Source organism: Rhinolophus hipposideros (genome assembly GCF_964194185.1).
Source record: "Rhinolophus hipposideros genome assembly, chromosome: 15".
Lineage (NCBI taxonomy): Eukaryota > Metazoa > Chordata > Mammalia > Chiroptera > Rhinolophidae > Rhinolophus > Rhinolophus hipposideros.
The window spans coordinates 30,783,667-30,844,614 of record NC_138061.1 but is presented as its reverse complement, the minus strand read 5'-3'; the positions used below and the strand labels follow the sequence as shown (position 1 = coordinate 30,844,614).

Genomic DNA, 60,948 nt, shown 5'->3' with positions numbered 1-60,948 from the left:
GGGACCAGAGTGGACACTTTCTCTGTATAAATAGGTCTCCCCTTTGTCTCTGGGGATCCTACTTTCTATTTCCTCCAGAGGCTGTGCTGTGTTTCCCAAGTGCAAACCTGAATAAAGTTTTTCCTTTATTCAGGAAGTCTGTTGGCATTGGATTAGTGGCAGTGAACTTTGGTTGACACCACAGTCTACATTTCTCAGCTGGAAAATTGTAAAACATTTCCGTTTTGCAACTCCCTTATCCAATCTATCTCTGGCTAAACCAGTGTTGGAGCTAACTGCTCATCCTAGGAAGAGCCCTGACATTTTGTGGTTGAAGATGTTGTTAAGTGTGATAGAGAGCAGCATGCTGCGTCACCACCAGTTCTGATTGGGCAAGAACACGCTTTCCTTTTCTTGGGGAGTCCTCCTTCCTCCTTTGAGATCTTCAGGTCAGATTCCCCCTCTTTCCAATAAGCCCATTTTAAACAACGGAATGAAGTTCAGGGGAAGGAAAGAAGAATGAGTTCTTTATGAGTTTTTGAAAAGCATTTCCAGACCTTAGCAAAAGTGTCTGATTCGTGATAGGCACTCAATGAATGCCGTATACATGCATTTTGAAATCACTTTCTACACTATTTTATAGGGGGAATGGTGGAAGATTTGAATCCCGGTGTGAGAAACAGAACGTTCTCATTCAAAAGAAGACAACAAAGGATTGAAGTGAAGCTGTTGGTTTCAATACACTAATATTTGCTGGTACTTGAAAGTGAGGCTAGTGCCTGCGAACCTTAACTAGTCAACTAAAGGGAGGGACCTATCGTTCAGGTAAACTACAATTCCCAGCATGCCTCAAGGCAGGCCCAGCCCCGGCGCAAACGGACGTGCGAGCGGTCATGTGACTGAAGCATGGCGGTATTTGTAGATTTAGACCTGAGAGCGGGTTCGGACTTGAAGGCGCTGCGTGGGCTCGTGGAGAACGCCGCTCACCGTGAGTTGCCCCGGTTTCGCGGGTCGTGGTGCCTGCCCAGCTTTGTTGCCCTCCAGACCGTCGGGCTACGTTCGGGAGGCCAGGCCGGTCCTCGTTCGTGTCTCTGGGACGTCCCTGGAAACGGATGCCCACCGCGTTGTGGCTCGGATACCGAGCGCTGGAAACTCAAAGGCACTGGAGAGCTGTTGCCGAATCTAGCTCCTTCTTTCCTGCAAATTGAGGAAATTGGAGCCCTCCCTGAGAAGGTGGGGGGATTTGCAAAAGTCCCCTCCGCTGATGGATGGCAGAAGCCAGGGCTTCCAAGTGCCGTCTCTCACCCAGTGCTTTTAATGTCACCCTTCTCTGCCTCTCACGACAGTGTCGGAGCAAATGCGGGAAGCTGATGCAGGCTGGGAGTACTGTGTGGGCTTAGAGAAGGGGGAGGGACGTGGGAGTGCGAGTGCTGGAATAATATTTAGAGGGAGGGTAGGTAGGGGAGACCGTGCTGGGATGGGGCGAAGGCAGCGGCATGGCCGAAGTGCTAGAATGGTCCTCACACTTGCATCCAATGTAAGTGGATCCTTGAGAGAGAAGAGCCTGTTGTAATTACGGGAATTAATTGTGACTGTTGTTTCCTTCGATTTGGAGATAGAAAAGTTTAAACATAAAGAAGCTTTTGCAGTAAGATCCATTCCTCAGTTCTCAGCTCTGTGAGAGCTGGTAATGATACGCTTCATAGATGGTGCGAGGTAAAGCCACTCCTTGGCAAAGTGGATTACGCCATTTCTTCTTGTCCCCTTTGTTAAGTGTTCCGAGGGAATTGACCGGCTCTTTCCATTGCAGCCACGAATTAGCATTGTCTCTCTAAGTAGAAGACAATAGAAAGGAGGAGGGTAGACAGGATGATCTGGGTAGTTTAGCCCTACTACTCTTTGATGGTTCCTTTAAAAAACAATTTTGTAATTTAATTTCTCTTGTATTACTTCCTCAATGAAGCTTTTCCCGATGCCATCCCCTTGCTGCCTGCATCATGATTTTCTTTAGAGAGGGGCCATGTCTTTCCATTTATTCTTTTATTTATTTCCTGTGCTCAGCAGTCACTCAGCAACCCTGTCGCATGGTAGTTATTCGGTTAATGCTTATGGAATAAATTAATAAACTGAATACCTTTTACAGAATACACAAAAGTTATAATATTTTGTTTAGAAAATTGCCCCGATGTAAAATGTGGTGGAAGAAGATACATTAAGGTGTATATACGTTGTTACCTAGTCTGTTTCTTTAAAAATTAAATGAAAGTCATGACATGACAGAAAGTCACTCCAACTTATAAGTCAAAGGTAAAGGACTGCTGTTTGGTGAGTGGAAATTTTCAAAGAATAATGAAGACAGAGCCCTGGTTCTTGGTTTATGATATGATATAAGAAACCAATGATAAGCTTTAGAAATATGCTATATAAATAAAAAATTCACCAGAGGTTGATTGGGGAAGTACTCTTAAGATGCCAGATGAGTAGTCTAGGAAAAGTTGGTGGAGAAATTGAATCTAGTTGATATTTCTGAAGGACAGTAGAGACATCGTTTAGTGGCCAGAAGGGGGAGTTATATGTAAGTTATATACAAGTGTGTTATATACAAGTGTGTATAACAAAAAAGCTTAGAGAAGACTTGGGAGTATGGTAAAGAAGAATGGTGGTGGCGGGGGGTCAGGTGTGGGTTGGTTGATTTGACTGAGTGAGTGAAAGATGAAGCCCAAAGTACTGTACAGGCAAATTTATCTTCTGGTTTTTCTGTATGCTCAACATGTAGCACAGGGCCTGATAAGTAATGAATACTCAATAAATATTTGAGTGAGGAAGAAAAGAAGGAAGTTGGACAAACTGATGAGAGGGAGAACCACTGTTTTGGCATTAATATACATTATGTTTTAGTATCCTGTCACCCCCATTGTTTAAATAACTTAAAGATCGGAGTCATGATTTTGACATTTTTGGTAGTCAAGGTGTACAAAACGGTGATCTGTGTTGAGGCTAATAAAGCAAGACCTTGGCCTCAAAGAGTTCCCAATCTTGATGGTGAGTAGCTCCAAAAGGGAAGTGGACAGTGCTGTCAGGGAGTCATTACTCCATTTCTCCTTAGGAGAAGGGCCTCTGAAGAAAGTCGGGAGGGTAAAAAGCAAAAGAAATAAGTGAGAATAAAGGTGACAGTGAAAAGGTATAAAGTTGATGGGACGAAAATGAAAAAAGGAACTTGAAAGAGAATGGTGGTTGGGAAGGAGACACAAGTGAAGGATGTTTAGTATCATGCTAATACTACGTCACAGAAGTCAAACAAAGCCTTAAAACTTTGTGCCAGGCACTGTTCTAAAACACCCAAGTGTATTATCTCATTTAATTCTCATAACAGGCATCTGATAAGTTCTGTTATTATCACCATTTTGACACATGAAGAACCTGAAACTTCTAAGTGGTAATGCTTAGACTTGAAAGCAGGCAGTCTGACAACAGAGTCCATACCCATGTCACTCTGCAAACTTCCTCCTAGTCTTGACATCCAGAATTGGGATGGGCCTATGTGTATAGGAAAGAGAGGTTGTCGTATTTAACAAGAATGTTCAATTTTTCTTTTCAGTTGGTTATTCAGTTGTTGCCGTCAATCACATTGTTGAATTTAAGGAAAAGAAACAGGTAAAGTACAATTTCTGAAATTAGTAACTAGTTTTTATAATTATTTATGTTTATATTGGTAATATGGAAACTACAGATGAGCATATTTCTTTGCATTTCTTTTTAAGTGCACTTTCTGTGCACTGTTCTTATTTTACATAATGTCGAGCTGGTGCATATTTGTACAAATGTTAGTTTTTTGTGAAATACTGTATAAATGACAGTTTTTTTGTGCATGATGTGAGGATTCTTAAAGTTATTTAATGTTAATTAAGTCACTTTCAGTAAGTTAAAAAGTGCATTGTTATTGACTGAATTGTAATTACAATAATATTTAATCCCTTTTTTAAACTGTCTTGAACTCCTTAACTAATTGATTTTCCTCATAAACATACTAATAAATATGTATATATCTCTTTAGGCCACCAGCTGTACCTGACAGATTATCTCAGTCTAAAAATTATTTTTCATCCCTCCTATTTTTTGGTACTTACAGCTGCTTCCCTGCTCTTCAACTTTCTTAAAAAAAAAAAAAAAAAAAAAAACTAATTTAGTGCCTCTGAATACCAGAAATTGGCTTTTTTTCTTTTTCTTTTTTTTTAATTATCTTTTCTGCAAACCCCTTATAAGTTTTCCGTTATGCTTTATCCCATTAACGTGTGCAATCTAGAGTGACTGTTTATTGTTTGTTGTAGGAAATTGAAAAACCAGTAGCTGTTTCTGAACTCTTTAAAACTTTGCCCATTGTACAGGTAGGTGTTTTATTGTTTAAGAAGCCTACTACTTATTCATTGGATGCAAACAAGCCCAGTTACATGTGTGATTCTCTGATCTGCACGCCCCTACCCCCGTCTACCAGTCTTACCTTTCCATCAAGACTCAGCTCTTCCATGAAACATCCTCTTACTATCGATTCTGTACTTCTTTGGTGATCTTTACTGAAGTCCTGCAACCTTCAGATTACCTCGTTGTTATATACTTTCATATGCATACATGTTTTTTTCTCTACCTGTATTACAGATTCCCTGAGAATAAAGACTAGGTTGTACTGATATTTACTATCCCTTGTTGCATACTTTTAAGTGAACACTTCCACTGATAAAGAAGAAAATCAATTGTTTGTATTTTGTGGTTTTTTTGATTACATGTTTTGATTATAGGGGAAATCAAGACCAATAAAAATTTTAACTAGACTGACAATTATTGTTTCTGATCCATCTCACTGCAATGTTTTGGTAAGTTTATTATCTTCTCTCTTTTGGGCCTTTATTTAGTTATATTGGTTAACGTTGAACAGTATCATTTTCAGCTCACCTTGCTCTTACATCCCTATCCCTCAGTGAGTGACACCTGCCTGCTCTCCCTGTCCTCAGAATTCACATAGTATAACAGAGAGTCTCTTCTACTCATGACACACGTATAGGGATACCACAATTAAAGAATCCTTTGGCAACTATTATTCATTGAACTCACATGAAGCAGACGTAAGGTGGGTGCTGGGAATATTGCCGTGAATAATACAGACAGTTCTTTTAAAAAATGAGGAATGTTTTAAAAAGGTGGAGGTAGTTAATAAAGGATGCTCTGGGAATGTGTAAGGGGGGCCAGTAAGTGTTATATAGGTGCTGAGTGGGGGAAACTGTTCCCTCAGACAGGATGGACTAGACAGAGGTCCAGAAGCCGAGGAAAACGTAGTGTGTTCTGGGAAATGAAATCCCACCAATAAGGCTGAGCCTAGTGGCTAACCTGGGATAAGGTTAGGGAAGTTGGTCTGAGCAAGCAGTTGAAAACCCTTGAAGATCTTAACTAAGGATAGTTTGCATTGTGGAAACTGGATCAGAGGGGATTAAGGAGGGGATCTGAGAGGCAACCAGGTGGGAGAATTGACAGGATTTGATGGCTGATTGGATATGGGACCATGACTCCCCAGCATGGCCCGAGTGGCCAGGTAGGTAGATCATGGTACCATTTCCTGAGATGGGACATACAAAGAGAAGCAGATTTGAGGGTATTGTGTTTGGGACGTGATGGGTTATTATGAAATTCCAATGGAGCCTATCAAATGGCAGTTGGAAAGAAAGGTGTGGCCCTCAGAAGAGTGATCCCAGTTAAAGATACTGACTAGGAAGCAGTTGCTCTATAGAGAGTAATTGAAATCTAGGGAATAATGAGACTCCCTGGTCCAAGAGTGATGTGGGAAGAGGTCTAGGACAGTGTCCTGAGAAACTGCAGCACTTAATGGTAGAGTCGATGAGAATGAGTTAGGATTGAGGCTGAGGGGGGATTGTCTTAGAAGTAGGAGGAAAATGAGCAAAGTGAGAAGGGAAAAGTGAGGAAGGGTCAACAGCATCAGTGTGCCTATATAAGTAGTAAAGCGGGAGCAAGCTAAAAAACTTCTGTTGGATCTATTGACAGGGAAGCCACTGGTTACCATAGCGAAAACCATTTTTATGGAAATGATAGGGATGTGAGAAAATGCAGACAGTGTGTGTGCTGCTGACTTTGCTTGAGAAAGTTGACTACAGGGGAACAGAAGCCATAAGGAGGTTGGTGGATGAGAACCTGCTGTAAAGATTTTGTTAGACAGGAGAGACTTAACTAGGCCTGCCAATGATAAGAAGGATCTGGAAGGGGAGAGAGAAGGTGAAATACCTGAGAAAGTGAGTTATTTGATCTTTAGCTAGAATGGACTGCTCTATCAGAGAACAGGAGTTATTAAGGAAAAGCTAGCCTCCTTTGTAATAATTAGCATTGCTCAAGAAATTGTGGAAAGCCAATTTTGGTATTTTACACTGCTGCTAAGACAGCATTCTGGTTCTCTAGGCCCAGGTAGACATAAATGAAACTGACTTTTGGTAGGTTGCAGATTTCTATTTACTCTAGTTATGAACATCCCGGTGGCCCCTTTTGCTCCCCTTCCCAAGTAGGAGTGGACAGGCAGAGGGCAGAGAATCCTGGAGCCTGCCCTGTCTCAGCACAGGTCTGCCCAGCAAGTCCTCTTACCTGCTTAAGCGCAGCGCCTGCTGCCTCTCTTAAACCCTACTCTTTGCTTCTCTAAGTTTTATTGTGCCTTTTCTTTTTACAAAATAAGAGGTTGTAAAAATTTAGAAGGTGCCAACAAGCAAAGAAGAAATACCACATATCCCATCATTCAGAGATTGTACATTTGAATATTTTTTTTTCCTGTCTTTTCACATATATAACACATACAATATACATTTGAAATTATCTTTTTTAAACAGTAACTCTTTATCTTTAACCGATATGTTTCTTTCTTTCTGTCCTTGGACTCTCAGATGTTTACCTGCACATCTAGCAGTTTAATTTGTATTTAAAAGTATTGTCATTGTGAAACCAGTTGCGTCACACAATTAGCCATGTGTATTTGTTGTTTTACAACAAAGTGGTGAATTCCATGAAGGGCAGACATATATGCCTTAAATGATTTTGTACCCCCAGTGTCTTGCACACAGCAGGTACTCAGTAAATGTCTGGCAGGCTCCTCCACCAGCTTGTAAAAGCAAGGGCTATCGAATTTGATTTTTGTATCTCAAATGCAGTGTTTGGTATACAGTTAAAGTGTAACAACGTGGGAAGGAAGGAAGATTTGATGGGATGGATGCTGGCATCTAAATTCTCAGGTGCTTAGAAGGTCTTTTCTGCCAACATACAAAGCAAAGCAAAAATGGCGTATTAGAAATGCAGCCACACCAGGAGACAGAATCCCAGGTGTATTGTTTTTATTACTATGTGATAACATTTTTTTTTCATATTACTAGAGAGCAACTTCTTCGAGGGTCCGGCTGTATGATATTGTTGCTGTTTTTCCGAAGACAGAAAAACTTTTTCATGTAAGTAAAATAATAAGAAAAAGAAAATAGTGTCTATTATTTTTTATAAAGGAAATCTGATTATTATGCCTCTGTTTTGCCCTATTTTGAAACATTTAGAATTTTTCTGGGATTTCACAGGGGTGGCATGTGTTGTTTTCTTTTTTTGATTTATTCATTATGCTAAACATTTTATGGGCTCAGATTGGAAAAGCCCATCAAGTTTTCTTCTGTTTCTTTATCTCTACTTCACTCATCCATTCATTGGAGACTTCTGTTAGTAAATATTGGTCCATCTCTTTCTGGTCCTAAAATCATTTCTGTATCTGCCTTTCTTACTATTTGCTGCTGCCTGGTAGGGAAGAAAGATACAAGGTTCTGTGGTGGCATAAAATCTTCGACCTCTGTTTCATCTTTCTCCTCTGCATGCTCTGAGGTGCGGCCCATGTGCCAGCATGATCATGTCCCCTGTCCGTCTTCTAGAAATTCTCCACAGTCAACCGTCTGCTGATACTATACCCCTTCCTGATCTTAGAGCCTTTATAAATTTAATTCTTTCTGTATGTTTAAAATTGCCATTTCTGTGATTTTTCAAGAGGGAGGTTATTTAACAGGGGTGTGCTTATTTTTGTCAACTTGAGACAGAACACACTGGGCATCTTAAATGATTACAGAAAAGGAAAAACAACTGTAATACAGTTTTCAGGAGTATGTTTTACGTTGTAAAATAAGGTATAGGTACTTTTAGAAAGTTCTGAATGTTGTCTTTACCTAGGTTCAAAAAAGTATTCATCTGCATAAAGTACATCCACTAAACGGATATTTTAGGTGAAAAAAAAAGTACTGATCTTTGATGTTTCCGTTTTACAGCGTAGTTCATTTTTAAGCAGTCTATTCGAAAATTATAGGAAGGTTTTGCCTAAGTTTGTCCAGCAGATGGAGCTGTTGACTAAGGAAGCTGATCTGTGGTAAATTAGTTTTCAAGACACACTATCAATTCTTAATTGTTTATATTATTGCAGGGAAACAGCACAACCTATCTATGAGTAACCCTTCTCATAAAATGTTCAATTATAGTAATTTTCACTTTCGTTTCAGAAAAAGGGGTGAATCGAAGCGAGTGGTTCTTGGTCATGAGAGACCCCTGTGAACTTTTTAAAATCGGGGTGTTCAACCCTCACCACTGGAAATTCTGATCCAGTAGGTTTGTGATTGAGTCTGTTTGTTTCAAGTTCCACAGGAGATTTCTGATTCAGTAATGGAACCATGGTATACAGTGTAAGGAAGACCTTGGGCATTTCCACATTTGTTAAGCAGTAACAGTTTTGTTATTGAATAACAATTCAGCTATGTTGTACACTAAATGTTTGTAACATACTCATTTTTTGTTGTACTGCATTTTTCCAAAATTGATTTAGAAGAGCTTACAACTTATTTCCATAGCCATTTCCTGGTGATCAGAGAAACAAACAGAACCCTTAAAAAGTAACATGGCTGGAAGACATACATTCATATAACCTTCCAAAGACTTCTACGTATCTTTTATCTTTAATACAATCCTGAGGGACAATCGGGACATATATTTGTTGCTATCCCATTTTGTAGAAGAGAAAACTGAGACTCAGGCTATGTGATTTGCTCTAAATCTCAGGTAGTGTGTAGTAGGTTTTAGAATACATTATAATTTCAGACAGTAGTTTCATCCTTGTTGTTTATCTTATTACTTGTTTTTCTCAGACTGTTCAAAAAAAATGAATGTAAAAGCATGAGCACATGCTTGATGATGGTGAGTGGAACAGTCAAGTATTCTGGGAGATAGGAGGAAGCTATAAATAATGTATGAAGTATTTGTTTAGAATTGGTTATACAGATATACTCAAAAAGTTACATGAAAACAGTTTTTAAAATTGGAACAACTTGTCTCATCTGTCCAAATCTTACCAATTCTTTAAGACTCAGTTAAAGTTAGTGCTCTTCTATTTTTATAGAAAATCAATTTAAATAAAGCTTTTTGTTAAGTGTATCATGACCTGGAATCAAGTCAAATGCAAGTAGTTTCTTGTTCAAGAAGTTGCATTCTGTGATTGGTTTTGTTTGGCCTGAAAGTTGATTATTTTAACAGGTATCCCTGTAGATATGATGTTCTAAAACTAAGGCCTCTAAGATGAGTCATAAAAAGCATACACATGCACATATGTTAATAATTAGTAATATAAAATCTAACCACCTTAAATAGCGTTTCCATGGAAAATAACACTGTTTTCCACTAGGAGTATCTGGAAGATGTCTCGTAGATAAACCCTTCCTCTGCAGAGCTACCTCAGGGAATAAGGCAAAGATGAAAGATTGTGAGGGGAGTCCATTGGGCAGGGCTTCTTGGGATGGTGGTGGGATATGCAGAAAGAGAGTTACATGGAAGCTTTAGGAGCTTCTGAATTAGTTATTCCTACTAAAGATTTAAAGCAACTGGGTGGGGTAATTGAGGTTATTTAGCTCAGTTACCTCCAAACCACTTTGTACACCCTGTCTATTCAAAAATATATTGAGCCTGCATCCCTAGTATATATGTATGTTTATTTGCTTATAAATTATTTGTATGTTTCATTATGCCAGTGCTTTACAAAATAATACACACCAAAAAAAAATACAAATTTTAAGAATTAAAAAAATAAATGGAAATAGAAGTTTTGTTTTCTTCCCACTTCCAAAATCCATGCCTACTACCTTGTAAGAGTACTACTGTAGAGTATGTTCCCAACACCTTGAGAAAACAGGGTATCATTCAAGGCAGTGCTTCTGGCCCTCCAGCTTCAGAATTCCTGGGGATATTTGTTAAAGTGCAGATGATTAGGCCCTGCTTCTGAATTTATCACTGCGAGTAGGGCCTGGTAGTCTCCATTTTTAATAGATTCTTCGGGGGAACTTTTTTTACACACTTTAGGTTGAAAGGCACTGTTTATGGGCATCTCTCTTTTCCCAGGGTGAGTCTGACTCTCCCTTGTATAATATTTATCATGAAATACCAAGATGTATTAGCTTGACATCCATGAAGTGGATTTGGGGAGTATGAACTCCTACCCTCTGGTTCCCCTTGTTTTGTAAAATCGAAAATAAATGCATATGTGTGCATTTCTGAGAATACATTTTCCTTAACTCCCCATAGGGGACCTTGGCCAAAAAATGAAAAAGGTTAAGAACAAGTGATATGAATTTATATACAGCCTGCCAAAACCACTAAAATAAGATACTTAACCATAAATATTATTTGAACATAATTTAATCTTTTAAAATGCTTTAGAAGGTGTTTCATTATAATGTGAACATTAGCTCTTATTTTATAGTTATCTAAATGTATCAATTGAATATTTGAATTAATAGGAAACTAAATAACAAAGAATTCAGTGTGAGACATTTTAAGTTTGAGGTGTCAGAGGGAGCGAAGCAGTTGTCCTTTGTTACTGAAAGTTTATTCTAAAGTATGTCCTTAAACCAACACAAGGGATATTTTTTAATTAGCTACTGTTATATACGAGAGGGAAAAAGGGATCAGTGCATAAGTAAAAAGGGACCTGATTTACCTTTAGTCTGGGGAAGAATGCTTAGCAGGCTTCTAAAAAAATGAATCAGGTTTTTTTTAATGAAAAATCATTTATGTTCATGATAATCACCGCAGACAGTACAAATGAGTATGCACTGAAAAGTACACGTTCCTCCCACCTTTCTCTTGAGGCAACCACTGCTAACAGTTCTTATGTGTCTTTTCAGAAATATTATTTACCTAGTCCTTCCTTCCTTCATTCCCCTCTCCCTCCCTGCCTCCTTCCTTATTATGTACCACCATGCTTTTTCACCTAGCAGTATATCTTGGAGATGGTTCCATAATGTTAGAGACGTACCTCATTCCCTTTTAGGAGTCAGCGTATTATATAGTATAAAGGGACCTTTACTTAATTAAAATTGACAGATGTTTAATTGCATCTAGTCTTCTGTGATCGGTGTTGTAGTGACTATCGTACTAATATCCTTGAGCATTTCTACAGTGCATACCTATACAATATGTTTCTAGAGTCTATAGGATACCTTCCTACAGGTGAAGTGGCAGGTGTGTGCATTTAAAATTTTGATACCTGTCGCTAAAGTACTTTTTAAGACTACTGATTTAAAGACCCTGTGAGTACCTGTTTATTCATTCTTGTGTCAGCAGTATATTCCTGAACTTCTTGATCTTTGCCATTCTGATAGTTAAAAGATGGTGAACAGAAGCTGAACTTGCATTACCTACTATTCAGAGCTTTTCTTCATCCATTCTTATCAAATTTTCAAGGAAGCTTTTATGAGTTGGACAGCTGCAGCAGTTGGGATGGGGCAGATTCTTGATGAGCCAAGTGTTTTTGCCAAAACAGCATTACTTCCCAGGCTTACTAAGTTACTAAGACTGTCTTAGAGCCAGGCCGACCCAACCGTGATCACTGCTTGCTTCCTAAAGCTCTGGGGTTTGGGTGGGAGTGACCCCCTCTTTGACCCCTTTTCCTTACTCCATCCTTTTCTTTGGTCTGTGCCACTGATGTTGCTTTGTCAGCATAGCCAGCCACCTGGCAGTTTGAATTTGTTCATCAATTCTGTATATATCATCATCGTCAGTATGTCTTATTTTTAATCTAGTCTAAAGCAGTACAAAATGTTTTTTTATCACAGAATGGCAAAAATCAGAGCCAGCGATGCATCTTCTAACAGTGTCTTTTGGCCTGTACTCTCATGCTAGTAACCTTTCCCCAAATTTATTTTCCTTCCCTGGTTTTCCTTTTAGCCTGATTTCTTTATCTGTTTGTTTTATCTTGTATGCGTTTTTTGTAAGCAGTTTCAAATCTCTTTGGGAAGTAAATGCAGGGTATTGATCAACAAGTGATAGCAAAAATTAGAACAAAGGAAAGGGAAATTAAAAGATGAAAGATTCACTCAGTATCATTTGATTTGCAACAGCTCTGCTTTGACCATTTATATAAACTGTTTCTATTAGCATTTGAACAAAATGCCATGGGTATTGTCGTGTTAATGTTTCCTCAGCCACTCAATAGACTGATCGGAGCCACAGGCCTGGGACAACTCCTAGCACAAAAATTAATTGTGGGAAAAAGTGGAACATGCATACATGCTTTTTGGCTTATTTTTTTTCCTTGAATTTCAAGAAATTGACAGTCTGTTTCCCCTTTGTAGGATAGTCTAAACTGTCACAAACTGAGTCTGTCTTAGCAACCCATTCTTACATAGCAGACCCTGTCCTCTGAGAGGGTCTATGTACATATCACTCTGCTTCATGTAGTTTTTAACCATTCAAAACAAATGTGAAGAAATGGCTAACTACTGACTTTGTAAAGGGTCAGATGTATTTCAACACAGAACCATCATAACACCTTTGGAATGAACAATATCTATTTATATTTCTCTGTATTGGGTTTGACTTGATTCCCATTCTTAACTTGTGCCAATTTTTTTCCTTTTGGCTTTACCTGTTGTTGTTTTTTCTTGACAGGTTGCTTGTACACATTTAGATGTGGATTTAGTCTGCATAACTGTAACGGAGAAACTACCATTTTACTTCAAAAGACCCCCTATTAATGTGGTAAGTGTTACACTTTCCATTCTATACTTGAATCTGTAGAGACTTAGATTATCAAGTTGGACAAGTGGCAGAAGAAAACCAGTGTTCTTAGAGGGAAAAAAAAAAGGCTAGGTAATAAAATAGAAAGCAATTTAAAAAAGATTTTATTTTTTGTAAGCTAACCAAAGGGGGAAAGAAAGCTTAAAATACTAAATACTCAGTAAATTATGAGGATGTCTTTGAAAGGCCTTAGAAACCAAAATTTATGTAGGGTATTTCTTGAAAGTGTAGATAACAATGGTGGACACTTACAGCCCAAACATTGGACATTAAGAGGACAGAGCAGTCAAGAAAGAAGGGGAAGTGAAAAAAATGGGGGTTCTGAGGCACCAGTGAGCTTGGTGGGGGAGGGTACAGGAAGAAGCAGGACAGGGAAAGCATAATAGGCATGGTCCATGCAAAATTAAAATCTGCATTGAAACATGCTGGTTCACACAAAAGCCCAGGTAAACTTTTATCATAACCTAAGAGAGTGTTCATGCATTCAGGGAATTTTTTTGTTTCTCCCTCTGCTATAGTTTTTCTCGCGTTTCTACAGTGTCTCTTGTTTCTCCTACCCTTCAACCTCCATCTGTCACACCTTCTTGTAAGTCTTATTCCATCATAAAGGAGGTATTATTTCACATCAGTAGCGATAAGGTCAGCCCAGCTGTCAACTATATTCATTCGCAGCCAGATCCTAGGAAGGTCTAGGGTGCTGTTTTCGAAGAGTGGCGTCCAAAGCTCAGGCTCCCATCCTCAGAAGCTACTATGCAAAGAGGAAAAGAGCTTAATAAACAGTCCAGATTAGGTACCCCATCCTTTCAGAATTGGGAAATTAAAAATGTATATATTTTTTTCAAGGTAGATAACTCCCATGTTCTTTTGTCTTTGTGGAATCACAACCTCCTCAATTTCTGTTTTCCTGTCTCTGCTCCTAAGGAATTGGCTTGATGCCAACAATAGGGGGAGACAATGAGGAGAAAATTGATCTATATGGTGTGGAAAAATTGAATCCAGTTTGGAAAAATTTTAGTTGGCTTATGTTCTACTCCTAAAAATATGCTGCTAAAATGGTACTTGAAAAGTCTCCAAAATTCTAAAGTTACATTTTTAAAGGGAAAACTATAAAACAGCTCTTTTCTGATAAATATTGAGAGCACTACTGAACATGTAACAGTATTGCTTAAGCTCAAATCATTTCCCCACCTTCTTGCCAGTATTTATAAATAAATAAGTAAACACCAAAAAAAACCAAAACCCCAAATCATCACATTTTAGAGTTGGAGATTTATGTTGTTTAACAGCTCACTTATCAAATGTGGTACAATGAAGATGAGTAAGGATAAGCAACTGAGCTGTGTGGTGGATTGCCAGTGACCTGAGCTCTCCAGTGTGCCCCAGCTACCTGTGATAAAAGGCACAAACTAATACAGTCCCCAAGGCTATGACACGCTTGTTGGCTTCATATACTGTTCCTCTCCAGAGGTAGCAGTGACTAACTAGAAGTTTGCCAAGGCTTTTGGCCAACCTCATACTGTCAATCCAGTTTCTGTGTAAATGGCACCCTCTGGAGATAAGCAGTGCAACGACTCTGAATTGCTATTAAACTTACAACTTTTTTACCTTTCTCTTCACCGTAATGGTCCAGGAAGGCTATTTTCTAGAGATTTGCGTGCGTAAGCCCACATACGATATTGTGCCCTTGGCTGGGAGGAGACAGTAGCATGTGGTGCTGTCCATGGAAGGGATGGCAGTGCAAGTAAGTCCTCACGTCCCAAGGCACTGGTGAGCTTCCCAGGAGCTGTTCTGGTGAGGGCTTTCATGGTTTCTCTTGAATGTGCCCTACTGTTCAACCCAGACTGTGAACTTCTAGAGAGCACCAACTGTGTCATGGTCCTTTTTTAATTAGCTCAATATCTTGCCTATAATGGATCCTCCCTGAAATGTCTCAGTCGAATGAGTGTAGGTCTAACTTAGCATATCAAAGTGCAGCTTGGGGAACCTGGCCAAATCCTGCTTGTTGTTATTAGCTGGTTGTCATTAGCTGGTTGTTAGCATTAGCAGGAAATATACACACTGAGGGGAGTAGGGCATTGGGGTGGCATGAGGAGGAAGATGGCACTGGAGACAGCAGCACTAGGACCTCCCCACTCCCCGAGTTCCCCCCCAATTCCATCTATTAAGTTCAGGAAAGCTGCTGCTGTTTGATGGATATTTTTGGCTTAATTCCCACATTTTTCAATTTAAGAATTCTGAAAAGTAACAATTTGACAAGTGAGAGGGATATGCAATATTTAACACTGTCTGCTTTTTAAAAAATCTGGTGCGAACATTTTACATATGTTATTTAATAAAAACTAGATGGTGGAGTGAAGGGAAAAGCTGTACAGGATTATTTTTAGTCTTCATCTAATGTAGAAGTAAGTCTGCAGTATGAATTGGTCAGGAAGCAGAAGCATCCAATTTATTCACCTAGTTCTCATTTAAGCTCTGAATCTGGAAACATATAATAAAAGGTATCCAGCTGCTTGTTCAGGGTAAATAATAGTTGTATGGGTACATATGTATTGTTTCTGATAATATCTAATCTGGATATGGAGCTGTATGTTTTCATTAATGTATGGAAGTATATTCACTGTGAGAGCACAGAACATAGAGTGAATGTGGTTTACAGTTCATTCTTAAGTCTTGGTCCTTGCCTGTTCCTTTGCCCTGAAGGATAAACTTGTCTTTGGCCATGAAAAGTTGGTAAATTGGCTTTATAAGGATCACTTCATTGGGCACATGAAGAAACAATCTTTACTTTCCCTTTGGTTTCCCTTAACGTTTGTACTCCTTTGTTGTGGTAAGAAGCAGTAGCATTAGAATAGGGGATTCATTAGTCGTTTACCTAGAAGCTAGAAGCCATGTGAGAATTATCAGTCTAGATGGTTGGGATTATGAAGGAGCACCCAGGAGCTAATCATAGGAAAGCACTCCGTTTGTATAAGTTGCAACTCTTATCCCTTTTGTTATTTCCATATAATTGGGGCACCATAATTTCAATTATGTAATTCCTTTCTAGAGTCTCCTACAAACCTCTTCTGGAGTCTAAGTGACTTATATGGGACTCACAACTTAATCATGTGTTAGCTGAGTTTCTGAAAAATTGAATTTAACTCCTTTTCTTAAATAATCAAATGACTTCTAGTTATTTATCATTTGTAATTTAGCACATTCACACCTGCTTCAGCCCAGAAGCTTTAGGGTGAGTTCTCCCCAGTATGCAGGTAATGGAATTGAGACTCAGGTAGTTTGTGAATCCCACGGATACATTTCTCTTTCAGAGGGTTGACTTGGGATTTGTACTCAAGCTTTGATACTAATCTGCTGTCATCTCCCACTGGGAAATGCTATTTAAAATTACTTTACAGAAGAGCTCTTCATTAAGCACAGAATAATTTGATATTTTAAAATGTAATCTTTATAAATTCAGATTTTGAAAATAATATTTTTTAAGCAGCACATATTTTACTTTCCCTTTGGTTTTTTTCAATGCTATCGCCATTCAGCAATGGCTTCAACTTTGTTGAGTTATTTTCAGTGATGGTATGTTTTTCACTCTCTGATGTTTTCCCCTCAGCACTTCCTTTAATCCTAATCCATTTCTATCTTCATGGTCCACTTAGTCCCCACTGATAGATAGCCACTAAGTAGTGTCTGAAGCAGTGCGATTGTTCCAGGAATCATGCCACGTATACTTGATTAGATACGAATGCTCTACAAGCTTTATTTTTATTTTTCATCACACATACGTATTGGGAACTTAAATGTGTTAAGTACTTTATTGAACCAGTGCCAGCAAACTTGCCAACATCAAAAATTTCTGTGTGGTTAAAAAACAAAACAAAACAAAAAACCCCACCAGAAACAAAGTTAATAGACTAATGACAGACTGGTGGAAATATTTTCGCTCATATCATAGACAAAAAGCTAATCTCCTTAATAGATAAAGACCGCCTAGAGATTGACAAATTAAAAAAAAAAAAAGATGAACAATCCAAAAAAGTGGATTAAGAATATGAAAAAGATATTTCACAGGAAAGGAAATGCAAATGACCCTTAAGCATATGAAAAGATGCTTAAATTCTTTGGAAGATAAATTCACATTAAAAGCACCTATCTGATTGGCACAAACCCAGACATTTGATGATGCACTGCTGTAATGCTGTGGGAAAGCAGGCATTCTCATATACTGATTGGAACAGTGTAAATTGGAACATCTCTGGGGGAATGGTAATTGGGCAACAACTATGAAAGTTACAAATGCTTTACCCTCTGACTCAGTGCATGCGTTTCCTGAGGCTGCCATAATGCAGTACCATAAACTGGGTGGCTTACTTAAACATACATTTATTGTCTGAGAGTTCTGGAGGCTAGAAGTCTGAAATCAAGAGGTTAGCAGGGTCCTGGGCCCTCTGAAACCTGTAGGGGAATCCGCCTCTTTCTCGCCTTTGGTGGTTTGCTGGCAGTTGTTCGTGGTCACTGGCTTGCAGCTGTATCACTCCAGTCTCTGCTTTTATCTTCACAGTGTGTTACCACTGTCTTCGTGTCTTCATGTGGCTGTTATTTTATGAGGGCACCAGTCATATCGGATTAAGGGCCCACCCTATTCCAGTATGACATCATCTTAACTCATCTATAAAGACTCTATTGTCAAATGTCACATTCTGAGGTACTGAGGGTTAGGACTTCAACATACCTTTTATGCAGAGACAATTCAACCCACAATACTTAGCAGTCCCACTTTAGTGTTTATTCTACAGGTATATTGAAACAATCCAAAGTCTGTCAGTAGAGGCTTGGTTAAATACATGCCATACCTCTGCAGTGGAATAGAGTGCAGGAATAAAACAACGCAGAAGTTATGAGTTGATATGGAAAACCCTTCAAGTCCGTCAAGAAATGTAGCAGACTACCTTTTGGGTGAAAAAGAGAAAAAGTAATATGATGTATATATTCATATCTGCTTATATTTGTATGAAGAAACTCTGGAAGAAGACACAAGATACTAATAAAAGTAATTATGGGAGATGGGGATGTGGCAGGTGCGAGTAGAGATACAAGTGAGACTTTTTATTGCTTTCTTCTGTTACTTGATTTGTGACTCATGGGACAAATTACCTATCTTAAATAATGATACACCAAGAGTGTCATCCTTTGAATTCAGTAAAGAGCTAATTTTTTATGAAATTAACAGGGAATTTGTATATTGTCCCAGTAATCAACTCCCTATTTTCTTTCTCTCAAGCTTTCCTTAGTTCTTGGAATTTACTACCAATATCTTTTGATTCAAGTATCACATACCTGCCCTTAGTTTGTGCATTGGTATGACTGTTACTTCTCATTAGTAAAGAAATCATCTGCCTATTCCAGAACCTTGGGTCAGAAAAGAGAATAAAAGCCAATCAGGCAGGCACTGTCATTCTTTATGAAAAGGCTGTTAAGAACAATCATTTGATTAGCTTAAAGTAATTTACATTAAAATGGTCTTAGAAGCAGGAGTCCAGGTAATGAGTCTGTATTTTATCTATCTAAAAATTTTAAATAAGATGTTATGAAAGAAATGTTCACAACCTTCAGTAGCATATTTTTAATTTCTTTAATTTTTCTGCCTCAGAGGTTTTTTTAAAGCAGTTTTAAAGAGGACTTGATTAATGTACTAAGATCAAAATTACTTTTTTTAAAAAAAATAAGCTGATAATGTCCCTTTTTTTTCTCCCTGTTTCGCCCCAAAAAAGGGAGTTTATTTTGATCTGTTCCCCATTTGAAGAGGGCTAAAATTTTAGATTCAATTAAGAATACTTTGGGACTTAGTTACCTAGTTTTGTGTGTCATTCACATCTTTTATTTCCCCTCTTCTCCATCCTACAGTCTTGTAGTTTAGCAACTAAAAGTATGAGAAAAAGAAGTATGTCAGCCTCTTTGGCTAATTAGTAGTTTGGGTAAGAGAAGTAGCTAAGGGGATAGTTGCAGATAGAGCTAAAGGAGATGTTTCAGTTTGTCTATGAATTTTAGTTTGCCCAGTTCATCCTGGTTTCTTACATGATGGATAATCCATAGTGAACAGTATTATCATATGACCTTTTTTCCCTAAGGTACTGTTTATTCACTCAGGATATAAACACTTTTGTATAAAAGGCAGTTGTGTGTTATAAAAAAGTATGATGATACCAACTCTCAAGAAGTGTGTGAGCTAGGCAGGGAGAATGAGGTGTGTACATTTAACTATGGCACAAAAAATGTAATACACATCATCATCAGAAAAGGGCAGAGGGGAAGGTTATAGTGTGGAGAATAGCATGTAAATTCTAACTAAACTAATACCAGATATGTAGGGAAATCCAAAACGAAATCTGGAAACCTCAAGATAGTAAAGCAAGGGAAGATTGGGGGATAGAAGAAAGGAAATCTGTGTTTACAAAGGGAAAGTAGAAGGAATTAAATCAAGTTGGGCTGCCAGTTCTGGAAGAAGACTGGTTTTTCCATTCCCTGTACACTACACACTCAGGAGTAGACCTCCAGCCGTCACAGCTGGACCTGTCCCAACTCGTCCCCTGGGTAATAGAAACTCATTTGTCAGTCAGAGGCTTGGATCATACCACCTGGTCTGTGCATGTATATCTTCCTTTGTTCATTCAAAAGACCACTGTAACCACGAGACTGCCATTGTGAGTCTGCTTATCACCTTCATGCTGAAATCCTTAGGTGCGTCTCATTGCTGTTGGAAGGGTAATCCTGTCAACAGTTCTGAAGGCCTGCACAGTTGCCTTTCCCATCTCTATAGCCTCCACTCTCTCCACAGGGCTCCCCCTCATTCTCTCTTCCCCAGCCTATGACTACCTCTGTGTGCTGCCGTGCTCCCTCTAACCCTGAGCCTTTCCACATACTCCCCCGTCCCTCTGCGAATGCTCCTCCCTCTACTATTCAGCTACTTAATTGTTTCCTCACCCACTCCCAAACTTCTTTTTGACAGCACTTATCACAGTTAAAGTTTTGTAATTTTGTGTGATTGTTTGATGGTCTCCCCCTCTAAATTATAAGCTCTTAGAAGAGAGGAACCCTGTCAGCTTTTGTTCACCATTCCCATGCAGAGTTAGCTTAGAGCATATCTGTTTTGAATGGAGGAAGATACTGAGTCACTCATCAGGAAAGCTGAATAGTATAGTGGTGTATTTGAACCCCATTTCCACCCCTTTCAGGCCGTTTTCTTACCTATGGCTGCTTATTAAGAATGCTTTAAATAAGAAAGAAGTTTCTTTTTTCTCATGTAAAAGGCCAACTTTGTACAGTGAGCTGGGCAAAATCCTCAAGACCCTAGTCTTCTTCCATCTTTTTTTCTGGGAATCCAGCTTAGAATCAGGGCTCTATTAGTGAAAAAAAAGAGGAGAACAGATATCAGGGACAATTAGCAATCTCTGCCATAATGCCTTATGAATGTTTTGTAGGGTTACATACATCCATAAGACTCTTAGCACAGTACCTGGCATAGCACTCAGCCATGGCTGTATGCCTTCATTCACGCAATAAACAACTTACTGGAGAGGCCTTTCCACCCCCATTCTTTAAACATTTTTCAGCTCTTCATTTCTTTGTTTCTTCATTTTTGGGTCAGATTACTTGGTTTACTATTTTGCAGACAGTTGACCCTAAGCATGGGAAGCACATCCCTGTTTTCCTTTTGAGAGTTCATAGAATAACAGCCCTTCTGCCACCCCACTAGGACTTTGCTCTCTGTAGCCTCTTCATGATTCCTATTTATATAAAATCAGCTTCCCCACAGCTAAGATAAACTCTCTTGATCAAATAGAGCCACAGATCGGTTTTCTTCTCCTGTGGATGGTGCCATTGGGGCGTAAATCCACCTTAGTTTAAGGCTGTTCTTTGACATGCAGGAGGCGGGCAATGGGGGTGAGACGGAACTTCAGTGAAAATAGAGTAGGACAGTGTGTGTTTATCGTTGACAGTTTGTTTTCTTTATCTCCTGTGAAGGCAATTGAACGAGGAGTGGGCTTTGAACTTGTCTACAGCCCTGCTATCAAAGACTCCACAATGAGAAGGTACACAATTTCCAATGCTCTCAATTTGATGCAGGTCTGCAAAGGAAAGGTATGAATCCATAATTTTAGGATGTTTTTTAAATCTTGCAGTTTATTATTATTATTAATACACTGGATTATCAAACTGAATCGTTTTCCTTAAAGCAAAAAGTTCTCAAGGTATAGGAATAAATTTCCCCATTTCAGTGAGCTCTGCAAGTTTTAAGGTGAAGACATATGTTGCGGGAAGAATTATGTGAGGGGTGAAAAGATGTGTTGAAAGTCTTTATCTTTCAATAAGGAATTTGCCCTTCACTCACTGTGAAAAGAATAGTCTAGATAGTAATTATCATCAGTGAGATCAATTACGGTTATATGACCATTTCAACTAGTTTTAAAAACTAATTCATCTTTTCTGTTGGAAAGGCCTATTCAGCTGTCTTTAGTTTGACGTGAAGTCTTGCATTCTTTCACTTTAATTATTTACTTTATCTTTAAAAGAAGTTGGTATTTATAATGTCTTAAATGTAAAAATGTGATTACTGGTTATTTATCAGACTTTAGTTTTTTTTATATTTATCTAAAAATTGATCACTTTCTATTTTGTAGAATGTAATTCTATCTAGTGCTGCAGAAAGGGTAAGTCTGGTACTAAGTACTTTGCTTTCACTTTTCAAGTTATAAAACCTTGGAAAGTTTCTAGGGGAGAAATGAAAATAGTATTATAATGAACTTTTTTGCATGTTTCATTTATACCTATATTTGCTCAGTGTAATTGCTGAAGAGTAAAATTTATTACGATTCCTTTTGGGCTTCAAGTTATGCTCATATAAATAGTTTCTTATTTATACTGTTACAGAATGCTTTTTAAGGTTCTTTTATATTTTCAAAAACTTAAAAGAAAGGACTCAAATTTATAAGAACGTCCTTATTTTTGGATCCATAAACGTTCTATTAACTTACAACAACAGAAGTAGTTGAAATGTTATGAATAACTTATCTCATGTCTATCTTTTGTTCATTTTATTTTAGCCTTTAGAAATAAGAGGCCCATATGACGTGGCAAACTTGTATCCTTTTCTGAGTAAAAAGTTACTGAAATTTTCTTTTAGGAAATTTGTAATTTGGTAAGATAATATACTTTAACAAGATATTTTTCCTAACCTTGTACTATAAGCTTACCAATTAATCAAAAACAAATTACATTAGGTTATAGAGAGCTTCATCTTTTCTCAGCCTTTTCTAAATTAAGGCTGAGATAGAAAAAGGAGAATAAGCACGAGGGGCTCTGTATTATAAAAGCTTACAGTAAACAAACCTCTTCTCAGATGCATGTTTCTTTGGGGCCAAGAACTGCTATGGCGTTAAAGTATCTCTCACTATACGACCAGGTGAAGTGGCATTGTCATTATGTCTGTGTTAGTCTCCTGTCCTTGGCTGACTCTGGGTTGAAATCCTTAGTGATCCCCCAGGGGCTTGCTGTTTGGGCTGTCTGAAAGTGATGCCAAAGCTGCGGTGTCCACCCACTGCCGAGCAGTGCTGCTCCACGGAGGTGAGCACGTTCTCCCAGGAAACACACTAAGTGGTCATGGGAGGAGCCAGTCATTTTCATCAGACAGTTGAGCCGTATCTACTTTTATTATCCTGCCACACAGAGTTCCGTTAGGGTCATCTTTCCTCGACCTGTTTTGACCATCAGTGCTTTCTTACCCTTCACTTCAGGCTTTACTTTCTGTAGTTTGTGGAATGAATATAGTTTGTATTACAGAAATGAGTGCTGAATGTGTTCTTTCAAGCTCTACGTGTGTGTCCCTGCCTACATTTTGGTAGGCTTCTACTTCCCTTCTCCTCCCTCCTCTTCATGGGGGCATTATTAAGAACACAAAAACAGCAAACACATGTGAAAAACCTAACTAACAAACTCAGATTGTAACTTTTTCACATTTATTACAGCTTGTGATTCTTTTCTCATTTTTTGTTTACATGTTCCAGTAGTGCAGACTATACATTTTTTTTACTCACATTTCATTTATGTCTATCTGCTTCACATTAATTCCATTACTAGAAGCCATTGAATTTCTTATTCATCAGATGATAAAAATTGAATTAGAAGTATTTGATATGCCTGGACTTAGAGAGTGAAAATGAGGTTTTATTTTTTTTAAATTTACACTCTTGAACTGCTGTTTTAGCTTCATTCTCTTTGGATTTTTTAGCACTTGTTGTAGTGGTCAAGAAGTAATTTACTTGGTATCACCTAGAGGAATTTTACACATCAGAATAGGTTGATACATATAGACAATGCTATTTTGTGTACAAATGCAAGTTAAGTTATTGATGTCTTGTGCTGTTGTGTGTGGATTTTAAAGATCTGATTTCTACTTGAGCAAATTGGTTACTATAGTCACTTACCACGAATTAAATGATTTTGCTTTTGGTTTCAAAACATTTAGTTCGAAATTTTTGTATTATATAGCTTTAAGCTCTGGGAATGACCAAATTAATCAGGATTTTATGAAAACTGAGGAACACTTGATTCATATTTTGGTAGTTTTGCCATGATTTTTGTCTATTTTAAATGAGTATAAGGAATCATCAAGATTTTGGATAACAGTTTGTGTTCCAAAGACTAAAAGAAGAAAGGGAAACTTAAAAAAAATGTAAGAGGGAAAAATATGAAGTTCTTCATTTGACTTCAAAAAACTCAACTATTCAACATAGGATATAGAGAAAGCTAGGCTTTTATGGAAGCTAAACTCCAAGACTTGTGGACTTTAGGTAACATTACAGCTCACCCTAGTGTGCCCAGGACAGCCCTCGTTTATGCCTGCTGTCCCTGCAGACACCCACACGTCTAGAGGATAAATGATAGTTACCCTGGTTTTAGTTGACACTGGGATCAGTATGAGACAGTTGTGTGGTACATTCCTAAGATTGCTAATTCAGCCCTAGGTTACATTAGGAGAAAGAAAGGATTCTGCGGCAAGGGGAATCAGAGTCTCATTATTGCCCTCTGTGCCGATGAAGCCCCCACTGGCACTTGTGTCATCCTTAGTGCCACATTTAAGAAGGACAGCCATGCACTGGAGCACTACCAGAAGACAGTTAATAGGTTCTTAGAGGGTCTGGAAACCTCATGAGAGGAATTGTTGAAAGCAATGCGAGAATAGATACCTGGCACACAGAAGACTTGGGACACTAGTACCTGGCTTTCAACGTTGGTAGACTTGCCACAGGAAATCAGCCTTCAATGGGTCTTGTGGAGTTCCAGAAACTAGTGAACAGCAGGTCCAAGGATGTGGTGGAGAAGGGACAGAAGAAAGTGATTGAAGGCCAGAGGCTTCGGCCTGTGATGGACGGGGTTGATGTCCTCAGTCAGCCCTTGAAGCAAGATTGGGGACACCTGCCTTTGTTCATCATGAGCAAAAAAAATAGTCCACTCATCAATAAGTCTTTTACAGTTAGTTGTAGATTTTCCTAGGCAGAATGAGTGAAGAATATATGTGGAAATACTTTGTCAATTAAAGCCCTACACAAATGTAACTTCTTGCTAGTACGAAAAGTAAATTTATTTATGAAAGACTTACACTAAAAGAGTTCCTTTATCTAATAACTATAAAAGTCTTGTTTATAATTGTCAGCTTTGCTTAAGAAGTAAATGTTCATACAATAAAATATGGAACATTTCTGAGGTGGAACTAAAAGAAGTTTGAAACTAATGCCTTTTGTTTTATTACATAGTGTGGGTTGTCACAATTTAATTTTTATATTTTTTATTTATTCAACTGATTTTTAGACTTTTACTCAGAACCATAGTGATACAAATAAGCATCTCTAAATGCAACATTTTCCATGTGGTGAACTGGCAATTGCCACTTATTTTGAGGCTCTCTGATTATGTTGGCATTTTAATGACCTTGAGAGCAGTTTTGTTCCTTTTATAAATGAAAAAGCTTTTCAATACCTGGCAAAGATACAGTAGACTTGTTAAGTTAATCCTGACAAATGAAAGGGTAATGCTTAACTCTTTAAAATTGACTTTACTTTCATTACTTGAAATAAGAAATTATTCTTTGAACTTATGTTCATTGAGTTCTTTTGACTCTACCCCCTTCATACCTAATGGATCTCTCCCCTTCTCCCTAGTTCCTCTCATTTTCTAAGGACAAAGTTTGAATCTCTTGGTGGCCCTTCACAAGCTACCCTTCCAACTTTGTTTCCCCCTAATTTTTTCACATTCCTCCTTCACACCAGCCATATTGTTCCCTAACCGTACTAGGTTCTTCTTACCCCTTTCTCCATGCCTTTGCTAAGGAATACTTCTCCGTACTCTTTTTTTCTTCCCTATTTCTAGTGTCACCTCTTTTATGATACCTCCCTTGATTCACCCAGGCAGAGTTAATTCTTGTGGGTACCTCCATTCCTATTATTTCTGCCCCAATACACTTATCTCAGTGTGCTGTAGGAAGAAGCACTGTGTTAGGCATATCTGTACCCTCTATAGATAACACAGTGCCTGCCTTGTTAGACATTTTAGCAGAAGTTGGCCAAATTTAAGTTGAACTCTGCTGCCAATTTGACCTAAACATCTAATAATCCTATTCTTCTTTTTCCATCATCACCAATATATGAGATCAATAAACGTGAGTTTGCTTTTCTTCATTCACTCAACAAGTATTTATTAAACACCTGTTACATAACCAGGCATTTCTGGATGTTGGCAGTACAATATGACTGATTCTTCAGAGGAACATTGAACAGATAGGAAGTGAGCACACACACCACCGTAGGAGCAATACCATTGACTGTTGTGCTTCCTGCTGGGATTCATCCATCTTTCTCCCATACGTAAAGCACCTGCTGTACCAAGGTCTAGGACTTAGGTTCTGGCTGCGTAAGATACCATGGGCAAGCCATTAGATATCACCTGTCCTGCATTTTTACCTTTGAGGTAATCCTTAGGAATGAATTAGATGTTAATAATATATTGATACTTGTATATGTTGGGGAGAGGGGAGAGGTAATAATAGTAAATGTTGTCAGCACTCAGCAGTTCATTATGGTTTTATCATTCACTAGTGCTGTAAAACAAAGCAACATGGTGACACTTGTTAAACGATCTTTTTAAATCATGTGTTAACTTCAAGCATTGTGGTTGCCTTGTTTGTTTTATAGAAACTAGGAAAACTGCTTTTGGGATTATTTCTACAGTGAAGAAACCTCGGCCATCAGAAGGAGATGACGATTCTCTTCCAGCCTGCAAAAAAGCCAAGTGTGAAGACTGAAAAGAATCTCCCAGTCTCTGTCAACACTTTTGTAGTCCATCAGCCACAACAGAAATAAAACCTTTGTGTGATACACTGTTTTCTCATGGCGCTAGAAATCAATAGTCTATCAAAACTATTTTTAGTCAAGCCATTAAAATAGCAAACAAAACCTGATGAAGCCTTTTTTAAAAAGACTCAGCTTAATGAATTTATATATATTTTAAGAGAAAAAGTCTAGTTTATATTCTTTGGGTAAGTGATAAAATGGCAGGTATAATTAAGTTAGAAGATGTTTTAATATCTCAAGAGCCTCTTTAAAAATATTCCTTGTTCATTTAAAAACATACTTTTTTTAACATTACTACTCAAGTGGTTATTTTGTGGACTGTTAAAACTTATATTCAGAGGTTGGCTTTTAGTTTATTTGTACTTGTTTTAAGCCTATCATTCATCAAGTTGAAGTTCTTTCTAAAAGGACTTGCTATAAAATTTCTGGGAGGAGAGGGAACGTGTGCATAAAATCACACCTGACTTCTTCCTTTGCTGCTTCTTACCTCCATGATGTCCTTGAAATAGGATTCCCTCCTTTGAGTTGTGAGCCCGTGAAAACTTAATGTTGATTTTTCCTAATAGTTGTATTAAGAAAACCAAAGCCTTAGGCTTAACCAACTTTGGAAATAATTTTTTTAAGAGCAGGATCTTTATATTAAATAGAAGTAGCCTTTTTTTTGCAATATCTTCATTTTTGCTATGCTGATGTAAAGAATTCTTTAAATAAGAAAAAGAACACTGAGTCAGAGAAAAGATAATTTTAAAAAGAAAGTTTCGTATGAACCTTGTGGATATATATAGATACTTAAATAAAATATTGGTAAAGAGAAACCATTAAAACAGTATACCATGACTAGGTGAGATTTATTCTAAGAATATAAGAATATTTCAGTTCTTTTTAATGTACTAGATCATATCAGTAGGTCAAATGAGAAAAATCAGAATCATCTTAATAGATACTAACAAGACATTTGACAAAATTTAAAATCCACTCCTAATTTAAAAATTAAGCAAAAGTAGTAATCTGTTTCATATACATACATATATATGTTCATATATGTATATTTATATGTTGTATATATTAACCATGGTGGTTCTAAAAATAAAGCATTTTTGACTGACTTGCACTTGAGCAATTTGGTGAATTAGCCTACTCCATTTCCTCTGTAAAGCTGACGGCCACTGGCCCACACCAGGAATCTGCCACTTAAGGAAGGCTTGCTTCTACGTCTGCCCCAGGTAGATTGACCAAAAGTTAGCTGTGTGTTTACACACAAGTCTGTCTATGTCGTATTTAGCATTGTAAAATTATATAAGTTGATTAAAAATTATGAAAACTGATGCACTGTGAGGGACAAAAAGAAAAATTCCCAGTAAAACTAAAATTGATGCTTTTGAAAGGTTTGAAAAAGATGAGTCATTAGAAAGAACTGTCAAAAAAAGGTGTGAGCAGCAGTATAACTAAGTTTTGGGAGAGATCCAGTAAAAATCTGCGCTTGGATTGCTTCACTAGAGTCTTAAGTTCTCTTTCTTCTTTAAAGAAACTGGAACTCAAGAAAGATCCCTGGATTTCCCATCATTGCATCAATGCTCACGAGAACAGGCTTTGACCTTTCTTTAAAAGAATGGCACATGAGTGTACATTTATGTATTTTAAGCTCAAATGTTGAAAGGGGTGTATGTTCGATTCTTTTGAAGCTCCACCTTAATCTACTTTTTCAGCCAACTGACTATATGTATATTAGCCCCAGTTGCACCAGATATAATATTGAGGACTTTCATCTTATATTGAAAGGAGGTAAAGTTATTGCAGATGTGACTGTCTTCTTGAAAAACGAGAAGCAACTGGGAGAAGATCAGAAATACAGATGCTTCTTAGTTTACGCACATTTGTTATGTATTTGCAGCTGTGCCTGCTTCCTATTTATGAATACGTGCTTATCCCATTGTTCAAAATAGGAGGGCGTGATGGCTGGTCACCAGTGAATGGCAGCCAGCGGGTTTCCTTTTAATGTGTACTTTTGTTAGAACATGAATCACTGCTGACTCAGTTGCAACAAGATGACCATCCCTTGAATAAAAGTTCAGCAAGGTAGTCAGTTGTAAAATAAATACACAAAAACCATAATTTTAATTAACAAAATATTTGTAAAATATTACCCTATTCACAGAGTCATAAATTACCAACAAATATGTAGGAAAGAATGAAGAAAACTCAAATGAAAATAATAAGGGAAATTAATGAAGACTGGAATACAGGGAAGGAGACATTATACATCAAACTATGATTTTACAAAACAAGGTGTATGTTTTTGTTTTCTTGTGTCTATGCTTGGGACTTAGGCTTGGTATTTCGAAAGACTAAATATGAGAATAGCTAGGAAATTTTGTAGAAAAACAATGGGAGGGACTTGTACTGCTCAATATTAAAGAGTACAACAGAAGTCTAGTAGTTATTAATAAAACTATAATTGGTGCAGAAATTCTTAAAGATAAATGAAAGAGTTGAAAGTCCAGAGCCACTCCACTTACAAGAAGAAATGATGGATTGTTCAGTATGTGATACTGAAACAACTGGTCACTTATGTGGGAGAGGCAATAACAGCATACCAGTTAAGTGCAAAGACTGAAGACACACTACTTGTGTTAAAATCCCAACTTGGTAGTACTTAACCCCCGTGATCTTGGTCAGATTACGTAACCACTCTGTGCCTCACTTTCTTCATCTATTCTCTCTACCTGTGGTTTTATTGCTAGAGTTAAGTAGATTAATATTTGTAGAAAGCTCAGAGCAGGACCTGTCAGAGAATGTACCTACTAAGTATCAGCTATCATTCTATCATTTAGGAAAAAACAAAGTCTAATTCCTGTCTCATACTCAGTACACACAGTAAATTCAGGTGAATTAAAGAAACACTTTCCCCCCCTTCTGCCTCCCCCTGTCCCCACTCCGTTCTGCTCCCCCAGGCAGGCAGAGGTAGTCGGTAATAGTCACAGCAGCCCATGGCAGCTCAAGCCAACCGCCAACCTCCAGCTGGTCACAGCAGCTCAGCTCCCGGGAGAGCTGTTGTTCACAGTCTTAGCTGTAGAGGGCGCAGCTCACTGGCCCATGTGGGAATCGAACTGGCAACCTCAGCGATAGGAGCACTGCGCTCCAACCACCTGAGCCACCGGGCCAGACTAAAACATTTTTTTTTTAAATGCACTTTTTTTTAGTAAGCTTGGATTAGAAAAGATCTAAATGTCATCCAAGCCAGAAAACAAAAAAAACTTAATTCCTTTGTCTCTATAAAAGTATTCTGTTAGAAAAGTACAACTAGGAAAGTACATTTACAATGTGTATTCCAGAGAGGGTTAGCATCCTGAAGCTTTTAAGAAATTATTTTTAAAAAACATACCCACCATGACAAAGGCCATTAGTGTTCACCTAGAACCCTTTTACCAGACTGATGGACCCATCCCTCAGCTGCTTCAGATGTTGGGAACTAATGGTTTCTCTTCATCCTTCAGAGGATTGTCCTGGCCTGTTGAAGTCAACTGCTGGAAGCCAAAGATGCCTGGGACGTTTTACTCCTACCCTTTGAGGTCGGCCCACAGCCAGTGCCTGATGCCAGGCATTTGAGCCCAGCCTTCTGGCCCAGGTGGTGCAATTTATGCTCCAAGCTTCCCTGCGACTAGGCTGAGAAGAGACTTCTCTCGAAACCACACCTTCACTTCTTTTCTTCTCCTGCCCTGTCCTGTTTCTCTCATTTGTTCTCAACAAGTACAAGAATCCTCATTTCAAGTGCTGCTTCCAAGGAACATGACTTAATAGAAAATGGGGCAAAGAAGGTTGACCCAGAAAAGCTCAGTAAACGTGAAGATACTGAACTTTTTAGTAATTGGGGGGAAGTTACAAAAATATATCTATCTTTTGCTGATCAGGTTGAAAAGATAAAAGATTTATAAAATGAGTATTGTGGGGAAAGGCAGTAACATGAAAGGGGTGTAATTTGATACCAATCTTATAGATAACTTCTGTAAATGTATTTCTTTAGAAATAACCGGTTAGGTTTAAAGGGTGCATGGATATTTGTTGTAAGAATGTCTAAAATAACAGGAAAATGGAAACAACCCAAATACCCAATAATAGGATTAGTTAAGTGATCCATTGTACATCGAAACATAAGAATACCATTTATAAAGATGTACAGAATAAGTCATTCAGTTGAAAACAAAGTTATAAAATTAAATATGTAATGTGCACAGAAACAATCAGAGAGTGCTATGAAATTAGGATTATTAGAGATGTTTGCTTTTTTCATTACCCATTTCTATAATTGGCTTAATAACTTCATGAGTACATTTTATTTAAGGGGAGACAACGTTTTTTTCATTTGGGGGATAAAGGCAATATGATAGATGTTATGACTTGGAGAAAAAGTACAACAGGAACACTTGGGAATAACAAAGTCTAAGTAAGGGTCAAAGATGACTTTCAGTTAACCTGAACGGGAGAGAGAAGGAAAAGTTCATGCATTGGGGTGGGGCAGGGTGGGAAGAAGACCCTTCAGGGAGCTGGCACAGTATGTAAAAACAAAAACAGGTGCCTGGGTTTTTTAAGGAACTGAAAATTCATTAGAATTGAAATTTAGAGGGTAGTTAGGAAAGTGATAACAGTAGAGGTAACAGAGTTTAGGATTTTCGAAAACATTAGGAGTTTTCATCCTGAGGGAAATGAGAAACCATTGGAGGCTTTTAAAGGGGAGAGTGACTTGACAGGTTTTGCATTTTAGAAAAATAACTCTGGCTGCAACTTGAAGAACAGACTGGAGAGAAGTAAACCAGAGGCCAGGCGCCCAGAGAGGTCCATTTGAGTAATCCAGGGAAATGCTTGGTGATCTGAACTAGGGGAGTGCCCTTGGGGTGAGAGGGAGAGGGCCGATTAGAGGGCAGTGCGCTTGATACAAAAATCCTGTGGTTGGTTGAGAGAGGGGTGAGGCAAAGAATATCAAGAACAACTTCCAGGAGTCTATTGGCTAATGGGATGTTCTCTTCTGTTCTAAGAAAAGAACACAAGACAGATTGTGGGCAAAGAGCTGGCTCAAGTTGGGAGACCAGGAGCTTAAAGAACTTGTGTGTGACAGAAACTTGGAAGTTTTGCCTGAAGTGTTTATGTTTTCCTTTAGCAGATGTAACTGAGTTGGCCTTATTCTGTGGGAAGTACTCATGTTGACTGTCCTGCCCTTTACCTCTGCACTAGTGCTCATCTTTATATATGGAGACACAATATATAAGGTGCTTTAACCCCTTCCTGTCTTCTCTCCTGTCACCTCCCAGCTCTTGTGGGGAGGGGGACTTGAGGAAGACATCCTAAAGAGAGAACTAGGTCACATAATAGCACACCCAAATTATGCCATGGGAGACGTCATTGTTAGCAAGAGAAAGGTTGCCTGTGTTGTAGGTGCTTTCCTTGGTAGAAATGGCAGGACCCTGAGCTTTAAGGATGTGAGAGGTTAGAGCCAGGACCCTAGAAGGAGGGGAGAGGGGTGGTAAAAGGGAGTGAGGTGGGGGTAGAGAACAGAGAAGGAAGCTCCCAATGCCCCTGGGCCCGGACTGTGGATTGTTAGGAGACTAGAAAGAAAAGGTTCAAAAATATTTCAGACCATCCTCACAACTCCCAGTGTGTCCATGGCCGCTATCTGGGAGACCTGGGTATGGACTGTGTGTATACGCCCTCTCAGTGTTAGAGGCAAAGCTAAGAGGTTATGTGTGTGATCCTGTCTGGAATGAGTTTTGGGGGAGGTGTACCAGTGCTAGTGTTTCACATTGGCCTTCAGACATTTCCTAAAGTGACAAGTTTTTCCCATAACCTTGCCCTTTCCTATGTTCTCTCTACTGCCTGGGATGTTCTGTGCTAGAACAACTCTAGGGTACCCTCCAGATTCCACTGAAAAGCCACCACCTCAAAGAAGTCTTTGTAGAAATCCCCTCCCGCGTCAAATGATGTGCCTCCACATCTGAGACTTTCACAACACTCTGTATTTTTTGCTTCATTGTACTTATCACAGATATTTGCTATATATTAATATTTATTTCTGTGATTATTTCTTTAGTATTCACCTGTTCCGGGAAGGCAGGGCAGGGACAATCTCGTTTTCTCATCACAGGTCTTAGCACCTGGACCAGCACCTGGCAACAGAATCCCTGGAGGTCAGAAATCATTGATCAGGTGTGTTTTCTTGTGTGAGGACTTTGACACTGTCAGCCACTGTCCACAGGAATTGTTCAACTTCGATAGTGGAGCCTGGATGGAACATCTGTGGGGACAAAGTCCCAAAAAGCAGTTTCCAGGCTCTTGGCCTCACATAGAAAGGTGCTGTCTGGAGTAGTAAATGGCCATCAGCTGTGGCCAGTTGGCCGTCAGCTGTAACCAGTGAGCCATTGGCCACTAATATAAGTGTCTTGGCTACGCTAGCAGAAGAAATGGGGGCTAGCAAGAGCGGATTGCAGAGAGGCGGATGCCGCCGGCGAGAATATAGTGGTATGACTCCCCTTCTTATGGCTCCATGGGTGTTCTTTTTTGCCCTCACCACCTCCTGCATTCTTATGTGGGGAGCGGGAGCAGAGACCCTGCAGGCCGCCCAGAACGACAACGTCTCAGGGAGCACTTGTTGAACTTGCAATAATAATTCTGTCCACCAGGGGTCTCGTCCCCCATCATGGGGCCAAAAGAACTTGTACTCCTTTCTACCTTCAGGGTTTTCGCAGCCTTGCTGCTCTATGTGTGATTGTGGCCTGCCACTACCTCTGCATTACCTGGGACCTTATCAGACATGGAGAATCTCAGGTCCTGCTTCAGACGGGCAGAACCAGAATCTGCATTTTAACAAGATGCTCAGGTGATCTGTATACATAATAGAAACTGAGAACACGACATTCCTAATCTGAAAAACTTAGAATACTTAGAAAAAAACCCATCTAAATGACCTTTTTCACACGGTTCTTTCCCACTATACTTAAAGAAGTACTTAGAAAGAGGTTTAGAATCTGTTTGCTTTTATTATGAATATAAAATATACGTATGACATACTATACATTTACACATTTACAATTTGCAGTTGCTTTCATCTTTTTTGAGCACATTCCGTTCAGCACGGCCCAATTCCCCACTCCCTCCACGGCGCTCCGCGTACTCTCGGGACGTTCCCTTCACCTTGGTGCAGTGTGTGACTTGGTAAGAAATACCAAGCCCGGACAAAAAAACGGCTGGCTGTCCTGTCCTTCTCACAGGATCTCTTTCATTCTACTGTTTCCTTTTCTGTTATTACATGCCTTCCATTGCCTCAGACTTCAGGAATAAAAAGAGGGGCTGCAATAATCACCTTTGCTTTCTAAAAACACCCTTGAAATGGCCCACATGAGTGAGGTAACTCATACGTAGGTACTGAGAACACTGCTCAGGAACATGGTTTAAGAGCTATCTACAGGAAGGCTTTGAAGCGTTATGTATGAATCAAGCTTTGCTCGCCAGATGGATGGCCATAAAGGATCTGAGTACCAGCAGTGTCGAAGTACACTTAAAAATAAATAAATAAATACAACAGGAATACATACAAATAAATAGAGTGAGTTTCACTAAGGAAAATTTCAATACCTATATCCTCGTGCTTTCTCAAAATTTCATGAGGTGTCACTTGACAACAAGTTGACAAGAAGAGGTTGGGTTTTACCATAGTTGCTCTTCGGGGCTGTGCCTTCCAAATGCCGGTGAAGCACAGCTGATGAAAGAGCTGTGCTCTTTCGTCGTTTCTCTTAGAATGCAGCTATGCGAGAGGTTTTGTAGGAGTTTTCTTTGAGGCCGTCAAATATTGCTTTGGTTCCATTCTGCCAGTGTAACACCAGATCCATCGGTGTCTTCCCAGCCTAATCAAAACAGACAATTTGACTTCCAGATGGGAGGCATCTGTAAGTTCACGTTCTCTCTGTGTGTTTAATGAGGTAATGGGTAGGAGTGTGGCACTGAAGTCTTTTATGCTTTTCTCTATGAGTAATTTGCCGTTTATAGTCAAACCAGTCCTTCACTGGTTCCCACAGGAATGCTTTTGTCATTTCAGATTAGCAGTGTTCTCCCCCCACCCCCCCACCCATGGGACTATTTCAGGTATTGATAAAAATTCCTGGTCCCTAGACACAAAATGGCAAGAGCACCCCAAGTCATTTTGAGGTTCAATAAAATGCCTCCATAATCTCCAGTATTCTGCAGAATGGGCACAGGGTTGTACCGTGTTTTCCCAAAAATAAGACTGGGTCTTATATTAATTTTTGCTCCAAAATTAGGGCTTATGTTCAGGGGATGTTGTCCTGAAAAATCGTGCTAGGGCTTATTTTCCGGTTAGGTCTTATTTTTTGGAAAGCACGATAGTTCTGACCTTGTAGTCAAAAACCAGCTCCTGTCAATTTGGAAAATGATTTTTTGATTGATAAAAACTGATGGTAATCAAGCTGCTTCAAAGCCTTAGCTTAAGTACTCAGGTATTTCTCAGTACCATTCCTCCTCCAGGGGGTAGGTTTTTCACAACTGCTCAGAAGTTGCATTCAGCTCTCCCATAAATTTATTTTTCTTGGAGGTGATATCACTGATATGTGATTACATTTTTGAGACCTCCATTTTCTTCTCTTATGAACATGTCTCAAGATATTTACAAAAATTAAAACCATGCCACCTCTCAATTCTTGTGTTTAAATATGTGAAGTCCTGAATTTTTCCATCTCTATTCAGAAGCCTCTCTTTAACCCAGATATTGCAAACTGGCAGCTTTGAGGCAAAAATCAGTGTAGAGACCTGTTTTGTTTTGGCCCAAACAGAGCTTAGATTTTTTTTTTTTTTACGTTGGAATTAATTGGCAACAGTTGGAAATTAGAGATTTCCCAACTGAATTTGTGATCTCTGAAAAAAATTTGAAGAGTTGGCAGTATGACACTCGTGGTTCCTTAGAGCAACAATGGACTAAATTGGGTTAGCACCTCTGCCTTTCCAAGTTATGTGCAAAGACTTCCACAGCCACCCATGTCAGTCATTTATATGATCTGCCTGTCTTGTACATATTGCGTTAGTAGTCCTATGGCCTTCACTTTGGAATTTCCCGTCTCTAGCATCTTCCTTGAGAAACACTTAGCAGCAGACATGAAGAAAGAGTTTTGGACAACAATCCTATGTGTGTTGTTTCCAGTGCCCTTCAAGGGGGTGGCCAATAGCTTACTGGTCTTTTGGGGGAACAATGATCCATTGGGTCAATGACATTAATAGTTCCAGAACCCTTATGCCTGAGTCTAACATATTCAGAGCCGTGGGCCCTATGTGTGTATTTTGGGCTATTCTTCCACAAATTCCTTGCCCTCCTTCCTGTTGAAATCTATCTCCTGATTTTCTGGCTACTTACACATTCTCCCCAAATCAGTATGCTATTTATTTCTGCTGATACTTGTCTCACTACCTGCGAAAAAAATCATATTTTCTGCATCTTTGGAGATGTCATTGAATCTACTCTTTTTCTGATATTTTATTGAAATTATTAGATAAAACCAATCCCAATATCAAGGATAAGGGAACCCTACTCTTAACACTTTAATACCCTAAAGCATTCTCTATTCCTTGCATTTATTCTTTGTTCCTGTTACCAAGCCAATTTTTTTTTAATGATGAAATATTCCTCTCAGTCTCAGAGTAACACAATAAGAAAAAATTATTCACATTATATGATCACTGGGGTTTTCTTTTCCTTTTTTTTAAAAAGTGATTCTCCAAAAGCTTTCAAATTATTTCTTCAGTAATTTACACCCATTCCTCTGAGTGATATATTTAAAGCTTATATTAGATGATGTTTGCCTGGGAATTGGGATCATGAGAAGTTGGTTATGTTTCCTGCTTACAGATGAAGCTAAATTAATACGTACTTGTAGAAGGGACTTGTACAAGCATTTTCAGATGCCTAAATATAGGAAGTTATTTTGAGGGATGAGCAGATAAACCAAAGTGGAGAATAGATGGAAATTATCTCAAAAATATAGGCAGAAGCACAGCTCCCACTGGAAGGAAGTGGTAGCGTGTCATGCTGTTGTAAGGAGGGAAGGACTTCTCAATTGACTCAGATTACATATAGATTGACTTGAGTTCATTGTCTCTTGGCTGCATGGACCACTTCAGGAATGGGGAGTGTCTGTATTCCTGACAGCCCAGGTCTTGCTCAGCCAAGGCAGATGGCCCTTGTGTTTGCGAAGGTGAGCAGTTTGACCACCTTTTATTTTCAAGGCCAAATTTTAAAAGCCTAGCCACTGTCCTAGACACGGGAGCCATAGCAGTCACTGTGGCTTCCCCCATCTCTGACCAGGTGACCTGAGTAAGGTAAGCAGTGTCATGACGGAATAGACAGGGACGCTTGAACCATGACAAGACCCCTGTCTGGAAATACTACCGTTGTGGGACTATTTCCAGGTCTGTGAGATAACGCTTTTGTAGATTAGGAAGGCTGCAAGCGGGGCCCCTTCTTTGGAGCACTTACACAGTTCTTGACATTGAGATCGGCGCCGTACATGATCAGGAGTCTGATCATCTTGTAACGATTCAGTCTCACAGCATCATGCAGGGGGGTATCTCCTTCCTAGAGAAGCAGAGTGAACAGGCTAAAGCTGGGCCTGAAGACAGGAAGTGGGTCCGGAGAGGGTACCCAGCTTGGGGAGTGATTCCAAATAAATGAGGAGTGAAGCTTTAGGAGGCCCAAGTCTACGCATCTACTCACTCTGTCCTTGGCGTTGAGGTCTGCCTGGCAGGCGATGAGATGCTCTGCGCACTCGTAGTGACCGGTCCTCACTGCCACATGCAGCGCTGTGCTGAGTAACTGGGGAATTGAAGAACGCTGCTGATTTACTGGGTGTGAGGATGGGGGCTGTTCCAGACCCCAAGGCATGGAGGGCAGGGGGCCGGGGTAGTGGCCACTCCGGTACCTCACACAGCATGTGAGGTGGTTTTGGGAGTCCGGAGAAGAAGCAGAAGGGGCGGGGAGGGGAAAGAAGAGGAAGAGAGGAACGAGGAGGATGGGGGAAGGGAACAAGGAAAGAGGAGAAATACCTTATCCCGGGCACTGATTTTTGCTCCTTTATTCAGCAACAATTTTAAGACATCCAGGTTTCCTCCACGGCTCGCCCAGTGGATGGCTGTGGATTCAAGCTATACCCGGAAGGTAAAAGGACATAATTAACGTAACGAAGACTCTGGTCAGACGAATTCATACTTGCTTTCTAAGGCCCAGGAACACCAGGTTTGCTAGGGCATCTGTGATAGCAATGATTGTCCTTGTGTAGATGGCTGATTCCAGCTCGTTGCCAAATGTTTTAGCTAAACTACATGCATGTGAATGTATGTACCCTCATATGTGTGCCTCATTAGGAAATTCTTAATCAATCTAAGAACTATGTTTTTGAAAAAGAATAAGAACTATAATTTACTGAGAATTTTTTTGTGCCAACATGGTGCTACCATGCCTAGACCTGTTGTGTGATCTTCCCAGCAATGTTGTGAGTTAGGGGTGACGGCGCTCATTTTGCAGACGAGAAAAACAAGGCTCCAAAATACTCCAGTTTCTTGCCCAAGGACACAGCTAGTAAGTAAGTGGCAGAATAGATATTCAAACGGGCAGCTGCTGGGAACTTGAACCACGTTTGCCAAATATGTATACTGAAAAGTTCTAGCGAAACATATTTAAAAATCCTGGCAGAATAAAAGTGGTCCCTTCCAAAAGGTTTTAATCGATCTGATACCTCTTCCTGTGTCCTTGTTTTTTCCTCTTGCTGGTTCTCTGCTGTCATTTGTGCCAGCACAGCCTCTTACCTTGACGGCCGTCACTTGTGGTCAATGCAAACTGCACTTACTCAGAAGATTCCCTCTTCACTGATCTGTTTCGGATACCCCTGGCCTTCCAAATCCCACACTCATGAATTTTAGTGTCTTTCCATGCAAATTTTATTTTTTTGTTTCTTTAGATTGGTTTTCTGTGTGTTTGTCTTTTGGGTTCAATTTCGGCCAAATCCTTTGGACTCTTGATATCCTTTTCCACTTTGCTATAAAGTCAAATTGAGCTGCATTTAAATAAATAAAGCATTTTCCCAGCTCAATTTCAGTTCGTAAAATACACTGTCTTTGTAGAAATCACTGTGGTTGAATTATTGAGGTCTGAATAGCAGCTACTTTCATAGATGCAGTTCATTTAGTATGCAGTCTAGCCCCAAATCTCATTGAGGGCGCTCGGCATCTATCATATAAGGTGAGCAGCTAGAGAATTCTGATTCATTGCTGGCAGCCAGGGGCCAAAGAGCAGAAGGCCGTGTATAATAGAAAGACAGGGATGTCGAAAGGCAAGTGTCGACTCTATTACTTCTCAGTAATGCTACTGACTTGATAATGACCCAACTCTCTGATGAGGATATTGAATTCTGTTCAACAGTGTTCACTTCCTTCTTTTCCCTGGAATACTCCTCTCCTTTTCAGTATGTATAGAAAATACTTTCCACATGGCCTTGTCCCATCTCCCAAGTTTCCTTTGTACCGAGAAATAAGCTTTTGCCTAGTTCTCTCAGATCAATTTTCAATCCACTCAGCCCAGTGTTTCATTGTAGGTTTTCTCAAGCTTCATGTAGTCTACTCATTTTGGCTTATTTCCAAGCAAAAAAATATATTTACCATATCACGGCATTCAATCTGGGCTCCAGCTTCCATTAACTTCTCCACAATTGCCAAATGCCCTTCCAGGCATGCTCTATGAAGAGCTGTCCGTTTATACTGTCAGAATAGAGATTAAAAGAAGAGAGAGAGAGAAAAAAAAAAAGATATATAAAAATGTGCATAAATCCTTTCTAGGAGGTATGAATTTGGAGGCGCTGATGACCTAATTGATAGAAACTTGAGTGTTTCTTTATGAATTGGAAATGTCAAATTCACTAAAATTGCAGACTTAGAACAATTATCCTGCAACTGAGATTTGAGCTTCCTGCAATGAATATTTCTAAGTGCCTAGAGGTCTACATCGAGGGATATGAACTTGAAGGTTCAAAACTACCTACTTGCTGGCTTTCCCTTTCTTTTATTTTGTGCAGTGTTCAGTGTTTGCCATGCAAATCAGACAGTTTTCTTCCATCTGGGACCGGTGTTGTTATGTTGAATATCAAAAAGTATTGAATTCATTTTTAAGAAAATGGGATGCTCATTTTTAGTTCAACTTCAGAAATAATTCCCCATTTCAGTTCATGGGGGGAAAGAATACAAAAAAGATTAGTGATTTCTGGTAAATTGGCTTCATATGAATGGATGAATAGATTTTTAAAGCTGGAACAACTTTAGGCATTATTGCATGCCAGTGCCCTCTATTTACAATCAAGGAAACTGAGGTCTAGAACATGAAAATTAGCTGCTAAAGATCAAGTAGCAAAGTAGTGAAAGAGCCGGCACTTGAACTCCAGTCTCCAGATTCCCTGTCTAGAACTGATATTTGGGTCCAATCAGAAATAATGCTAGTAATATATTTCTGCAAAGGTGACTTATTGGCCTTTCCTTATTAAAAGTCTGTCCCAAGGATGTAAGAAGTTAACGGCAAACTGAAAAATCAGCCAAAAATATATGAGAGTGCAAAAAATAATTCAATCCATAGCACTAATCCAGCTTTTTTTTTTTTTCCTTCGTGCATGGTACCCTCCTCTTCTGTTGCCGCCATATGTAGCAACAGCTGGGGAAACTGTTTCAGGTGGACTGATTTTTGGCACCATATTAGCAAGGCTGCAGTAAAGCATAAGAAACACAATATTAATGAGCTGGATTTTTCAGTGCTTTGTATAAGCCTTACCTCATCACAGACATCTGGATTGTTCTTGTCTGACAAGAATTTTTCTATTACTGGCAGTTTATTCTCCAGGGCAGCCTTCAGAAACCGAGGCACATCCACAGGTTCTGTCTAAAGCCAAAAATAGTGAGAGTTACCATGAGCATTCCAACATCCAATCAAACTCTCCACAGATACTTATTCCCCTGTAGCATACTACAAAACCGAATAGCGCTTACAATGATTTCGGGTTCAGGTTCCTTCACAACTGGAACTTTACTTTTCCTGTATTTTTTCTTCTTCTTCAGTTGAATGATAGTTTCAAGGTCTTCTAAATTTTCAAGCTTTGATCTTTGTTCTAGTTTTTTCTTCTTGAGCTGAAAAACAAATCCATATTTCAAAATATGGTGAGTTCTACTGACAAGCATTCTGGTTGTGTCTAAACAAAATCTGCTAGGTCTCCGATATGTATGGGAACAGTTGCAGCAAAAAAAATTTGAAAAGTAAATCTTTGATTTTGATTCAGTGATTTCTTATTCAGGTATTTGGGGGTCTAATTTTTTCAGCTAATTCCTTTCATCTTCACTTCTCTTGCATGTAGCCCGAGCTTTTGACTAGCTAGGAGGATCTAGTCCCTATGTGATGATTTTGTAATTACTGCCACAAACCCCAGATTTCCGTTGAATATTTTTTATCATACTCAAGATTTTTTTTTAACCCAAAAGAATCCTGTAATAAATGTTAAGCTTTGAAATATCAGTGCCAGTCTCTTGCAGGTGGTCCCTAATCAAGGCCCATGAAACAGACTGTCCTGAGACTACAGCTAACTAATGCATATTTTGTCTGTGGTTAATAAGTAATGAAAATTCACCCAATAGCACAGATATTGTCAACACAAATAAGCAGATACAGTCAAACAATGATCCATGGACCAGAAACCACATTACTGAAAAAGAGAGATCTCCCTTGCTTGGAATTAACCAGACGGCATGTGACATGAGAAATTCACTGGACACATTTCTCTTTCCAAATCTTTCAAGTAGAACATGGTCATTGAATATTCAATCATTGATTCAGAATCCAGAGGTCATAATCTTGCTAAGGAATTATTTCCCATAACCTGTCCCATAGAAGTTACCTCTTTATGGGTTCGAATTTGGTAAAGAAACATCTTTGGAACGGTAGCATTTTGTTTCTTTCCTCCTTCCTGCTTGGCACCTCTATCCCCTACTCCATCCTCAACCTCCTGCTAGTGAATTCCACAGAAGGTTCTTACCTCTGCCTCTCGTTGTTTCTCAATTCTCCACTGTTGCTCCGCAAGGATCATGGAGTGGGCTGGAAGTGTTTTCAGGTCCTCTTGCTTCTCCAAAGTAACAGCAGCCTCATACTGTCCATCTGTGAAATCCTTAGGAAGGAACTCCCCAGTGTCTCCACTGCCATTCTTCTTCCCTGTGACCTATGAGGGAAGAAGATGGCAGGATCAGAAGTAGCAGGGCCTGCCCTGGGTTCATTCTCCATAGAGGATGCTGCAGGAGGCTCCTGGTCCTTTCTCCCTGGTGACAGCTGCCTCCTTGCCGCACAGCGCCAGACCCCAGGCTGCAGCGCACTGCTGTGCTCTGCCAGGATTGCCTTCAGGTACTTGTCGGGCTATCTAGTTAAGGCAAGGTTTAGGTTAGATTGATATTTTTAAATCTACTTTAAATCTGCTTGATCACATTTCTCCTAGAAAAATCACAACCCTCCCCTCCCCTCTGATTATTTAAAATTCTTCCATTTTAGGTACTTTTGATGGCTTTTGGCCTTGAGTTGTAAAGTCTTCAGACATATGTTCTGGCAATAGACCTTCTTCCCTAAGGCATTTCAGTAACTACATGTGATTCTATACTTCACTAATAAAACCAAAGGAGAAGATAATAAAGAGGAAATAGGTAGAAAATTCATTACTGCCAGCTCCGTTTTCCCAATTTCACTTATTTCATCAAATAAACCAAACATTTTCCATATATGACATGTTCAGAGTACCTGCGCCTTACGCCTGAAAGAAAAGGACATTTCAATTTTCAAATAAAAACTTAGACTGAACCAGCAACTTTCACTGCGTAGAAATGAGGTGTCTTACATACCAGCTCCTCTACTTTCAGCAGCATCATGTTGGCCCGAAGTTCGTCTGTATGTTTCCTCCTGTGGAATGACTCCCTTGAGTTGGCCCTGCTGAGCTCCAGACCGGTCAGCTTATATAGCTAGGACTGGGTGAGATAATCTTCCAACCTGGGAACCCAAGTAACACCCCAGCCCCCACCAGTGGCCAACTCAGAGGCAGGTGAATTTTCGTTCCAGACTCAGTGTCTGGGAAGCAGAAGAGGGAGGGGATGACAAGTAACCTCACTGAATATGTGAATCAAGATGAAATGTGAGAGGGCCATTCCTTTGGCAGTGACCACAGAGCTCAGCAATGCAAGTCATCCTATTTATCGGGAAGCCAGGGGACAGCTGCCTGTGGATATTGCACCACAATGCTGCTCCCTTTCCTTCTTTGTCAGCTTTCATATGACTGAGCCTATCAAGAAAATGTAAATACCCTGCATATCACATTCCCAATAATATCTTTCTGATAACCAGACTTATCAACACTTCACTTGGGGGAAGTGTTGCTTCAGGACATCCTATTCCTGTGGGTAAACATGCTGAGAGCAAAGGATTCGAGTCCACATGGCCCTTGTCTATATCTGTTTGGAATTCTCTGGGGTGATGTCTGGGGCTAAAAAGGCCCCATGACATGCCATCTCACTATCATTATAAGAAATTGAAAGCACTCAGTAATGCACTTTTGTTTGATGGTGTCATAGGCCATAATTAGCGTATGACATGTTTCCTGTCTTCTAAAACAGCATACTTAACTGGAGCAATTTTTATTCAAAAAAGATCCAAATGGTCTAGAGATAGATTATGTGAGACCGGTTTTTAGCAATGGTATGACCTTTGAGAACCAAAGTTCTCAGATGCTATGGGAGTTTGTCAAAAATTCAGATCCCTGGGCCCCACATCAGGGCATTCTGAGTTGATTTATGGTGAGTCCTAGGAATCTGTATTTTTCAAAGCACTCAGATAATTCTGATGCATCAGGTTTGAGATACATTGCCAGAGAAGGAGGAGCTTTGCTTTGGAAGGGGGAGAAAGGACCTCTGTTTCTGGTTTCCCGTCTCTGAGGTGTTAAATTATGTAAAAATATTTAGGTGTCTTTGTAGTTCAAGGAGAAACTGGGGTTATTATATCTTCAAAGCTACTTAAAATCTGATTTTTTCTTTTTTTCCAGTAAAAGAAAGGAGGAAAAAGTGAAAGAAAGGGTGTGTTAATGAGTGGAGTGTTAATTAGGATATTGTGTTGACCTTTCTGTGTCTGTCACTCCCTCAAACTTACCCGCTCAACGGACATGGCTGCCATTCTCTTCTCACCCCCTGAAACTGATCAGCCCATGGATAGTTTTTCTGGAACTTGCAAAATGAGACATTGACTCCCAAAACTAAACATCGGCAAAGATGGACCCTCCCAGTAACTCTTGTATCCGGTCTGGTCTCCTAACGTTCTATACTAAAAGAGGTTTTACTTATAAGAAGTTTCCTGGTGTTTTCTTTGAAGTGGAGATAGCTATTACCATGTTCATTGATCTCTTTAAGTAAAAAGTGATCATTTAAGCTTTTCCTACTATTTCTTATGCCTTTTGTTCCAGGCCAGACCTAAACTGAGGGGAGTGTTAGGAGATATCTTTGGGGAAGAGTCATGGGTTAAGGGTCTAGAATATGGAATCCCAGAGCTGTTAGTGCCCTCAAAGCTGGAGTAAGACCAATGCTTTCATTTTACAGAGAGGATACTGAGGCACAGAAACATGAAGTAACTTGGCTGTAGATACACTGCTAGTTGGTGGATGCTAGGTTTAAGAGTTTGGATTCCATCCAATAGAAGCGGAGCCCAGAGCAGATTTTCTAGGGCAGTTCATACCTAGAGCCACTCAGGGCGCTACCACAACTGGTTAAAAGGCTCTTCAGTGTGCATATCACCTCAAAGTTGCAAACTGAAAGTGGGTAGGATAGTTCAGCATGCCCATTCCTTCCTCTAGACCCTTAAGTGCCCCTGACTGGTTCTGTACAGGAAGCTCCAGGAAGTCTTGAAGAAAACTTTGCAAAGGACACTTGAGGAAGGGTTGAGGGAATGAGCTGAACTTAAAGAAAGGAGTGAACTGGGCAAATCCAACATCTTCAGGACCAGCAGAATCACTGCTGGGCCTCTCTACTTCCCCTTTTCCCATCTAGTTTGTCATTAGAAAACATGAGAGGATTTGCTCTTCAGAAAAAGATTCTAGATCCATTTAGCTCCCTAACAACACATAAGACAAAATTGTATTTCCAAATCATTCTTCATCAAAATTGAGAACTAAAGTACTCAACTAAAGATGAGTTCTCTGTCACTTGTTTTTAACAAGTTTTCTTCCCATAAAAATTCCTGTAGTGGGGTAAATTCTGAAATTTGTATATTTGGCTTTATCATAGCCTCAAATTAGGCATAACCTTTTCTTATCAAGATGCATTAAGGCAACAAAGCTCCAAGTTGGTTCTACAATTATTTAGCAACCCAGTGTCAACAGTATGTGACCAGAATGAGTAGGGGAATGGTTCCTGAGCTTTGTCAGTTTCCTCACAAGCCTCTTCCTGCAGGATTTATGCATTTCAGTGGGTCCAAAATTATAACCTTATTTACAGCTGGAGAAACTGAAGCAGAGGAACAGGACGTAAAGCACTCATTGCTGTCACCCAGAATTTGAAAGACGTGCCCAAATGCTACCTGTGTTTACATGCCATGGCTCAGCCCCTACAACAATTTCACCTGTCCAAATGTTAAGGTACTTCTACTCAGACATTTTATTTTTCTTCTAATATTTTCTTAACTATGTAAGTAATGTACAAATTTTTTATTACAAATTAAAATAACACAGAATGTTGCTTAATTGCAATCTCACTGAGTGTTGATTTGGCACTTGATTTTTTTCACTCAATAATATGTCTTAAAGATCATCTAGTAGCACAAACAAATCTGTCTCATTTTAAACAACTTAATAGATTTATTTCCATATGTGGCTATACTCTTGCCAATTTAACAACTCTCCTATCTGTGGACATATAAGCTGTTTTTCAAAATGGCCACTTTTATTTGCTACTATCCAAGGCATTTTGTAGCACATAAAATTTTATTGTTATTAACACTCCTTGTCCTTAGAACATCCACCTTTATACTAAAAGGAAGGACTCCAAGGCCTGGAGCCAGATTCAGACTTGGAAGACACCTTGTTCCGTTGTTGCACTCAAAATTGCTCATTTTGCTGTCGCTCTTAATAGCCTCCCCAGGCCCAGCTGCTACTCACCTTTCTTGGCTCAGAGAAATAGCTGACTTTGCCTGACTACGAATCCAAGTATCCTTATGGCCAAGCCATGGCTCAGTTTCACACTCGAAAATGCCAAAGGGAGGTCATAAAAGTGAAACAAACAAGGTTCAAGGTTATTTCCTCTCCCCCACCAACCAGGAATGGAATCATCTGCCTTTATTTGAAAAGCCAGAAGTACTGAGACGTTTTGAGCAGGATTGTGGCATGTGCCTTCATCTCTTAAAGCACAGAGTCAAGATTAATGTCTTATCCTTCCCAGGGCTCTGGACAGAAGATACACGCAAATGGCTGTAAGCAACACAGTACAAACTTCCTTTCCTTGCGGATATCGGTGGCTTCCAGCGTTAGAGGTAGGCCAAAGCCATAGGACTTGCCCCCAGACCTTCCAGTGCATGCCTTGTTACATTAAATAATGGGTCTCAACTCAAATTCTGCCACACATATGAACCTGTGTCATCCAATAGGCACACACAGTCACACGGGCTATCCTGTAAACTCAGTAAAGACACCCCCTGTTCATTTAGGCCCTCGGACAGTGTCCGGCATAAAAGGTTTACTTCAAGATAAAGGAAACCACATTCTAGCAGCAGATTTCAGCTAATTTTCTAGCCTTCAAATGACAGGACCTTCGACAATGGCCCAACCTGAGATCTGACAGGGTGCCAGCACTTGGGGCATAGGCCTAGGACTCCAAACGGCGTGGAACAGTGCCTGACACATAGCGGGACCAAATATTTAGTGATGCCTGGCAAGTCTAATATTCTTTCCTAGCCAATCACCTGTCTCAAATCCTCCCCCAATGACAATTTGTAACATTTCTAATGCTAATTAGAAACTAAAGATATATAACAATCAAACAAAATGTGTGAACTTAGGTTCGATCCTGTAATTTAAAAAACAACAGCCAAAAAAAAACGTTTTGGGGACAATTAAAGAAATTTGAACACAGACTGTATTGTAGACATTATTAATGATAGTTTTCTTATGTGTAATAATATACAATCCTCTGTTACTAGAGGTAAAGTTGTGGAGCATATGCAGCTCATTAGCATATTTCAAATGCTAACTAACCACAAGTATAATCTCCCAGGCAGGGAACCTCAGATGTGAACTAACCTGTCCCAGGGCAGTGGTTCTGAAGCCTGCGTGCATCTTAGCATCAGCTATGAAGCTTTTAAAATGTACTGATGCCCACACCTCACCCCAAGTAAATGAAATCTGAATCTTTGCCCTGAGATCCAGGTATTGGCATTTAAAAAATTCTCCAGTTGATTCATCACTTGGTGGTGAGAATACCACCGATTTAAATGGATATGTATGTAAATATGCATACATTTATTCTTGAAGTTGTAATAGACAGTCAAGCCATCCTCAGCCCAGTCTCAGAATTTTGATTGTTAAAGGCTTTCCCTTTACGAAGACTGTGAGAAACACACACACATGTACAATTTACTCATTCGACATTTATTTGGCTCTACCAGGTGTCAGGAATTTTTTGAGAGTTGAGATATACCAGTGCTCACAAGAGACAAAGTTCTCTGCTCTTGTGGAGTTTTCACAGTTCTACTGAGGTATTTAAGGAAAACTGCACACAATATAACACACTTCTACCACCAAAGCCAAGGAGGGACAGGGAAGGCAGTATATGCATGAAGTTGTGAAGAATGAAGGGCATGAGATAAGATATTAGAGAATCTGGCCTTTAATCCTGGCTCTGCCCTGTGGCTAGCTGAACAAGTCCTCTTGCCTCTTAGAATCTCGAATCCTCAAGCTGGCAAAGGACAGCTTGGAACGAAATGATTTCTGGGGCCCTGAAGTGTCATCAAGGCCCCAAAACCACTGAATCCAAAGGTAGAAATCAACATGAATGACTGAAGCGGCACATGTGGACAGCAGAGTTGATTCTCCAAAGCCTCTGAAATAGGAAATGGCCCATCAAGCTTTCGTCAGCCGAGTGTGTTTCAGCCATTTTTAAGACCCTCACTTGATAAATATGAAACTCACATACCTTCTATGAACATGAATAGAAATGTCAAGATCCACTTGGGGCCTAAACAAATCAAAGCAATGGTATTTTGAATATGCTTTTCCAAACTTCCCAGACCTTAGAGAATTTGATAAGCCTCTTCTCTCCTCCTTGCCCTCTGAGAATCTCTGCCCGAATTCTTGCCTTTGCTGGAATCTGTTTAGAAAAGGTAGCAGCGATTAAAGGTCAGGAAGGGTGGTCAGTGAACTTATATTAAAATTCTTCTTTCCCCAAACAGTGGGTTCTTTGTCAGGCCTCTGCATTGATTCTTAACAGTCTTAGGAAGGCAGAGCCTTTAACAGTCAACTTTGTGAGACTGTCATAAAGTTGTGTGGACTTTCTAGTACAACTTTGGGAAGAATGGGTATGTGGGAGAATTAGCTAATGTAAATGCATAATGATTCTCCTGCCCCTAAACTTTCTGAAAAGCTGAACTTACTTCATGAGATGGAATTTCACTGAATGGACAGTAGGATGATGGAGAATTTGCATCGAAGTGGTTTTTTTAAAAAGAAGTCTGATTGCCATAGTAACGCTTTGAAAAGATTCGGATGCAACTTTGGAATTACTTCACATCCAATTACATAGGACATCCGCTTGCGGTGAGAGATAAGTGCTTCTGCGACTGCAAACATAGAAGGAAAATCCATTTACCCTTTTTAGCCAATTTATTAAAGCAGGGGAAAATTATTTTTAAAATGCAATTTCTGACTTCAAGTAAGAAGTATTAGGAAAAAATTTTCTTGGTGTAGTTTGGGTTTCCCAATAAAAGAGAAAATACGGCAAGACATCATAAGTATAGGATCTTCGGGAAGCAGAGAAATTTAGGGCCAGTTAATAACAGTGTGGTCATTGAGTCCATTCCTTGGTCATCACGAAGGGCCAGGTTCAGGCAGGCAGGACCCTCTTACTTTAAAGACTAAAACCTCCCTTTGTAAACATCCCGACACTTAAAATCTCACTGCCACATATTTTCTTATGGTTTATGGAAAATGTGGCAGTTCAGTTCTGTTTGTTTCACTCTAGCTTCAGGAAAGACCATCACCATCAAAACATTTATCGAGCACTTTTTACAATGAGCCTTGCTAGATCAAGGGAGAAAAAGCTGAAAGATGAAGTTCCTGCCATTGAAATCTTACAGAAACTATACCCCCTTTCACCAGCTCAAAACCATTTTTATAACTAGGTATTGTTAAGCAATTCAGAACATCGAATTTTGGAACCCAGAAAAGGTTTCAATAGTGTCTAGCCCATCCCCTAATTAAACACATTGGAACAAGTGACACCTGAAGAAGTTAAGTGGCTCGTCCACATGCAGAGTCAGGGTACAATCTAGGTCTCCCTATTTCCAGGCCAGATTAAAAGTATCTCGGTATTTTTCTCCACAAACATATGATAACTGATATCTACTACTCCATTCCCTTCAAAGTAAATGCCTATACATATATTATTAATATTTCATGTTTTCTGTCTCCCTTCTCCTATATAGAGATTCATAGCTCCATCACTTAAAAAAAATAGTTATGGGCTCCCATTCCTTGGAAAAATAGCTGATTCCAGGTCTAGGATGGAGAAGGTAAAAGCTAAGTGTAGGCTATCCCCTGTCGGGAAGTAAGCAGGTATTCCTGGACTAATGGGGACCAAAGGAGCAGCGGGAAGGGGCTCCAGCTATCCAAATTTGGGATATGTTGAATGTGGAAAAGAATAATGATGATAACTTATGAATGAAACAAATCTTTTGAGTCCATAGTGATAAATAAATAAATAAATAAATAATGTAAACAAGTAAATAAAGGGAAAAGGAAAAGCTCTTCTTTACAGAAGAGTGTCAGCTAATCTAGAGAAAAGGATAATGTAGAAAGTTCACTATTTTACAACCCCTAATGAAATAATTGATTCAAGCAAAGATCATCAATGAACTCTCAAACTATTTTATGAAATATCATTGGGTGTCAGGATATCCTCATAGTGCTGAAGGCTCACACAGAGATGACGTATTGAATACTAAGGGGCAAAAAGTGCCTTTACAAGGGAGAGATCCAGCAGGCATCCCCTTCACAAGTGACCAAACTTATTATCAAGAGAAGTGCTGGGGCCCAGGTATCAGTATTTTTTTAAAACTTTCTAGCTAATTCTAATTTCCATCCAGAATTGAGAATACCATCCTGGGGTTTAGATTTACACGAATATGTATAAGTATATAAGCATACATATATATTAATATTTCCTTGAAGTTGTAGTAAACAAGCCATCCTTATCATGGTCTCAGAATTTTGATTGTTAAAGGCTCTGCCTTTAACATCATATATATATAATTTATTCATTCAGCAAATGTTTATTTAACCTATTCCTGTGGAACCACTTGACATTATGTATTTTCTGAAGTGTTGCAATAAGTACACACCATCAGTTATGTAACATTCTTACCAAAACATTCAACCTGAATCCTATCATGAAACAACATTCAGACAAATCCAGAATGTTGGATATTCAACAAGACACCTAGCTGGGCACCTCATTGACCTTCAAAAAAGGACAATGACTTGCAAAGCCAAACAAAAAGAGAAGTGGGGAATTGGTTCTAGATTAAAAGAAACTAAAGATATATAACAATCAAACAAAATGTGTGAACTTAGGTTCGATCCTGTAATTTAAAAAACAACAGCCAAAAAAACATTTTGGGGACAATTAAAGAAATGTGAACACAGACTGTATTGTAGACATTATTAATGACAGTTTTCTTATGTGTAATAATAGTTTTGAGGTAATGTAGGAGAATGTCTTTATTCTTAGGAGATATATTCTGAGTATTTTAAGGGTTAGGCATCAAGATACTTGCTTTTAAATCCTTCAGCAAAAATGTGTGTGTGTGTGTGTGTGTGTGTGTGTGTGTATGCATGTGTGTGGAGAAAGAGAGAGAACACAAATGTAAAACATTAACAACTGAATCTAGGTGGAGAGTATACAGGTGCTCATTGTACTAGTCTTTCAATTTTTTCAATGTTTCAAAATTTTAAGCTAAATAAATCAAACCTTTTAATAAAACAGGTACTTTAGACCTTAAGCTCCACGAAGCAAGGGCTGTTTGTGCGTTTCTTTCACTGATGTATGCCAAGCACTTGGAGCAGTCCCTGGTACATAGTAGGCACTCAATAAACATGTGTCTAATAAAAAACAAACAAAAAGAAGGCGGCCCCAGCGTGGGGTCAGAGGGAGGGGCCGGAAGCCGGGGAGCCCGCGTGGCTGCGGGCACAGTGCCGTGCCAGTGGGTGCTTTTCAGAGCTCCGCCAGAGCCCCAGGAATGCCACAGAATGAGGCTCCAGCGGGCAGTGCTCTGTCCGCTGCGTCTGCTTTTGGTGGTGCCAGCTGGGCAGAGGTTGGGGAAATAAGTCCCTCAGCCAGAATGGCTTACCCCGCGACCTGCTTTCTCAGGGAGCCGCCACGACCGAACTGGAAATGGCAGGATGCTTCTGACGAGAGTATAACAATGTAGGCATCTATCAGCACACGCACGTTCAGGGGCCAACTTGAACATTTGTGAAACCTCTGGGGTCCCGAGATCCAACAGACCTCATGCAAACAGTGAAATTCAAAGGCTTAGAGTAAGGCAACGACTGACTTCTTTCTTCATTTTATCTCCTTTAATGTCACCAACACAGGACATTGTTTTAAAAAGATGAGTTTTCTAAGATTCTACCAGTTGGTGACTTACTTCTTCATTTCCAAATGCCGGGGCTAAAGAAACATATAGATTAAGAAATGGCTAGAATATGAATAAAACAACAATGCGCTGGGAGGTTAATGCAGGACAAGAAGCCCAGGGTGTTGGTGAGGGATTACTGGGGGTGCAGCAGACTGTGGGTGCTCAGCTGAAGGCCAGTCAGGTAAAGGTTTCTTTCTTTCCTCCTCTTTCTCTTTCTCCTCTTCCTTTCCCTGTTTTCTTTCCTTCCTTCCTTCATCCATCCTTCTTCTTCTTCTCTCTGTCTGTCTGTCTGTCTGTCTGTCTCTCTCTCTCTCATTCACACACACACACACACACACACACACACACACACACGATTTAAAAAAAAAAAAAAGAACAGTAATTGAAACTATAAACAAGTGAAGCTCTGGCTGACCTCGCCTCCACCTCCCCTGCCACCTGGTAAGTGGAGCCATGCTCCTGTTAATAGTGACCGTTTGAAAAGAAGCTTCAGACTCTTTTCATGAGAAAAGTCCCCCAGGCATGTCATCCTTTTCCTGTGTAGACCTGCACGGGAGGTGATCTTTCCTCTCCCACGTGGAAGGAGCCCGGCAGTGCTTTCTGAACTGAATTCACAAAGAAAGGGAAGAGCTGGTTTGGAAAGACATACTCTTCTGCTGCCAACACAAGCAGATCTTGTGGGGTGGAGGGAAACTGTAACTCCTCCAAGATCTTTGCTCTCCTTGGGAGCCGGGGCTCTCGGGTTTCACAAAGGAATTTATAGAGCAGACTGACGCCTCTGGGGTTGGAATCAGCTCAGGACTAAGTGGAGAGCGAGAAGAAGGACAGGCACCCTTCTCGGCTTTGTGCGGGCAGGGGATTGTTTACCAGGGGATGAAAACCTCCTCACTGAAAAGGAATGTTTGGCAAGGAAATGACCTCTGGGGGCACAACCCAATTGCTCCCTCCGGAGTCAGTTTGGGTTTGTAAAAGATCAGAACCACCAACCTGGACAAATCACACTGGAGAGGGCATGGGAGGGGGCTGGGATCAGGGGAGCTTTGTGATGTTTAAAGCAACTCCTGTCTTCAAAGGACAGCTGTTGTCTTTTCTAGGAAAATTATGTACAGCCAAAGAAGGAAAAGGAGGGGGAAAAAATGAAAGTTTAGAAATTATATCGATAAAGAAAAGGAATGTTTGACTTGTTCGTGTGTTTCCTAGGTCCTTTCAAAACCACATTTAGGGGGTATGAGATGGTGTGGGACGAGTTGCTCTGGTTGCTGACATCTGCACTTGGATGAACTGGGAAGAGATGATGTCCTTCCTTATTTGGTGGCTCTGGAAGGCACATTCCCTTCTCATCTCTCTTCACATAAGAACCTAGCCCTGGTCAGCAGAAGCCCAAGCCACGCAGCAGCCCCCACCCTTGGTGCTTCCTTATCTCTGCGTCTTCACTGTGGAATTCCAAAGCCCACCCCAGTGCTCCGGATATGCTTCAGTCCATGGCCTGCCACTTGGCTCCTCTTGTGATGACAAGCAGATAACATAGCTCACATGCCTCCTCCTTTTCCTGCATACCAACCAGACCTCAGCTCCGAAAAGGAAACACACCCCAGACCAAGGGAGATGGGGTTTTATTTTTCTATAGACATTGTTAAGACTCTGAAATAAGCCTTGAATTGTGGAAAGTGCTTTCCCATATTGTTCCAGTTAATTCCCTCAGTCACCCTGGGATTTTAACAGATGAGGAAATTAGTGGGTGCCGAGGTTAATTAAGTATCCACAGTCGCATAGCAAGTGTGGGTTGGGAGGAGGCGGCTGGGAATTCAAACCTGATTCACTCCAAGTCCAGAGCACCGCTGATGTAGTTAAATCCATCACAACTAAGCATTACCCCAATGGCGGTCATTGTCAGGAAGATTTACCAAGTTCAAATGTCATTCACATCAAGACAAGTAGTAGTCTTTCTTCAAGGCATGGGATCAAAAGTTACACTTCCATTATTCATCACCATGGTTACAACCACAACTCAAATTTACAATTTACAAGGACTCTGTATCTGAGAAACAAGAAAGTAGAGAAAATATTTGCCAAACATAGTAAATGAATGGGTATAAATATGAAATAAAATGTCAGGAATATGTCCAAATCAGAAAATATGAATGAGTTAAAGGCCTCCTTTAAAAGACAGATAAAAGATAAAGACTCTTATGTGGAGTAAAACAATACAAACGCAGCTATAAGCTATTTATAAGAGACACACTTATACCAAAATGATATTGAAAGGTTGAAAATAAAGTAATGGCCAAGAGACACCATGTAAATTCTGCCAAAATATGCAGAACGGGTACACACAGTAAAAAATACTGTTTGGGCCCAATGGGAACTTGCTGTCTCTTCCCATGGATAATTTACCTGTAGTGTATTTAAAGCAGGAAGCTTAATCTCAGACTTTCAGAATTGAGAGATTCAAAGTATTTCAGGGAGAGGTTATTTATGCTGTATGAGTATTTTTACAGGGAAGCATTATAACAAATAGACCATGAAAATCACACCACATCCTAAGGAAAACCAAAAAGCCACAGTTGGTTCTTGGAGTGTCTCGTCAGGAAATCCTCAAGCACTCAAGGCTCTTGCCAGTTAGGGTAATGTGTTCATAAATCTCCCTGGAAAACTCATTCCAGCATCAGAAAATGACAAATCAGTCAAACGTTAGAGGATTGATAGCTAAACTCTTCCAGGACTGTGGACATGAATCCAGGAAAGGCTTTTGTGCCAGAAAATTAAGCCCCTTCTTAATATGGAAATAAAGACAAAGAAAACCAGTTACTTCCTTTTAACTCATATCTACCCCATTTTTGGGCAAGAGAGTAAGGATGAAGTTTAGAGCTCCTCACAAGTGAGATGAAATTCCTCCCAAAATTAAGGAACTAAAGCACCCAGTTCTTAAACACATCTCATTTCTGACACAGGTTGGGTCTGTGGAGCAAAGGGTCCAAGGCACTAAAGGGGAGGGAGGTGGAGAAGTTGTCTCTGAACTGGGCACCTCTGTTTCTAAATGATAATCTTCCAGAGGACACAATCTGAGGTTATGCTAAAGGAAGACCTAAAACTAGTAAGCGCTAGAGTTTATTCATTCTGGTAAGTATAAATCAGACCATGAATTGGTTAGAAATGCTGAATTTCTAAGTTTTTCAGAAGAAGAGAGCTTTTTCTTCCTGATCTTTTGTCAGGTACACTAACGTGAGATCCCTGTACTTAAAGGGCAGTTGATGTAGGTGAGCTCACTAGTGCCTTATGTTCTACATCCAAACCAAATAAATGCCTCCAGACTCTGTGGCAACATAGAATGTGGACCTCACTAGGTCTGACCAGCAAGGCTTTTGGGTGTGTGAATGGGTTGGACACACACACACACACAGACACACACACACACACACACACACAAATATAGATAGATATATAGGTATTAACTTCTTGTCTCCTTCTATCTCTCCCTCTCTGTTCCTTGTGTTCTCTCTTTCTCCTTTCTCTGGTCTGTCTGAGTCTGCCTCTGTTTCATTCCCTGAGTATCAGCCAGTGGGTAAGTCTTGTCTCTGTTGTCTCTCCGTGGGGCTCAGCATATTTCTCTCAGTCATTGGCTGTCTGCCCTTCTCTCTTCCTTTCTCTGTCTCCTTCCCTTCTTTATTCCTGCCTTTTCCTCTAGCTGTGGGTGGCCGCGGCGGCTGCTGCTGCTGCTGTGATGCTTTTTCTATTGATGGAATGAGCATTAAGGATGCCCAAATATGGTAACAGGATTCGGTCACCAGTGAGATCATGGTAGCCAGGCAATGCTTGCACGCTGCACAGTGGACAGGAAACTCAGGACTGCCACAAACGCTAGCCCACCTTATATCCAGACACTTAAGATCGGGGTGGGGGTAGGGGAAAGAGTGGTGTAGCCAGGCCCCAGTTTATAAAAGGCGGCAGAAGCTCTCTATTGGCAGCTGCCACTTGTTACAATTCAGTCAATTTTCTATCCCACGACAATTTACGTTCATGCCTCTGTTGTGATCACTTTGCTGTGCCCTTACTGGAGGGGTAAACATCTTCCTTAGAATCATTTAGATAATTAGAGTAAATCACTGGATAAGGAAAGCTTAGGTACAACAATGAAACTATTGAAAGTATTTTTTGAAAAACCTTCTTTTAAAAGAATGTTCAAAGAAATTGCCACATAAGAGTTCTGGAATGTTGAGTTCCACTCATTTCTTTCTGTGGCTAAAGACAGGAACCTTCTAGAACACTGCAATTGCTTCTTGTTTAGAGTGAAGGATAAAGGATATTTTTATTTGCCTGAGATTCAACCCATCTAAGAAGTATTTTTCTAAGGTGCTCCTTGAGCAAAAGGCTAGCTAAAAAGCTTTCAACCCACCTATGGGGGAATAACTTTTTCAATTAAAGAGCTTTCCTAAATCAAGCATTCCTCTGTGGCATTTCAGGGAATTCATTTTTACTGACTCCTTCTAGAACCTGAAGAAAATCCTCAAAATGGACAGCACCAATTTCGGTTGCTGAAGACAGCTACAGTGAGAGGCAAGGGAGACAGGCTATAATGCAGAATGTTAAGGGTACAGCTCCGTTTTTCTGTATTTCCCGTGTGTGTGTGTGTGTATGTGTGTGTGTGTGTGTGTGTGTGTGTGTCTCTTTGTGTGTGTTTACGAGAGTCCAAGCCAGAAAGGCAGGGAATACTATTCCTTAAACTCATGGCTCATGAAATTGATTAGAAAAGGTTTTTAAGTCTTTCAGAAGAGCTGTATAAGGTGTGAAACTTTCCACCTAGGACAAATTCTAAATTGTAATGAGACTTTTCCCTCAACCTAACCTGTTTATTACCATTTATTGAGCACTCATCATATGCCACACCCTGGGATAAATGTTTAAAAGCTCATTTAAATTTTGCAGTAACCTTTTACTACAGATACAATTATTCACTATTTTACAAATGAAAAAACTGAGCCTGATGGGTTAAAGCAATTTGTGCACACAGCTAGGAAGGAAGAACTCTGGGATTCAGACTCAGGTCTGCTGACCTTACAGTCTATTTTCAAATAAATGTCTGTCTCATGGGCAGGCTCGCTACCTAAGAGTCCAGCTACAGAAAGAAAATTGGTCGAGCCTCGGTGGCAACAAATATCCCAGATGTGGAGCCTGTTTCCTCTCTCCTGGGCCTGTTCAGTAAATCTCAGAATGTTGTGGAGATCATTGTAGTAAGAACTATTTAGATTTGTCCAGGCCTATACCAGTTGCAAAGGCTGATATCTGTTATCTTGGATGATCGTTGCTAGAACTCTGTGAGTTAGGGTTATTGTTTCCAGTTTAATAGAAAAAGAGACTAAGATACAATGAGATTAAGTGATTTGCTCCAAGTTACATACCTGGTTACTAACAGCGAAGACTTGGGCCCAGGTCTGTCTGACTCTTTGTCCGGTGCCCTTTAAGCTACTTCTTCTAAGACAACTCTAGTCAATTGATCATGACTACTCTGAAGTGTTGTTTTGTAAAATAGTCTTAGGGTGGGTTAAGACTTGGCAAGATAAAGTGTTGTGATTGATTAGCTATGCCTGTATGGACACCAGAATAAAGAGTAACAGCACACTCACACAATTATATCATTTCTGATCTATTTAGCTCAACCCCATAATTTTACAAATGAGAAAATTTGTAGTTTTCAGAAATTCTGAAATTCTGAGAATTCTCAGAATTTGAATTGAGTTGATTCCACCTGAACTGGAACTGAATTGAATGAGTTGAGTTGAAACAAGGTGAAGTGAATTGATTTGAATTGAATTGAACTAAATGTACCTGGACCAAAGTAAGTAATGTGAGGCCTAGTGATCGATATATTACCTAATGAAATGTTGAAATAAAACAGAAACAGAGCTAAAATTTGTAAGAAGGAAGATACAGAGTATCTCCTGATCCCATATTCTCAGTACCCAGAAATTGCTAATAACTAATAGTAAATATTATTAATTTATACCTTTAATAAGATACTGAGTAGTGTTTTTCTTCTTGCTCTAGATTTGTTGTCTAACATCTATGACTGAAAAACAAGGAGAACATCCATACACGATAAGAGTTGGGGCCAAAACCTTACCATAGGGAAGAGATGGTAAAAGCCATCATGTGTGCTGAAGCCACATTACCACCTCTTCCAGACCACCTCCTCAGTCTATATGGATGACTATCAACTCCGTCAGACTGCATGCCTCCTTTTAATAACAAATATTGTTCAATGCCAATTTGCCATCATAAAAAAATAATTGATAGATAATATAACTTGTATATACATACAATTCCCCCCCAAAAAACAATAGAATGCCCTAACTTCATAGAAATAATATAAATAAAGGGGAGGTAATTTAAAAAATAATATGTGTTTTAATAGGTATTTTCTGGGCCACACCAACACTAGAAATAATGAAGTCATTGATTGTTTGGGTCAACTTTTAATGAATAAGTTTGGATTTTTTAAAAATGTAAGACAATGTACAGTTTTGAGTATCACTGACACTTTGTCTTTATATGTCTTTGTCTTGACACAAAGGGTAAATAAGTAAATTTGTTGTATATATAGACTTATTGTCCATGAAACAGATAAAGTGAAGATCAATATATTGGCAACTTAAACAGCACAACTGGCCTTGTCATCAGTGATGTCATTGTACCAAATGGTCAACAGTTCTTGGTAAAATTCCTAGAAAAGCAAGTGCTGTATAATTTTCCCTTGATTTACATGATAGTTATGTTTCTGGAATATTCAATATCTATCAGAGCCCTACAAAAATACTGATTTTTTCAACAAATTCTAAACTGTAATGAGACTTTTCCCTCAACCTATCCTGTTTATTACCATTTATTGAGCACTTGAAAAATTGCATTTTTCATATAAAATAAAATTAGGTTCTGGGCTTAGATAATTATAAAATGGCTTGGAGAGCACCAGAAAGACATGTGGGATGTGAGACAGTTCTTCTTGGTGTGAAATTGTCCAATGCATTGCTGGAAGTCTAGAATCCCTGGCCTCACCCATTAAGTGTCAATGCCATCTCCCATCCACTGTGACAACAAGTAACAGCTCCAAATATTTCCAAATTGCCCCTAGGAGATGGTGTCACCCTGTTCAGGTGACATTGTCCTCTATACGAAAAGACTGGGAATAGAATGAGGTCTAAGAAAGTATCAGCTGTGTCTACTACTACAGTTTCCTGGATGAGTCAGAGGGGGCAGCTTCTTACCCTAACCAAGTAATGAGGGGACACCAAGAGAATTGAGTATAGAGATTGGGGCTTCCCGCATGAAAAAGAGGCTGGCATCTCCTCCCCCACCCCCAGTTGGGTATTCACAGAAGACAGCTCATCAACCTCTGCATCAAGGAGAAGGAGAGAGATGCGGATGGAGGGTGCCGAGATGACCCACCACTTGGAGCAGCTCCATGCCCGCCACTGGGCCTGGCAATGAACTTGAGTTTCCCAAAGGACAGCACAGTGCATTGCAGAGAGCTGGGTTTGAGCCATCTTGCTATTATCCCACCTGAGAAGGTTGTCTATCCAATGCAAACACCCAACAACAAAAAGGTGTTGCATATGCTGCTCACCCTTGGTGGAGCTGAGGTAGAAGGAGAGTCTAGGAGTAGAAGAGGTGGAGCTGGAGACAAATCTAATCAGAAAGTTATAAAACAGGAGGAGAGGAAGGGAGTCTTCAGGAGCCTCGAAAGCACTGCTACATGAACATCTCTCGCACAGAGGCCTGGACATTGATTAGCATGAGCTGGATAATTAGCAGTACAACAAGGGAGGACCTCATCCAGTTAAGTAACAACAACGTTGTCCTTTCTCCTTCCCTCTTCCCCACTTGTGATGGTTAACTTTATGTGTTAATTTAACTGGCCACAGGGTATTCAGATATTTGGTTAAAGATTATCCTGGTGTGTCTCTGAGGGTGTTTCTACATGCAATTAACATTTGAATCAGTAGACTGAATAAAATAGATTGCCCTCCCCAGTGTGGGTGAACCTCATCCACTATCTTGAAGGCCTGAATAGAATAAAAGACAAAGTAAGAAAGAATTCGATCTCTCTGCCTGTCTTTGAGCTGGGATATCAGTCTTCTCCTGCCTTTGGACTCAGATTCAGACTGAACCGTACACCATTGGCTCTCCTTGTTCTCAGGCCTTCGGAACTTGGACTGGAACTATTCCATCGGCTCTCCTGGGCCTCCAGCTTGTCAATTGCAGTACTTGGGACTTCTCAGCATCCAAAATCACATGGATCAATTCCTTATGATAGATAGATAGATAGATAGATAGATAGATAGATAGATAGATAATATTCTATTGGTTTTATTTCTCTGGAGAACCCTGACTAATACAACACCCCAACACAGTGAAGGAGCTAGAGCCAGACAAGTGGAGAGGAAAGGTTTAGAGCTTTGCACTACATGGGAGATTAAAGTTTTATACTGTACTAGACTAAATTTCAACAGCTGAAAGTGAAAAGAATGTTATGGAATATATCTATGATGCTGTTAACAAATAAAGTATGAATTGATGGAATGTAATTGGAACTTGGGAACAGCATTTGAAAGAAATCAAAACATTTCATGTTGATACTTCAGCAAGTTGAAATGCCTCAGTAACCTAGTTACTACATACTTGACTTTATCCCACAGAAGACTTAAAATAATTTATAAGAAGCCCTTTGATACAATAAAAATGAAAACTAGGATCAGAATAAATATATGTTGAACAGCATGATAATCCAGAATAAAGGCAAGTCTGGTCAAAGATCCACAGGACTTCCAGTTAGGTATACGCTTAATAGGGTTAAGCTACAAATTTGGTTCTGGTCTTCCTAGCAATCGAAGCAGAAAGGGGAACATGATTTGTTAAATAGTAACAGGGATAAAATACACTCACAATTTCCAGAATAAAAATGCTCTGGAAGGTACACAGTGTAATCAAGGAATGAACCCCAATGGCTATCTCTATCTAATGCTCTGTCCTCCAGTGCTTTAATGGTTTGGACATGCCTTCCAATTAATGAAATGCCATGGATTAATAATACTAATGACTAAAGCTGAGAATCACTATGTGCTGAGTACAATGCTAGCAATTATTTTTGTTGTCCCCATTTTGTAGATGGGGACCCTGAGACTCATAAAGATTAGACACCAACCTACGGGCAAGTGGCAGAGCCAGAGTTAGAAGTCAAGTCTGCTGGTTCCTAAGTCCATACTCTTTACTAAACCCAATTCTGTAATGCTATTATGAGAAATGAGACAATGCTAAGTGCCATCTTAGCCCGAGTGCCTAAGGATGAAAACACTCTGCTTAACTGAGGAGTGAACATACTGGTGACAGCTCATAGTTTTGAAAAGGCCACAATATGACAACAGTGAATAAACAATGTTTGAAAAACCTCACCCCATGAGGGGTATG

At 39.6% G+C, this 60,948-nt stretch overlaps 2 protein-coding genes across 2 annotated transcripts; one reads left to right on the top strand and one right to left on the bottom strand.

Annotated features, from left to right (window-relative positions):
* The first annotated feature begins 855 nt into the window (after positions 1-855).
* RPP30 (ribonuclease P/MRP subunit p30) lies at positions 856-27,606 on the top strand. Its single transcript, XM_081074860.1, has 11 exons — positions 856-967; positions 3,578-3,633; positions 4,308-4,364; positions 4,773-4,847; positions 7,392-7,463; positions 12,973-13,062; positions 21,115-21,231; positions 21,771-21,800; positions 22,194-22,231; positions 22,634-22,713; positions 26,337-27,606. Exons 1-11 carry the CDS (start codon positions 886-888, stop codon positions 26,444-26,446), a joined length of 807 nt encoding a protein of 268 aa, XP_080930986.1. The 5' UTR covers positions 856-885; the 3' UTR covers positions 26,447-27,606.
* A 5,889-nt stretch (positions 27,607-33,495) lies between these two features.
* Positions 33,496-42,875, bottom strand: ANKRD1 (ankyrin repeat domain 1). Its single transcript, XM_081075097.1, has 9 exons — positions 42,450-42,875; positions 41,603-41,782; positions 40,566-40,703; positions 40,351-40,458; positions 39,195-39,293; positions 37,587-37,685; positions 37,258-37,356; positions 37,021-37,119; positions 33,496-34,384 (listed from the first exon to the last, which is right to left on the bottom strand). Exons 1-9 carry the CDS (start codon positions 42,474-42,476, stop codon positions 34,274-34,276), a joined length of 960 nt encoding a protein of 319 aa, XP_080931223.1. The 5' UTR covers positions 42,477-42,875; the 3' UTR covers positions 33,496-34,273.
* Between the last annotated feature and the right edge of the window lie 18,073 nt (positions 42,876-60,948).

Coding starts and splice junctions, on each gene's coding strand:
- RPP30 (XM_081074860.1), top strand. CDS start 886: ATGGCGGTATTTGTAGATTTAGACCTGAGAGCGGGTTCGGACTTGAAG. Junction 968..3,577: donor CGTGGAGAACGCCGCTCACC/GTGAGTTGCCCC, acceptor TTTTCTTTTCAG/TTGGTTATTCAGTTGTTGCC. Junction 4,848..7,391: donor CATCTCACTGCAATGTTTTG/GTAAGTTTATTA, acceptor TCATATTACTAG/AGAGCAACTTCTTCGAGGGT.
- ANKRD1 (XM_081075097.1), bottom strand. CDS start 42,476: ATGATGCTGCTGAAAGTAGAGGAGCTG. Junction 39,294..40,350: donor ATCCAGATGTCTGTGATGAG/GTAAGGCTTATA, acceptor CTATTCTGACAG/TATAAACGGACAGCTCTTCA. Junction 37,686..39,194: donor AGATTGAATGCCGTGATATG/GTAAATATATTT, acceptor TTCCGGGTATAG/CTTGAATCCACAGCCATCCA.